The sequence below is a fragment of the Micropterus salmoides genome, unplaced genomic scaffold (genome assembly GCF_014851395.1).
Source record: "Micropterus salmoides isolate LMB-PRFRI ecotype aquatic unplaced genomic scaffold, ASM1485139v1 Ms_hic_scaffold_17, whole genome shotgun sequence".
Taxonomy (NCBI): Eukaryota; Metazoa; Chordata; class Actinopteri; order Centrarchiformes; family Centrarchidae; genus Micropterus; species Micropterus salmoides.
Window position 1 is genome coordinate 6,404,535 of NW_024040817.1, and position 72,089 is coordinate 6,476,623.

Consider the following 72,089-nt stretch of genomic DNA (forward strand, 5'->3'; position numbering starts at 1 on the left):
TCACTCCAGTTCTGAGGTCTTTACATTGGCTTCCTGTATGTCAAAGAATTGATTTCAAAATCCTGCTGTTAGTTTATAAAGCACTAAATGGTTTAGGGCCAAAATACATTTCTGATCTTCTGCTTCGTTACGAACCATCCAGACCTCTCAGGTCGTCTGGGATCAGGTCTGCTTTCTGTCCCCAGAGTCAAATCTAAACAAGGAGAAGCAGCGTTCAGTTATTATGCTCCGTATATCTGGAACAAACTCCCAGATAACTGCAGGTCTGCTGAAACTGTTCTTTTAAATTAAGACTGAAGACTTTTCTTTTTACCATTGCTTTTAATTAAATATTTAAGATTGTTTCTTTTTACTGATAACTTTTACTGTCCTGTTTTCTTTTTCTTTGTTTTTAGCTTTTTATTATTTTCCATTTAACTCTTTTAACCCTGATTGTAACACTGTAACATTTATTATATTTTATGTTGCTTTTAAACTTTTACATATTTCCCTGTTGCTTTTATGTTTAATGTAAAGCACTTTGAATTACCTTGTTGTTAAATTGTGCTATACACATAAACTTGCCTTGCCTTTCCATCCATTTACTCTGCACTCTCCACTCAAAAACATTCAATATTGCTGAAAAAAATAACTTTGCCCTCAGATATAACAGTCCTCAACAACACACACTACAACACAGTCTTACACACTGGTGAGATAAATTCAAAAGAATCCTTAAAAAACTGGTTATTAGTAATATTGCTTGTGGTTCTCCCCCTCAAAATCCTTTTCACATGATTTTTTTTATTACTTTTTGTTCATTTAGCAGACGCTTTAATCCAGCGACTTACAGTTGGTATTTTCGTCAGAGGTTGCACGCCTCTGGAGCAACACTAAAGGGATGTGTCTTACCCACTGCTCCATCACAACCCAGATGACCCCAGATGGGGTGTGCTGTCCAGTACAACACACCAAACAACAAATTATTCTACCCCAGCTCCTGTCTTTGGTGTGCGACTGGCCAGAGATTTTTGTTCTTCACCTCCTTCTTCACCTCCTCCTCTTCCTTCTCCTCCTCTCTGGTGTCCTCTATGTCTTTGTTCAGATTTCTCTGGATCCATTGTTCCAAAACTAAATTAATATTTTATTTATATATTGAAGGTTCTGATTGGTGTGTTATCAATTTTGCATGTTTGTGTTTCCACCTGGGTGGCTGTGTGTTAATTGAGCTCAACCTGTGCTGATTGAGTGAATAAAACTGAATGTCAGTGTTTTCTCAATGACCACATGGTTTAGGCAATGAGAAATGAAGGGATTTGTGTAGAGTTTAGGGAAATGGCTGTGCTTTTTGAAAAATGAAGTAATGGTTTTGAAATTTTAGTTCAAACTATAATATTACTATCATTATTTGTAAATTATTAATTTTCATTGATGTTTGTACTTTTACGACTACCATTATTTTTATTTTGCATCTCTATGTGCTGGACTACTGTGTCACCCCCAACCCCCGTCCAACCCAACTGGCTGCCCAGAGTACACTGGCCACTGTGGAACTGTTGGGTCTGTAATGTTATTACAGAGAGTACGGTCTGGACCTGCTCTGTATGAAATGTGCTATGAGATAACTTTTGTTATGAACTGGCGCTATGTAAATAAAACTGAATTGAGCAAGGACAAGATAGGACATGTTCAATTTTAAATGAAAACAACAACTTTACATTTATTCATTTAGCTGATGCTTTAATGCAAAGAGACTTACAATCACTATATATGTCAGAGGTCGCACGCCTCTGGAGCAACAAGGGGTTAAGTGTCTTGCTCAGAGACACTTTGGTGGATGTGTTACAGAGGAGAATTAAACCGGGGGCTCTCAAACCAAAGGCATGGGTCTTATCCACTGCTCCATCACCACCCCAACAATGTTCCTGAAGTGTTTTAGTATCTAAAAACAGCAGGTGGTACTCAGGATGTGAACCTTGACCTCTGGTTTGAGTCTGAACTCTGGACATCCAAACATCCTCATCAGAATAATTTCTAGGAGAGAGGGACAAAACCTTCAGAACCTCCAAAGTCATTATAACAGAGCCTACGTAAATATATAAAAGTGATATTTGTGGTCAAAATAATAAACACAGTAACCATATTAACACAATAATATTAATGTCCATGTGACACTTGTCATTGAGTCATTAGACATCATGTTTCGATGTGTGTCGAGGCTCCAGAATATCAGCAAACTCGGAGCACTGTGGTTGCTGACTGGTTACTGTCTGCCTCTTCATTGTCAGTGACTAATATTACAGTCTTTATGACACGAGCAGACAGACTTGTTGCCTTTTTAGTGTTATGTTAGAAAACTCAGTGACCTTCTGCGCTTTTATTTTTAAGCAAATTTCCTGCTGTCTGTGGGAATCAGGGCAGAACATGAGTCTGCATCCATCTGCAGCAGGACGTCCTGAAACCAGAACCGAGCTGGAGCCGAGATGGACTCTGGGCTCAGTTCCAGAAGAGGAATTAAGGGCACTTTAAGGTATAGTTTGGTCCAGCTTGGTTCTGAATGACTGCAGCTCACTGGGACCTTTGATCCTGATGTCAGACTGAAACTAAGAGCTGTGGGACAGCCGAGCAACACGAACCCAGTGCGACTGCAGAAACACAGTGGAAAACCTCCACACACATCTAATAAAGATTCATGAAGTGTTTAACTTCAGGTTACATCTAAACTGTGGATGGAGATGCTCTGCAGTAAGTTAAGATTTTTATTTATACAGACATCAGCTAACTCTGGTTTGGTAAACCCAGGTAAAGGTAAACCCCTTCTCACAGCTATCGACCTATCACCTGCTTCTGTGTGAAACTCACTTGTACAAAGTTTTATCTTACATCTCATACACACCCACGTCAGGCTCCATTGATTTGAAACAAACCCCCTTTTTTTGGCAGGAGGTAAGCATTGTTGCTGGTGTGTGTGAGTCAGTTAACCTCTGCGGACCTGCAGGTCAGTTTTCATTCATTGTCTCAGGGAAACTTCATCTGCTCCATCTCAGGTGTCAGTCTTCCACACCAGTGACCTGTGGCACCAGGTAACCTGACCTCCCCCTCCAAAACACCTCAATCAACTTCAGGTGATCTGCCCTGGCCAGCTTAAAATGTCAACATCCACAGCCCTGACGATCCTTTGCACCACTGTCAGCTAATGAATGAACAGGTGTGGAAATGAATAACAGATGAACATAGACACAGGTAAAAGAACAGGTGAGAAAACTAGTGAAACTACAGGTGAAAAAAACGTGAATACAGGTAAAACCAGTGGCTGAGGAAGTATTCAGATCATTTACTGCAGTAAAAGTACTAATACCTCACTGTGAAAATACTCGGTTACAAGTAAAAGTCCTGCGTTGAAAATGTTGTTTAAGTAAAAGTGATGAAGTATAATCAGGAACATTTACTTAAAGTATTTAAAGCCGTAAACTGTTGTCCTAGTACATCTCCTCTCCTCGTTAATGTACAGCAGCTGAAGATTCTTTTCATTCTGGATTAATCCACTGATTATTTTCTCCTTTATTATTTGATTTATAAAAATTATGAAAATAGTGAGAAATGTCATCATCACAATTACCCAGAGCCCAGAGATCCACCTTCACAATGCTTTGTCAAATAAACATTATTAAGAGTACCCTTAGAGAGTAACCCTTTTTTTTACATGAAAAACATCTGATCAAAATAGTTTTTAGAAATATTTATGTAAAGTGCCTCTTATTTGTACTTAAGTACAGAGAAAATGTAAATATTCACTGCTGGGGGAAACACCAGGGCCTTCTATTACGAAGCAGGATGTGAGGTTGTCGAGGTAACCTCAGGATTGACCCCGGGTTTTCAGGCTTGCGGCAGTGAAGGGCCCATCATTCCCGTCTCCACACGTCTGAGTGAGAATGAAGCTGATTACTTCACAGCCTCAGTGTTAAGGTCTTCAATGCTAACTAGCAATGCACATTTAACGTTCACTGTGCACATTAACAGCAATCTTGAATTAGAAATGGAATTTTTATTCTCCTTATGTTCATTTAGTGCAGTACAAACACACACTCCCCTCATCCTGTGTGTTTCTGTAAGCCACGTGTCTTTTGTCATGTATGTCAGCCGCTGTAACACAAAACTTCCTTTGCCTCTTGGTGTGTCGTATTGCATGCCGGCATCTTTTAGCTCATGTTGAAATATTCCCACAGCAATATCTTTCCCTCCACCATGGAGTCCTTTCAAATGCGCTCTGATGCTACACAGGATTGTCTTGTTAACCACAAAGGTTTTTACAGGCAACTTATGACCAACGATGGTCAGAGGTCACCAGCGTTGAGTCAAAGTGCCCTGGGTCGGTTTGTGACTCCCGGCTCTTCAGGGAGCGCACTGTGCCACAGCTTTGAGCAGGGTATGGCTATAACTGTACATTATTTTGTAATTCTGTTCTTTAAACAGCATTTTGAGATACTGATCATGGCAATATTCAGCTGAGTGCTGCTGGGGTCAGGAGGTACGCCTGTCTGGCCTTTTACATGGGCCTATCCTGACCCTGATGCAGTTCCACAAAATAGATTCAACGTGTCCCCTACCAAAACCAGTCAGGATAGTAGTGACATTTAGGATACTGAGAGCAGTGGGTTACTGAAGGTAGTGGTGATGGCCACCAGTGTTACCCACCCAACCCTCCGCTGTCTGGTTTAACTCAAACATCTCTACATTTTTATGGAAAAATAAACCACCACGAATCAGCAAACTCACTTCCTTGGTTATAACCCGCAGCAGACATGTGCAGGTGTTGTGATACTGTCTTATATTAGCCTACGAAAAAAACGATCGTTAGGGCCAGGATCCGGATCTTCTTTACCAACGTTTCCTAGGGGCTGGGTGCATCTAGTGGGGTACGGGGGTGAATGCAAGGGCACCAGTGAGGAGGACTAATCTTGCCTAGCCTCCCTTTGACCTTTTCCACCTCTACCCTCCGGTTATGTCTTGTTAAATACACCCATGGTACTCTGAGGGTAGGCAGGCTGCGGGGCGTTGGTGGGCGGGGCTGCTTCATTGAGGCCTTGCCCTCCTTCCTCCCCACCGATTTTAATCACACATCAGACAGTAAGGGCAGTGTTTCCCACAGGTCCCCCTAGTAAACAGCTGATCATAAACACACTGCATAGATATTAATGGTGAGGAAACAAAGAATTTATTTAATGTGTTTCCAGCAACCATAAATCAAAGAATCATTTTTAAATCATTTCCCAACATTTTATTTGACTTTTAGTGGACACATGTAAAATGTTTTATACTTCCTGTGAATATAGTCCCATTAATCTTATTTCCATCCTGTGTACGTTGCACCTTATTTTGTGTAGTTTAACTGTATCTTCCATCCTCGTGCAACATTTACTAAGTCCAACACAATTTGGTAAATTATATCATATGTTGTTATTATATTGTATTGCATACAATTAAGACTTAATAGCCTCTCTTCAGGTAGGCCTCTCACACTGTACGACTTGTTACAAAGTGAGAAAATGGCAGAATAAAGTTGCTAACCTGGCTGTCAGCTCGCTCTGCTCCTTTTAACTGAATTTACCATAAAGGTACTAATACATGTGCACTCCAAATTTAGCGGCTAGCTTGATCTCTACGGAAGATTTTATTGGACTTTAATATCTGTAACCCACAGAAAACAATCTAGAAATGTGTAATATGTATAATGTAATTGATTACTTTTAGTTACTTTTGGAATACGTCAATACCAAAAACGCAAATAAAGATGAGAGTATCAAAGATGCATGGTCTGCTCAGTGAATTTTTACAGAAACATAAAATTTGGCTATAAAATATCCCATTCCCATGATATCAAAATTGATGTTTAGGCCTAAATGTTCTTATATGATGTTTGCACTGGGCCTATACATCATGGCACGATCTGGCCAATCAATGACAAAAGGAAATTGTTCTGTAGGTGTCAGCGTTTGCTGGAGTAAGCCCAAATGCAAGACACTGTGAGCTGATGTTGAGTCCGGGGTTTATTTATCCCAAGCACGACAAACAGGTATGAACAGAACTCACGAGTACAGGAACTAGTACATCCAAAAGGTAGGGATGGGACGGGACGGGACGGGACGGGACGGGACGGGACGGGACGGGACAGGCAACAATGACCGGACAGGGAATGAACAGAAACACCAGACATTTATACACAGTGACTAACGAGCAGGGCGGGAGCAACACAGGTGACAGGGATCAGGACTAACGAGGCAGAGAGACAGAAGGGAAAACAGAGACTAGCAGGCAGGCAGATTACTGAGGGGGGAAAAGACAAAACACAAGTTACTTAACACTAAACATCAGAGTAATATAAACAAGCGGACAGATCACAAATGAACTAACACCAACAAGGAACACAGACAGAAGCTAAGGCAGACACCGAGATAACAGGACAGATCAGAACCACCACACAAAAGCAGAAGACTGGATACAAGACCACAGACAGACAGGACTGAAACCCAGACACAGAGACACCAAAATCAAAACACCAAGAAACATAATGTGCTGCAGTGATGTTAAATGTGCTGCAGTGTTGTTAAATGTGTTGCAGTGATGTTAAATGTGCTGCAGTGTTGTTAAATGTGCTGCAGTGTTGTTAAATGTGTTGCAGTGATGTTAAATGTGTTGCAGTGTTGTTAAATGTGTTGCAGTGATGTTAAATGTGTTGCAGTGATGTTAAATGTGTTGCAGTGATGTTAAATGTGCTGCAGTGTTGTTAAATGTGCTGCAGTGTTGTTAAATGTGCTGCAGTGTTGTTAAATGTGCTGCAGTGATGTTAAATGTGCTGCAGTGTTGTTAAATGTGCTGCAGTGATGTTAAATGCGTTGCAGTGATGTTAAATGTGTTGCAGTGTTGTTAAATGTGCTGCAGTGTTGTTAAATGTGCTGCAGTGTTGTTAAATGTGTTGCAGTGATGTTAAATGCGTTGCAGTGATGTTAAATGCGTTGCAGTGTTGTTAAATGTGCTGCAGTGTTGTTAAATGTGTCGCAGTGTTGTTAAATGTGCTGCAGTGATGTTAAATGCGTTGCAGTGTTGTTAAATGCGTTGCAGTGTTGTTAAATGCGTTGCAGTGATGTTAAATGCGTTGCAGTGTTGTTAAATGCGTTGCAGTGTTGTTAAATGTGTTGCAGTGATGTTAAATGCGTTGCAGTGATGTTAAATGTGTTGCAGTGTTGTTAAATGTGCTGCAGTGTTGTTAAATGTGTCGCAGTGTTGTTAAATGTGCTGCAGTGATGTTAAATGCGTTGCAGTGTTGTTAAATGCGTTGCAGTGTTGTTAAATGCGTTGCAGTGATGTTAAATGTGTTGCAGTGTTGTTAAATGTGCTGCAGTGATGTTAAATGTGTTGCAGTGATGTTAAATGTGCTGCAGTGTTGTTAAATGTGCTGCAGTGATGTTAAATGTGTTGCAGTGATGTTAAATGCGTTGCAGTGATGTTAAATGTGTTGCAGTGTTGTTAAATGCGTTGCAGTGTTGTTAAATGCGTTGCAGTGATGTTAAATGTGTTGCAGTGATGTTAAATGTGTTGCAGTGTTGTTAAATGTGCTGCAGTGTTGTTAAATGTGCTGCAGTGATGTTAAATGCGTTTTAAATTTTTTTAATTTAAAGGCATTTCTTATCACTCATATGCTAATGATAACCAGTCTCTTTTTGGCCTGATGACTATGACAATCTGACCGCACTGAGGACTGGATGGCTGAAATCTGTGACTTGTTCATGTTTCTTTCATTTCAGAAACATTGTCAAGCTCAAACCTGTTCCCTGAAAACCGGAACTTGAGATGACAATTCATGCATTAATTTCCCCCCTGGTTATATTACTGTAACTCCCTTTTCACCTGCCTCAGCAAGTCGTCCCTGATCCATCTACAAATGGTCCAAAATGCTGCAAGGCTGTTGACCAGGTCCAGCTGACCTAGTCACACAACACCAGTCCTGTCTTCATTAAATTGGCTCCCTGTCAAGTTCAGGATTCAGTTCAAAATGTTCCCTTTGACATGCAGAGCCCTGTATAGTCAGTCACCCGGGTACATCTCGGACCTGTTCTACCCATATACCACCAGTAGGTCACTTAGGTCCTCAAACTAAGGCCAACCAGTTGTTCCGTGTTTGCGTCTGAAAACTAAAGGTGCATTTCAGGTCTTTGTTTCGCTGATAGCTGTTTAATGTGTACAATGGTGTACCTTTTAACAGCCATAAATGCCTCAGTTTTAGTGACTTATTACCTTTATTGTTATGTTCGTTACTTAACTATTTTACAGTTTTATTGTTGCTGCTTAGCCTATGTATTGTTGTAAAACACCTTTACTGACCTTTGTGGACGATTATCTAAGGCTGTGAGTTTGGTCCCTCTCCTTAAGTTGCCTTCACTGCCTGGGCAGTAACTCTGCAAGTCCGATTGGCATCTGCAGTTCTCATCACAAGTGTTGAAGACTTTTTGTTTGGCTTCGGGTGCCACCTCATGTCTCTCTTCTGGGTCCCATCCGAAGACCAATGGGCAGACGGAACAGGCCACCCAGGACCTGAAGACGGCTCTGCTCTGAGTTTCAGATCATCACCCCTCCTCCTGTAGCAAACAGTTGCCCTGGATGGAGAATGCTCCCAACTCCCTCACCAGCTCTTCCGCAGGTATGACAACATTCATGGTCTTCCTGGGTTTTCAACCTAGCCTGCTAAAGTAGTAGTAGCAGTTCCTTTGGTGCAGGCAATGGGTTTGAAGAGAGGCCCAGTCTACCCTTATCCATAATGTGGCTCGCAATCCGACGCCTGGCTGACTGGCACCATGTTCTGCTGCCTCATACCAGCCTGGTCAGAAGGTGTGGTTGTCCTCCAGGGATTTCCCTCTACAAGTGGAGTCGCATAAGTTGGCGCCTCATTTTTGTCGACTCGTTTGAGATTGAAAAGGTCATAAACCCCTTAGACATTTAAGAGTAGGCTTAAGACTTTCCTCTTTGATAAAGCTTATAGTTAGGGCTGGCTCAGGTGAGTCCTGAACCATCCCTTAGTTATGCTGCTATAGGCCTAGACTGCCGGGGGATTTCCCATGATGCACTGAGCTCCTCTCTCCTCTACTTTCTCTCCCTCTGTATGCAACCTCATCCCATTATTGCATGTTACTAACACAACTTCTCCCCTTTCTGGTAGTCTTGTGCTTTCTCGTCCCTCTCCTCTCTCCTCCTATCACTTCCTGCAGATGTTTCTGGCTCTGGAGCTGTGGAGGCTCTGGGGTCTGGAGCTGTGGAGTCTGGATCTGTGGAGGCTGTGGGCCCCAGATTGGAGTTTGAGGGTGTTGGTTTTTTTTCTGCAACTAACTGACCAATGGAAGCTTGGTCGCCTAAGACTCTTCTTATCGACTAATGGTTAGGTCTCAGCTATTCAAAAACAAATGACAATAAAATATATGTCAAAAATAAAAATCATAGTGTATGGTTACAGATCAATAATTAGTGTAATTAAAGACTCGGAGACTCAGCGTGCAGTGAGAAAAGTTTCTGACAGTTCAAACTTTATTAGCAGTTCCTCTGTGAACAAACAAACAAGTCTTGATGGTTGGAAAGTAAATGATGACTGTATGTACATTTTAACACACAGAGCAGATCTGAGATCAGCAGCTGTTTTAATGTTTCAGCATTAGACTGAAGGCAGAGGGTGAGACGCATGACAGACACACAGACAGTCGATTGTTGGAAAACTACAACGGCCAGAGTTTAAAGAAAATGGGGACGACCAATCAGGAACAAGCTGAGGAACGAAAACAAACAGGAAATTGAACATTGAAGTTTAGTTGCAGTTTAGCTTGTTGTTGTTGTTGTCATGGCAACAGTATTCCACCACGGGGTTGGCTCTGACGGGAAAAAAAACACAAAAGCACTCATTTACTCGGTGACTCGGCTGATGATCATGTAAATATCATTAGATTCTGCAGTGTGTCGTCTTTAGTAACATATCTATGTTGTGATGCAAAATCTTAAGAACATCACATCACAAGAGAACTGATCAATTAAGTGACTGAATGATTGAAAAATTCAGTCAGACAAACGTGTGATTTTTAGTCCCTATGTGACATCATATATTCATTTCTTCTCTGTTGTGGGTCTCTGACTATTGGTGAACAGTGAGCAGGGTCTTTCTTTCCATTTGTCCCTGAATGCAGCACAGGTTGAAACGTTTGTTTTTTGGTGCAGTGTGAATGTGCAGTAGTTTGGGCACAGCAGTTAGAGGTGTGTTCAGCTGCACTGGGACCTGACTCATTCCATCAGTAGAGACACGGTGAATGATGATACCTGGAGTCGCTGAGCTTCCACAGGTCAGAGGCACAGCATTTAATTCATGGCTAAAAGAAGAAAACAGAGATTTAAAAAGGTCCACTTTCTCTTCTGAAGTGATAAATTAGTTGGTTGAACAGATACAGATAATGCTGTACTCGCTCATCCCCAGTAAATATTACTATAACGAGTACAGTCTAGGCCTGCTCTATATGAAGAGTGCAATGAGATAACTTGAAGGGGCAGAATTGAATTGGCTGTGGGGCAGTGTGATGTCCTTTACCCTTTGTGGTGGCAAGGGTGGAGTCATCAGATTGGTCTGGTTTGTCAGCTGGTGTGACTGCAACAAAGAAACAAGATGGAGGCTCATTAACACTAAGTGAGGCCACACCTGTGTGATGTCACTCTCTCAGGAAACCTTTGTTTTGTTGGAAGGCTTCAAACTAACTTTTGCATGTCTCTTGATGATTCATAGTGTTCAGTACTTCAAATTCTTAACTGAATTGTTTGTTTGTCCATCCTACATTCTTTACATCAACTCCTGAAAACTGCATCTAGACCCTTTGGCATCTGAATTCTTCTTTTATAAAAATAAGGAACACATGGACTCTGAATGTTTGGAACATAAAGAACGTGTGAACCACTGGTGGTCAGTCATCAGTCTCAGTTTACCTTCAGTGGAGTCTGGAGTTTCTGGACTCTGCTGCTCAGGTTCCTTGGTATCTGACTTTTCAGAGTCATCCTGGTTCACCTCCTCTTTCTCCTCAGTGACATCAGACTCCAGCATGTCACTGCTGTCCTGATTGTCAGGCTCAGCTTCATTGTCATTATTGATCTGACTCGTGTCACTGTCGGTCTCATTAGTGTCACTGTCGGTCTCACTCGTGTCACTGTCGGTCTGGGTTTCGACGTCCTCATCTTCATCCTTGATAGCACTGTCGTCATTCCCTTCACTGTTGTCATCCTCTGAGATCACCTCCTCCTCATGTCCTGCTTGTTTCACCTCCTCTGACATTTCCCTGTCATTTATTTCATCTCCCTCATCCCTCCCCACTGGTTCCTCACTCCCTGCTTCCCCTCCCTCCTCTGAGTCTTCTGAGGCCTTGCTGTCATCCTCATCAGCCGTGGTGACCTCAGAGTCAGAGTCTGTTTCGGTCTTCTCAGCTTCAGCCTCAGAGTCAGAGCCGGAGTCAGAGTCAGAGTCTGTCTCAGTCTTCTTAACTTCAGTCTCAGAGTCTGTCTCAGAGTCAGAGTCTGTCTCAGAGTCAGAGTCTGTCTCGGTCTTCTCAGTTTCAGCCTCAGAGTCAGAGTCAGAGTCTGTCTCGGTCTTCTCAGTTTCAGCCTCAGAGTCAGAGTCAGAGTCAGAGTCAGTTTCGGTCTTCTCAGCTTCAGCCTCAGAGTCAGTCTCAGAGTCAGAATCAGTGTTTTCGGTTGAGTCGTCGTCAGTGTTGTCGTCACTTTCTACACCATCTGCAGCGTCCTCATTATCTGAGGATTAAAGATACACACAATTATTTATCATATGTCTGGTAAATCTGTGGTCTGTCTTTATCCAAATACGTCCAAGTTATTGATCACACATGCATCAACGGGCCAGTCGATGTATTGCTACTGTGGCTGCAGAGTAACATTAATGGCTGATGTTGAAAATATTCAGACTTTGCTGCCTGAATAAAGATACCTGGTTGTAAGACAGAGTTTATACACAGAAAACCAAACACCCCTCTGTTTGATCAAACTACTAATAATAAAGTTATTATTAATGGATGTGCTTAGCCTAGCTTTGCATAAAGTCTAGAGGGAGGGGGAGCCTGCTAGCATAGTTCCATCTAAGGTTACAGTGTGTGTATATATACACCGATCAGCCATAACATTGTGACCACTGACAGGTGAAGTGAATTACCCTGATTACCTGGTTAACACGGAGATTGACGGAGATTGCTTTGTGTGGAGGGATGGCAGAGCCAGGCGGCGTTCATTGGAGGAGCGTAGTGGCCCAGAAGGAACCTAAGCTTGTATTATGGAGTTTAGGTAGATGGTGCAGACCCAGTAGTCACTCTGTATGCAGCATTAGAGACTTGGATTTCATTGAGTAATGGAGGGACATGAGTCCTTTTGGGCTAACCAGAAACCAGATGGGCTGCTGAGTTCTGAACCATTTGTAGGGGTTTCACCTCAGCTGGAAGACCTGCTAGGAGGGCAGAGAGATAACCATGGCCTGTACCAGGAGCTGGGTGGACTACTGACTAAGGTAGGGCCTGATTTTTCTTATGTTGTGTAGAGCAAAGCGGCACGACCGAGAGACCAGCAGCAACATGGTCTGAAAAGGACAGCTGGTCATCAGTCATGACACCCAAGTTTCTCGCCACCCTGGTTGGAGTGATGGTTGATCAGCCAGTTGGTAGTTTGATGTTATGGTGGATAGATTGCTTGGCTGGAATGACCAAGAGTTCAGTCTTAGAGAGGTTTAGTTGAAGGTGGCGAGGATTTCATCCATGCAGATATGTCAGAGAGACAGTCCATGATCTGCGCGGTGGGGTCGTCAGGAAGGAAGAATAGGTAGAGTTGTGTATCGTCAGCGTAACAGTGTTAAGAGAAGCCATGCGAGCCAACGATCAGCTCCAGTGAGATGGTTTCAAGTGAGAAGAGAAGGGGCCCTACCACCGAGCCTTGGGGCCCCCCTGTGGAGCAGCAGTGAGAAGAGGACACTCGTAGATCTCTTACTGTATTGATGCTTTATAGGGCTGCAATGATTAGTCAACGTAATCGATGATGTCAACATTTTTTTTGTTTTTACAAGTTTAGAATGCTATTTCATCACTAAATACACTTTTGAGCGGAGAATTTGAATATTGACAGTTTTACCAAAGTTGATGGCGAATCAAAAATGTGTTCGAACATTTTTGGGGGTTGAGAAGCTCCACAAGCGCCCACGAGGTTAGCCCTGGTTCCAGATACTCAGAAACAACAGAGCAGCAGCGACAGAGGAAAGGCCACAACTTATAAGATCATTTCAATGTTCGTACCGCTGTTATTCTGTCATTACAATCTGAGTAATGGTTTAACATTTTAAAGTAAATTAAGAAACATCTGGCTCGTGATGTAGCCTACAAAACATTCTCCAGTAAGTCATAGTCTAAAACTTATAAGCACTGTTGCAAAGGGGACTGTTGCTTTATTATTCTAAATATTTATATTTATATATTGTTTTAATTGTTAGTGTACAGTTGTGGTTAGAGTACTTGCTTTTAATTTGCTTTTATTTTATGTAGTTCCAAAGCAAAATTATTTGTTAAAAAGTTAAAAATTGGAGTTCCACAAGGATCGGTGCTTGGACCAATCCTGTTCACTTTATATATGCCTCCTTTAGGCAATATTATCAGGAAACACTACATAAACTTTCATTGTTATGCAGATGATACTCAATTATATCTATTGATCAAGCCAGATGAAACTCATCAGTTAGCTAAACTCCAAATGCGTCTTCAGGATGTTAAAACCTGGATGACCTGTGATTTTCTAATGTTAAACTTAAGTTATTGTTCTGGGGCCCAAGCACTTCGGTGACTTCGGCATTATATAAAGATATAGTTTCCCTTGATGGCATCACCCTGGCCTCCAGCACCACTGTGGGGATCTTGGAGTTATCTTTGATCAGGACATGTCGTTTAAGTCTCACATTAAGCAAATTTCAAGGACCGCCTTTTTTCACCTACGTAATATTGCGAAAATCAGGAACATCCTGTCTAAAAATGATGCAGAAAAACTAGTCCATGCATTTGTTACTTCTAGGCTGGATTACTGCAATTCCTTATTATCAGGCTGCTCGAAAAAGTCCATTAAGACTCTTCAGCTGATCCAGAATGCTGCAGCACGTGTTCTGACAGGAACCAGGAAAAGAGATCACATTTCTCCTGTTTTAGCTTCTTTGTTTGGCTTCCGGTAAAATCCAGAATAGAATTTAAAATCATTCTTCTTACCTACAAAGCTCTCAATGGTCAGGTACCATCTTATCTTAAAGAGCTCATAGTACCTTACTACCCCACCAGAGCACTGCGCTCCCAGAATGCAGGGTTACTTGTGGTTCCTAGAGTCTCCAAAAGTAGACTAGGAGCCAGAGCGTTCAGCTATCAAGCTCCTCTCCTGTGGAACCAGGTTCCAGTTTGGGTTCAGGAGGCAGACACCATCTCCACATTTAAGAGTAGGCTTAAGACTTTCCTCTTTCCTGTCTTAAGCTTATAGTTAGGGCTGGCTCAGGTGAGTCCTGAACCATCCCTTAGTTATGCTGCTATAGGCCTAGACTGCCGGGGGATTTCCCATAATGCACTGAGCTCCTCTCCCCTCTACTTTCTCTCCCTCTGTATGCAACCTCATCCCATTATTGCATGTTACTAACTCAACTTCTCCCCTTTCCGGTAGTCTTGTGCTTTCTCGTCCCTCTCCTCTCTCTTCCTATCACTTCCTGCTGGTGTTTCTGGCTCTGGAGCTGTGGAGTCTGGATCTGTGGTTGCGGGTCTAACCCTAACCCACTACTATAAATATCTGTACCATTTTTCATTTAGTCTATAGCAACATCACCTTTACTGTCTGTACCTCTGTGTGTGGATATTGTGTAGGCTGCCTCACTCTCTCTCCCCCTCGCTCTCTCTCCCGCTCTCTCTCCTTCACCCCCAACCGGTGGAGGCAGATGGCCGCCCACCCTGAGCCATGGTTCTTCTTGAGGTTTCTGCCTCTTAAAGGAAGTTTTTCCTTGCCTCTGTCTCCTAGTGCTGCTCTTGGTGGGAATTCAATTCAATTCAATTCAATTTTATTTATATAGCGCCAAATCACAACAACAGTTATCTCACAGCGCTTTTCATAAAAGAGCAGGTCTAGACCGTACTCTGTGATGATATTTACAGAAGCCCAACAGTTCCCACCAAGAGCAAGCACTAGGCGACAGAGGCAAGGAAAAACTTCCTTTTAAGAGGCAGAAACCTCGAGCAGAACCATGGCTCAGGGTGGGCGGCCATCTGCCTCGACCGGTTGGGGTGAGAGAGAGAGAGAGAGAGAAAGAGAGAGAGAGAGTGAAAGAGAGAGAGAGAGAGAAGAGAGAGAGAGAGAGAGAGGGGATGTAAGGAGAGAGGAGGGGAGGGAGGCAGCCTACACAATATACACACAGAGGTACAGACAGCGAAGGTAATGTTGCTATAAACTAAATGAAAAATGGTACAGATATTTATAATAGTGTTAATGGTAACCATCGTAATGTTAATGATTATAATAACAATAAGACCAGCGACAACAGTCGCTGCAGTAGAGGGTGTCGAGCAGGAACACGGGGGCAGCAGGCGACCCGCAGCCACAGATCCAGACTCCACAGCTCCAGAGCCAGAAAACCTGCAGGAAGTGATAGGAGGAGAGAGGAGAGGGACGAGAAAGCACAAGACTACCAGAAAGGGGAGAAGTTGTGTTAGTAACATGCAATAATGGGATAAGGTTGCATACAGAGGGAGAGAAAGTAGAGGAGAGAGGAGCTCAGTGCATCATGGGAAATCCCCCGGCAGTCTAGGCCTATAGCAGCATAACTAAGGGATGGTTCAGGACTACCTGAGCCAGCCCTAACTATAAGCTTTATCAAAGAGGAAAGTCTTAAGCCTACTCTTAAATGTGGAGATGGTGTCTGCCTCCTGAACCCAAACTGGAACCTGGTTCCACAGGAGAGGAGCTTGATAGCTGAACGCTCTGGCTCCTAGTCTACTTTTGGAGACTCTAGGAACCACAAGTAACCCTGCATTCTGGGAGCGCAGTGCTCTGGTGGGGTAGTAAGGTACTATGAGCTCTTTAAGATAAGATGGTGCCTGACCATTAAGAGCTTTGTAGGTAAGAAGAATGATTTTAAATTCTATTCTGGATTTTACTGGAAGCCAATGCAAAGAAGCTAAACAGGAGAAATGTGATCTCTTTTCCTGGTTCCTGTCAGAACACGTGCTGCAGCATTCTGGATCAGCTGAAGAGTCTTAATGGACTTTTTCGAGCAGCCTGATAATAAGGAATTGCAGTAATCCAGCCTAGAAGTAACAAATGCATGGACTAGTTTTTCTGCATCATTTTTAGACAGGATGTTCCTGATTTTCGCAATATTACGTAGGTGAAAAAAGGCGGTCCTTGAAATTTGCTTAATGTGGGACTTAAACGACATGTCCTGATCAAAGATAACTCCAAGATTCCTCACAGTGGTGCTGGAGGCCAAGGCGATGCCATCCAGGGAAACTATATCTTTAGATAATGCGTCACGGAGGTGCTTAGGCCCCAGAACAATAACTTCAGTTTTATCTGAGTTTAACATAAGAAAATTACAGCTCATCCAGGTTTTAACATCCTGAAGGCACATTTGAAGTTTAGCTAACTGATGAGTTTCATCTGGCTTGATCGATAGATATAACTGAGTATCATCTGCATAACAATGAAAGCTTATGGAATGTTTCCTGATAATATTGCCTAAAGGAAGCATATATAAAGTGAAGAGGATTGGTCCAAGGACAGATCCTTGAGGAACTCCATGAGTAACTTTGGCGTGCATGGAGGACTCATCGTTAACATGTACAAACTGAAATCGATCTGATAAATAGGACTTAAACCAGCTTAGAGCGGTTCCTTTAATGCCAATGAAATATTCCAGTCTCTGCAATAGGATCTGATGGTCAATGGTATCAAATGCAGCACTAAGATCTAATAAAACCAGTACAGAGACAAGTCCTTTGTCTGATGCAATAAGGAGGTCATTAGTAATTTTCACCAGTGCTGTCTCTGTGCTATGATGAGCTCTAAATCCTGACTGAAAATCCTCAAATAAACTATTGCTCTGTAGAAAGTCACACAGCTGTTTAGCAACTGCTTTCTCCAGAACCTTAGAGAGAAATGGAAGGTTAGATATAGGTCTATAGTTTGATAAAACATCCGGATCAAGTTTGGGCTTTTTCAGAAGAGGTTTAATTACAGCTACTTTAAAGTACTGTGGTACATAGCCTGTTGATAAAGATAGATTGATCATATCTAGTATAGAGGTGCTGACTAAGGGTAAAACATCTTTAAGCAGCCTAGTCGGGATGGGGTCTAAGAGGCAGGTTGATGGTTTAGATGAAGAAATTATTGAAGTTAGTTGGTAAAGATTGAGGGAAGCAAAACAGTCTAAACATGTATCTGGTTCTACAGCTGTTTCTAAGGTTCCTGAGTTTAGAGATAAGTCGGTGCCAGTTGAGGGCAGGTCTTGGTGAATTTTGTCTCTAATAGCTAGAATTTTATCATTAAAGAAGCTCATGAAGTCGTAACTACTGAGAGCTATGGGAATACTTGGCTCAATAGAGCTGTGACTCTCTGTCAGCCTGGCTACAGTGCTGAAAAGAAACCTGGGGTTGTTCCTATTTTCCTCTATTAATGACGAGTAGTACGCTGCTCTGGCATTACGGAGGGCCTTCCTATAAGTTTTAAGACTATCTTGCCAAATTAAACGAGAATTTTCCACTTTGGTGGAACGCCAATTCCTCTCAAGTTTCCGTGATATTTGCTTTAATTTGCGAGTTTCAGTATTATACCATGGAGCTAACCGTCTTTGTTTTAGTATTTTCTTTTTTAGAGGGGCTACAGAGTCGAGTGTCATTCGCAGCGAGCCAGCAGCACTATCAACAAGATGATCGATTTGGGAGGGACTGAAATTAGCATAGGAGTCCTCCGTTACTTTGTGACTAGATAATGTATTTAGAGCTGATGGAATCGCATCCTTAAATTTAGCTATAGCACTATCAGACAGACATCTTGTATAGAAATTTTTGCCCAATGGCGAGTAGTTCAGCAATACAAACTCAAAAGTTATCAAACAGTGGTCGGATAAAGAGGGATTCTGTGGGAACACCACTAAATGTTCAATTTCAATACCATACACCAAAACAAGGTCAAGGGTGTGGTTAAAACAGTGAGTCGGTTCATGAACACTCTGAGAGAAGCCGATGGAATCTAACAAAGAGATAAACGCAGTACTGAAGCTGTCATTCTCAACATCTACATGAATATTAAAATCCCCTACAATAATAACTTTGTCCGTTTTAAGGACTAAAGTTGACAAAAACTCTGCAAATTCAGATAAGAATTCAGAATACGGGCCAGGTGCTCGGTACACTATAACAAAAAGAATTGGTTGCAGTGATTTCCAACTTGGGTGCGAAAGACTAAGAACAAGACTTTCAAATGAGTTATAGTTTAGTTTAGGTTTAGAGCTGATTAATAGGCTAGAGTCGAAGATAGCTGCAACTCCACCTCCTCGGCCTGTGCCTCGAGGAATGTGAGTATTAATATGACTGGGAGGGGTGGATTCATTTAGGCTAACATATTCTCCATCACCCAGCCAGGTTTCAGTAAGACAAAATAAATCAATATCATAATCTGATATTAGTTCATTTACTAGTACACCTTTAGAAGAGAGAGATCTGATGTTTAAGAGTCCACATTTAACTCTCCTATTTGTTTGCACTATTGCTCTTGTGGTTTTAATTTTTATAAGGTTTTTATGCACAGCTCCTCTTCTGTTTACCTTTTTAAATAATTTCGATGGTCGGGGGACAGACACCGTCACTATAGGGTTTTCACTAAGTAACTCCTGAAATGGAGGAGCAGAGAAGTGTGTTAGACTGCGACTCTGCGTAGGGTTTTGGGTGGGTAACTGCTGAAAAAGAAGGGCAGAGAAGTGTGTTAAACTGCGACTCTGCCTCCTGGTCTCAACTCTGGGTTGTCATGGATTTGGTCCACTAATAAACTTGGCCAGATTTCTAGAAATGAGAGCTGCTCCTTCCCAAGTGGGATGGATGCCGTCTCTCCGGATCAGACCAGGTCTTCCCCAGAAAGTCTGCCAATGATCAACAAAGCCCACATCGTTTGCTGGACACCACCTCGACAACCAGCGGCGGAATGACGACATACGGCTATACATGTCATCACTGGTCAGATTTGGCAGGGGTCCAGAGAAAACTACGGTGTCCGACATTGTTTTTGCATATGTACACACCGACTCAACATTAATCTTAGTGACCTCCGATTGGCGTAACCGGGAGTCATTACCGCCGACGTGAATAACAATCTTACTGTATTTACGTTTATCCTTAGCCAGCAGTTTCAAATAAGACTCAATGTCGCCCGCTCTGGCCCCAGGGATGCACTTAACTATGGCCGCTGGCTTCGCTAACTTCACGTTTCTCAAAATGGAGCTGCCAATGATCAGAGTTGGTTTCTCAGCGGGTGTGTCGCTGAGTGGGGAAAATCTGTTAGAAACGTGAACAGGTTGATGATGCCCCGTGGACTTTGAATGCTTACTATTCCTCCTTCGGACAGTCACCCAGCCCCCCTTTCCTGGCTGCACAGGGGATGCCGGAGGACGGCTACCAGAGGCTAACTCAGGCCGTTCCGCACCGACTACCGGGGACTGGCTAGCTACAGTAGCTAAAGACTGATCTACCAGGGTGCGGAGCCGGACTTCTAACTCACTGAGCCTCGCCTCCATGTCTATAAATAAACTACACTTATTACATGTACCATTACCGCTAAAGGAGGCAGAGGAGTAACTAAACATCTGACACACCGAGCAGGAGAAAGTAGGAGAGAGAGAGGGAGAAGGAGAAGCCATCGCTAGCTGCTAAGCTAAAGTCGCTAACGGCTAAGCTAAAGTACTGTAGCGTCAGTTACCAAAACTTTAGAACAACTATGAGATTGAACAGCAGTCACTAAAAGATGGAAAGAACTGTGAGTGCTTAGGCAAAATTACTGTAAAGAATAAGTGTTTAGCGAACAGTTGGCCGCTGTAATCTAACAAATGTAACTGTTATTTAGCGAGAGCAGCACAACACGGTACCAACACACAAGCACCGGAAACGGAAATGAGTCGACACGCTTACCGCAATACGTCAGCACGTCAGGTTTGTTTCCAGTGAGATATTGAGCTAAACAGTGAACTGTTGGGCTTCTGTAAATAGCATCATAGAGTACGGTCTAGACCTGCTCTTTTATGAAAAGCGCTGTGAGATAACTGTTGTTGTGATTTGGCGCTATATAAATAAAATTGAATTGAAAAGTTTTAAAGTTAGTATAAATAAGTGAATTATAGGAGGAGCCTTTTTAATGGTAACATTAGCTAGTTAGTCTGTGTGTTGGAGATCAGTAGTTCACTAGAAAGATATTTAATTAGTTAAATGCTTTAATTAGAGTTAGGGGTAGGTTAAGGGGGTGACACAAATAATTGTGACTAGTCGACTAGTAGACTAATCGAATAAACAATTAACAGATTAGTTGACTATGAAAATAATCATTTAATAATAATTAGTTGCAGCCTTAATGCTTTATTGATTCTTCTATGTTTTTCCTCCAAGTCACTTTGGCTAAAGGTGCCAAATGAGTAAATGTGCTGGACAAACAAGTCCGATCCATGGAGGCCCCACCTTGCAACCTGCTAAGCCTCGATGGGTCAGGACTGTTTTGTTGGTGAAAGGGACCTACACAATATATTAGCCATGTGGTCATAATGTAATGGCTGATTGGTGTACCTTCCAACAACTGAAGACTTCTTGAAGAATTGGTTTACTAGCTGGGGGTACTAGAAGCAACAACAATACCAGTAGCAGTAATGGTAGTAGTAGCTGTAGGAATAGTCGGACCTTTCTCATCTCAGGGCTTCCAATACTGACCCTTTCAGAAAAAGTGACAAAGCGTACTTATCTGACGGGTTCGTTTCTAAGTACTCCTGGATGTGTCTGTACGAGACGCTCTGGGGCGTCTTTGTGCCTAATCCTAAGTCATCGACGTTATGCTTGTCGGCTCACGGCCGATGTGCTAGCATGTAGGGTTAGCCTCCTTAGTGTTGCTGTGATGTAGCAAACGGTGCGTTTCATACGGACGCTGAAGGGTACCTTTAGCGTCAAATAATTACACCTTGTCACGCTGTCTAAAAGCGTTTTAATGATGCACTGAGATGAGAACATCTTGGAATAGTAGTAGCAGCAGTAGTAAGGTGTCAGGGATCAGGGTCAGTGGTCTAAGCAGATGTTTTGTGCAAAACTTCTTAAAATCAGGATAAACGTGCACAAAAACAACATGAAATCTATGTAAGTGAACCTGCATAACCAAAATCTCTGTTTTCTTCTTTACCCTGAGTCTCTGTGACTGTATCTGGGTCCACTATACGACCAGCCCTCAACACTGACATCAGTGGAAGTTCTTCCCTGTTTGTCCCTCTGTGGACACTAAATATGTTTCCTGTATAATTACAACAGTTTTGTGGTACAGGTTTTTGTTACAGACCCTGATAATAACTAAAAAGGAGTAAAAACATTTTAGGTGGAAAATTTAACAATAATTTAACTTCCTGCTTTCTTGGGGGAAATTCTGTCTAAGCTTAAAGAGCCTCTTCAAACCTGTTTCTACAAGAATTTCAAATAAAACAACAGACACACTGACCTTCAGTTGTCTCATCTGAATCTGAAGGATCTGAAACACACAGATGAACAGAAAAATGTTTCCTTGTATGTTTTTAGGGAAATGAACATCCTCATTCTTTGTGTGAGTTTCCCCCTCAGTGTGACTCTGCTGTTTGGTTTACTGTTTCAGAGAAAAGAAGTTCCATTGTCAAAAAAACTAAAGACAAAGATGGAAACTGAAGCTGACGGCAGCGGAAAATCACCTTCAGATGATTCAGCTGAGTCGTTGCTGTCAGCAGTTTCTGTGGAGTTCTGCAGGCTGTCTCCACCTACAGAGACCAACGCACAGCAGTTAGCGCTGATGCTAGTCTTCTTCCTCCTGATAAAGTATTTACAATTCAGTTCACTTTTCTTTATATAGTGTCAGATCATGACAGAAGTTATCTCAGGGCAGAGGGGTACTACGAAGCGAGATGACTGTCAGCGAGGTGTGTTGAGCTTAATGCCAGATTTCAGTGTTACAGAGGTGTCTCTCGTTTTGCCTAACTACATCAGCATGAATAACTTAATGTAAACATGGCGCCCTGCCACTCACTCTTATTATTGCAGCTAATAGAAGACAGATTAGAACACTGATTATTCTATTGGGATTTGTCACAGAGAATTTTCTATCAATTAAATTCCCTTGACTTGGCTGTCATTAAGGGACAGTGTCTGATACATTTCTTGAGCATCAAGTTTAAACTTTAAGAGCTCGATGTGCAGCTGTCAGTTGGAAATAAACAGTAGGCACTGATCGGTTTTTGGGTGGTAAAATAAATATTAACGTACAAATTTACACAATTTTCTGCCAGCCTTCCTCTCTAGCTTTATTTGCAGCAACATTGTTGCCTCTTGGTGTAATAAATTTTTAATAGTCTCCTTTATAACGACCTGTTCCTCTTGACTGAAGAAGCCGCAGGTGATTGGTCCTTTTGTGCAGAAGAGTCACATGACTCATTAAATGCCCCCTTTTATGGCCGTGTCCAACTTGCTTCATAGTACACCCCTCTGGTCTGGACTGTGCTCTATAATACAGGTAAACAGGTTACCTTGAGTCTGTTCATCAGAGTCTGGGCTGTCATCAGCACCTTAGGAGAAAATAAAGAGACGGGTTATCCTGAGGTTTTTATCTGTGTGCCACAGTTTGGGGTTTTGGTTTTTGTATTTCCTTGGGTTTTTTTGAAGTAGTCTTTCTCTGGTGTCCTTGCTTTGCTTGGTATCTGTCCTGACTGCCTGATGTTTCTCACCTGTGCAACCAGCCTGCCTGCTTGTGTTTGAGGGTGTCTGTAAAGTCCTTTCTTCCTCCCTGGTCTTCTTGTGGAGTGTCTCTGCCTGTTCCTGAATAATCTGTTGAGCTATAGATTTACTTTTGGATTTCTGAGCACCATGTATTTCTGTTATTTATTCTCCGGACTGCCTGCCTCATCTGGACTATGAGGTGCAATCCCTCGGATAGAATAAACACCACTAAATGTACCTGCTCTGCGTAGGTGTTCTGCTTTTGGCTCCAAATCCGTGTTTTCCTACACTGCGGTCCCTTTCTGTCTCTCTGTAGATGTTTTGTGTCTCTGTGCTCATTTTCTGTCTCTGTAGTTGTTTTGTCTCTCTGTTGTTGTTTTGTGTCTCTGTGGTTGTTTTGTGTCTCTGTGGTTGTTTTGTGTCTCTGTGCTCATTTTGTGTCTCTGTAGTTGTTTTGTCTCTCTGTAGTTGTTTTGTGTCTCTGTGCTCATTTTGTGTCTCTGTAGTTGTTTTGTGTCTCTGTGCTCACTTTTGTTTTGTGTCTCTGTAGTAGTTTTGTGTCTCATTGCTCACTTTCTGTCTCTCTGTGGGTGTCTTCTGTGTCTTTGTATTCAGTATATGCTCCGTGATTCCTCTAGTCCCTGGGCCTGTCCCCACTTGCCCCTGGTTTGTAATTTGTCCACACCTGGCTGTTTAAAGATACTAAAGATTCTAATGTGTGAAACCCTTCCTCTCACCGTCTGCCGTCTGAACCAGGGTACACACATGAACTGTAACAACTATTTGAGATGAAACTATGCAAATATCCAGAAACCATGACAAGAACACAGAACCAATAATCTGAAGTTATTTTTCTGTTCACCAATTAAACACAGACTGACCTGTTGATCCAGTCGCCTGATCTGATGCTGAGGGAGCTGAAAGACAGACAAGGGAACGTGAACAGCCAAAAAGGTCAATGTGAACAGACAGACAGGTGAACGTGGACAGACAGACAGGTCAGTGTGAACAGACAGGTGAACAGGAACAGCCAAAAAGGTCAATGTGGACAGCCAGACAGGTGAACGTGAAAAGCCAAGAAGGTCAATGTGGACAGCCAGAAAGGTCAATGTGGACAGCCAGACAGGTGAACGTGGACAGGTGAAGGTGAAGGTGAACAGCCAGACAGGTGAAGGTGAACGTGAACAGCCAGACAGGTGAACGTGGACAGCCAAAAAGGTGAAGGTGAACGTGGACAGCCAGACAGGTGAACGTGGACAGCCAGAAAGGTGAACGTGGACAGCCAGACATGTGAACGTGGACAGCCAGACAGGTGAAGGTGAACGTGAACAGCCAGACAGGTGAACGAGGACAGCCAGACAGGTGAACGAGGACAGCCAGACAGGTGAACGTGGACAGCCAGACAGGTGAACGTGGACAGCCAGACAGGTGAACGTGGACAGCCAGACATGTGAACGAGGACAGCCAGACAGGTGAACGAGGACAGCCAGACAGGTTACCTTCAGTTTGTTCCTCAGAGCCTGTGCTGTCAGCAGGATCTGTGGAGACACGTGTTGTATCATTGGTACAGTGTGTAGTGTGTGTATTCTGTTAATGTACCGTGGAGCGTGTTGTTACCTGGCTCTGAGGTCACAGGTGTAGTTCCAGCTATAATAACAACAACCAACAGCAAAATAAACAACAACACATGGAGCGGTCAGTGTGTGTTTTGAATGTGTGTATGTGTGTGTGTGTGTGTGTGTGTGTGTGTGTGTGTGTGTTACCAGAGTCCAGATACTCCAGCAGCGGGTCGAGTCTCTCTGAAACTGCACAACCAAAACGTGTTTAAATCATCAGCCTGCAGGGGGCGCTGACAGCCCACAGGATCTGATGTCATCTGGAGGCGGGGCTTCTCCACAGGGTCAAAAGATCAGATTTAATTTACTCTGAATTCAAAAAGTTTATATTTACCATCATCTGTTGTTCCATCTGCAAGACAGAGAGATAATTAATAATCCATGTCAGTGATCAGTAGCGTATTGATCCTTACATCCTATTAATTCAAGTTATAAATATGATACAATTTTCCATTTGTTTTAATGATGTAATCATAACAATAATGTGTTACATGTAAATCTATATATTAAATCATTAAATGAATCAATGAATAAAGGCTGATCCTGAAATGTAATACTTATTAATGATGTTTCATAGTGAATATTATAAATATATATTATCTTCATATTGTTAATAATAGATGTTATTTCCAGATAATGTTTCATACTGATCAATACATTATTATAAATATTATTCATTAAAATCAATGACTCCTGAAAAGATTTATCACGTCATTAAATAATAAAGTGAAAAATAATAAATTGTATCATGATATCATGTTATTTATATTAATCAATATTAAACTGATTAAAAACAAAGTTCCGTGAACTATTTTACTCATTTGGATCAAATCTATTGATCATTATTTCATCTCTATTTTTTACAGTGTGTTTTAGGAAATAATTTTCTCTCAACATGAACAAATCAACAAAACTCAAAAGTTTGCTTTCATTGCTGATCGATTATTGATCTTTGCCAATAGATAAAGTAAGTTGATTTTAGGTAAACAATGATAATGATTGGTCATTCAGAAGTGAAGTCATAGTTGACCTGGAAGAGGAGCCGCCAGAGAAACGACAGCGAGAGACGCCAGCAGCAAAACACCACACCTGTAACACACACAGACACACACAGACACACAGTGCACGGACACACAGACAGACACACACAGTGAACATGATGATCTGACTGCAGCATGTTTGGATGTTGGTTTGCTTGATGATGATGTCATACAGGAAGAGAGAGACAAAGTCTGAAATCTTTTTTTCATTTCATAAAGATTCACAAATATCTAAAATGGCTGCTGACAGCAAAGTATGAACTTATATAAACTTAAATAAACACTTTTAGCCAAGCTGTCATCGTGTAAACAGAGACTCTCCAGCAACAAGAGTAAACTAAAGAACGTGACATAGTGAATGTGACATGGTGAACGTCAGTGGTGAATGTACAGTGGCGAAAATTATGTGGTGAATGCACAGTAGTGAATGTAAAGTGGTGAACATGACGTGGTGAATTAAAATGGTGAATGTAAAGTGAATGTGACGTGGTGAACTTGACGTGGTGAATTAAAATGGTAAATGTAAAGTGGTGAACGTGACGGGGTGAATTAAATTGGTGAATGTAACGGGGTGAACGTGACGTGGTGAACATGACGTGGTGAATTAAAATGGTGAATGTAAAGTGGTGAACGTGACGTGGTGAATTAAAATGGTAAATGTAAAGTGGTGAACGAGACGTGGTGAATTAAATTGGTGAATGTAACGTGGTGAGCATGACGTGGTGAACATGACGTGGTGAACATGACGTGGTGAATTAAAATGGTGAATGTGACATGGTGAATTAAAATGGTGAATGTAAGTGGTGAATGTGACGTGGTGAACATGACGTGGTGAATAAAAATGGTAAATGTAAAGTGGTGAACGTGACGTGGTGAATTACATTGGTGAATGTAACGGGGTGAACGTGACGTGGTGAACATGATGTGGAGAATTAAAATGGTGAATGTAAAGTGGTGAACGTGACGTGGTGAATTAAAATGGTAAATGTAAAGTGGTGAATGTGACGTGGTGAACATGATGTGGTGAATTAAAATGGTAAATGTAAAGTGGTGAACGTGACATGGTGAATTAAAATGGTGAATGTAACGGGGTGAACGTGACATGGTGAACATGACGGGGTGAACATGACGTGGTGAATTAAAATGGTGAATGTAAAGTGGTGAATGTGACGTGGTGAATTAAAATGGTGAATGTAAGTGGTGAATGTGACGTGGTGAACATGATGTGGTGAATTAAAATGGTGAATGTAACGGGGTGAACATAAAGTGGTGAATGTCAGGTGTGCTGAGCGGCTGGTGGGCGTGTCTCTTCAGCCTGCAGGTTACATGACTGTGTGTCTTTGTGATTGCTCTGCAGGGATAAAACAAACAAAGCGCCTCTTCTTTCCCGTAACGTATAGAGAGAAACCAGAGAAAGGGAAAACCAGCTCAGACCCTCAGAGACAGGAAAGCTTTAAGGTTCACTTTGAGAGTCGAGTGTCGGGTGAAAAGGAGACCGCTGCTTTATGCTGAAACACTGAGGTCCTTCTGCTGGATTTACACAGACCGGACTCAGACAGGCCACACAAAGCCTGAATACTGATGCGAGCAGAGACAACAGAGGAAAGCCTGAACAAAGACTTGAGCAGAAAGGTTCCGTTATCAAAGAGATGTAGTTTTACATCAGAATCTGATAAATATCACTGTGGAAAAACATGAAAACATTTCCTTTTGAAAAGTCCCAAAACGGAGAAACTCGAGTATGAGACTGAAAAGTGTGAAGTACAAGACTGACGTGAGATCAGATTAGATGATCATTAACTCACATTAACAATAAATGTTTAAACACTAGAGCAATGTCAGCCAAGGACTCCGTTCCAGTACGTCACAAGATAAAGTTTCAATGCTTCTAAAGTTTCTCAGAGGTCTCTAACTTTCAGCATTCCTAAATGTGTTTGTGATCTCTCTCTTCGAGTCAAACACTCACTAACAAAGTCAGTTATTTCAGTTCATCAGAAGAGTCAAAGTATAAACTCACCGTTGGAACATCTTGTTCAGCAGTCGACTGGAAGAAAACTTCAGTGTGATGAAACTTCAGCGTTTGAACTGAGCTGAAGGAGAGCTGCAGCTTTTTATCCTCCTCCTCCTCCTCCTCCTCCCTCCTCTGGTCACATGTCTCTACGTGTCCGTCTGAACGGCCACACTCTTTTAACAGATTAATCCAGTTTAAATATACTGATTCAGCCTGATCTGCATCTCATCATTAAGGGCAGGTTTACAGAGTTTAGACCACACTGATACAGAGTTTAGACCAAGGCTGGATTATAACTGGTCCTACAAGCTTCAGGCCCCACAGTGTGTCCTCTGCTTTGTAGTAATGCAGGTGAATATTTGGGGGGGAAATTCAAAACTAACGAAACAAAACAACAACCACAGGTGGAAGATGTCATTCTCCTTTACTTAATCAGGTAACAGTAAAAAATGATACCACAGTCTCACACGACAGAAGAGTGAAGACAAAATCCAGTTCAGATGCATAAAACAGGCCAGAACAACACTTTTGAAAGCAGAGTTCTATTTTAAGCAACATTAAAGGATTCAGTGAGGCGTCCTGAGTTCAGTTAAAGAGTTAGTGTTTCTACATAATGAAACCAAACTCCAGCAGTCCGAGTGTAAACTGACCACAGACACGCTCCTACCAGGAAATGCAGAAAGACACTGTGTGTGTGTGTGTGTGTGTGTTGCTCTCATTCAGAAGAGAACTGGTTGGACGATTTCTCCCAGGAACAAAGAGATCATGTGAAGGAGGCTGCTCATGAAATAAGCTCAGTGACTCAGAACAACCTGTTACTGAAACACCTTCACGTCCAGACACACCACAGGAACAACATTTTTGCAGCTTGTTAACTTAATGAAGTTTGGTCTGGCAGTTTCCATAAGTGACAGTCTCTGACGTCCTTACAGGCAGCAGGTTGTCCAACACATACAGCAGAGTTCAGGGGTCATTTTGGTAGTGGTGCAAATATCATTAAAAAGTAATGATAGTAATAATTATAATGCTTCCTGCTGCCCCCGTGTTCCTGCTGGACACTGCGGCTACAGTTATTATTAGTCCTATTATTATTATTATTATTATTGCTATCATTAATTTTATTATCATTACTGCCACCATTCCTATTATTTAACTTCTGTATGTGGAACTCTTATGTGCTGCTGTGCGTCCTCTCTACAAGTGCTGATCATGGTTGGAACAGAGTACAGTATGTAGTTTGATTATGGAGTCAAAAAACAGCCCTGGCATTTGCAAAACCGGTCATATATTCAAACTCAACAAATGTTGACATAAAAAGCATAAAACCACACAGACTGACCAGAATGCAGAAATGTACAAGACAGAGCACACACTCAAACGGCATGCACTATGGCTACAGTCGCTGAACGTATGCCGACAACAGTTTACCATCTGAGAGCGGCGGCAGAGCGCTGGGTGCTACGACATGAAACGCTCCACTAACAGGCACATTCAGCACAAATACAAAGGCTGGACGCAACATACATAACAATACAACAGCTCTGCATCGTTTCACCAGAACATGAAAAGAGCACTGTCTAGCCACGGTACAATAAATACATGTGACTTACCATCATGCAGATAGTCCAGAGAGTCCAGTTTCAGTAGGATCTCTTTTTCCGCCACCATCAGCATGAGGGCTCCAAACTGTCCTGTGACACTCCTCAGGCGATGCTTGATCAACTTCTTTCACATACACTTGTGTGCAGGAGAGGGTCAACAAATATCTGTAGGCCAAGCCTATTTTGTGGTAGGCAGGAGTGAACAAGAGCAAATAGCAACACAGTGCACATTTCACCAAGATCAGTTTGATCTTTCTCCATCTCTGAGGCAACAGGCTGTGGCTGTGTATTCACGGAGTGGACACTTTTCCAGTGTATGACGAGGTTTGACAACGCTCAACTGTTGCATCTTCATCAAATTTAAGCAGGCATTTCCTCATGTTCTGTAGTGCATTTGGGGGAAGTCCATTGGCTTTTATCAGTGGAAAATTCAGTCAAGTCCCGCCCTGCAGGAACCAGCGGTGCAAACGTTCTGACGCTGTATCGAGAATGACGTTGTGGACATTGGTTCCATAGAATCGTTCTGTAGCTGTGCGTGCTGCATCACCAGACTCCCCTGGTATAGCTTTTCTTGCTGCTTTTTTCTGGCAATGCAGCCGGCCCTTCCATTTCAGATTCCTCACTCTGGAACCTTGTGTTTGCCCAGTTCACAAAATTGTCTGTGGCGTCTTTCACAGTTGCTGGTGTGTTTCTGTTACCATCCGATGAGCGCCCACGAGATCTCGCCTGCTGGTTTGAAGGCACTTTGACATGGGCGAGGTCAATGCAAAATGCAGTCAAATCAGCCACATATTTTGTACCTTTACTCACAGCTAGTTTAAAATGTGGGCCCCTGAACACCGTCTTAATCAGGGCCACATACAAAGCATTGGCTGGCTTTGCAAATTATCTGAATATCTTATTCAGTGCAGCATCTGTGGAAGACCACCACATTTCACTTATCAACTATCTTCTGTGGGGGGTCCTGACACCCTCCCAAACATTCATCACTAACACTGCAATGTCGTTACCCAGCCCAAATAACAGTGCTGCTGCATTACGCCACCTGTAGTTTCAGCCATAACCAGGTTGAGGACGTCTGACATGTCCCCATCACTTTTTAAATGTTTTTTTGTCCCCATCCATCCATCTTTTCTTAAAAGCATAATTTGTTAGAAATGTTCTGAAAACTAGCATGCACCAAGAAGTGTTAACTAACAAGCATACTGATCCCAAAATGACCCAAAAACATGCGTCACTGTTCTGGAATGTTCTGGTTTGTTCTTCTCCCAGTTTCCATTCCGTTCTCTGGATGCCGTCTCTCTGAATCAGAGCAGGTCTTCCCCAGAAAGTCTGCCAATGATCTACAAAGCCCACATCGTTTGCTGGACACCACCGCGACAGAATGACGACATACGGCTATACATGTCATCACTGGTCAGATTTGGCAGGGGTCCAGAGAAAACTACGGTGTCCGACATTGTTTTTGCATATGTACACACCGACTCAACATTAATCTTAGTGACCTCCGATTGGCGTAACCGGGAGTCATTACCGCCGACGTGAATAACAATCTTACTGTATTTACGTTTATCCTTAGCCAGCAGTTTCAAATAAGACTCAATGTCGCCCGCTCTGGCCCCAGGGATGCACTTAACTATGGCCGCTGGCTTCGCTAACTTCACGTTTCTCAAAATGGAGCTGCCAATGATCAGAGTTGGTTTCTCAGCGGGTGTGTCGCTGAGTGGGGAAAATCTGTTAGAGACGTGAACAGGTTGATGATGCCCCGTGGACTTTGAATGCTTACGACTATTCCTCCTTCGGACAGTCACCCAGCCTCCCCTTCCTGGCTGCTCAGGAAATCCCGGGGGACGGCTACCAGAGGCTAACTCAGGCCATTCCGCACCGACTACTGGGGACTGGCTAGCTACAGTAGCTAAAGACTGATCTACCAAGGTGCGGAGCCGGACTTCTAAATCACTGAGCCTCACCTCCATGTCTATAAATAAACTACACTTATTACACGTACCATTACCGCTAAAGGAGGCAGAGGAGTAGGTAGAGGAGAGAGAGAGGTAGAAGGAGAAGCCATCGCTAGCTGCTAAGCTAAAGTTGCTAACGGCTAAGCTAAAGTACTGTAGCATCAGCTACCAAAACTTTAGAACAACTATAAGATTGAACAGCAGTCACTAAAAGATGGAAAGAACTGTGAGTGCTTTGGCAAAATTACTGTAAGAATAAGTGTTTAGCAGACAGTTGGCTGCTGTAATCTAACAAACGTAACTGGTATTTAGCGAGAGCAGCACAACATGGTACCAACACACAAGCACCGGAAACAGAAATGAGTCGACACGCTTACCGCAGTACGTCAGCAACCTCGTCCAGAGACCAGGTTCTTGGTTCCTATATGAATGCATAAAACATGCATTCATATAGGATGTATTCTAACTATTTAACTTGTATATGTTCTGATTAATCTGATGTATTTGCTGTTTTATGTGTGTGTTGTGAATATTTTCTTGAAGCTTTGTAAAGTTTATTTGAACACAGTAGCTGAGACTGAGTTTGTTTTCAGAAAGTTTCTGTTGTTCAGCTGATTCATCTGTCCAACTGAAGTGAATACAGAAACCTCATTAGAGGCTGTTAGCATGCTAACACACACACACACAATAACACACAGTGGCAGATTTATTTCAGTCTTTGTGTTTTCGAGTCTTTTCTGTCCTCAGCTGAACTCTTGGCTCTTTCTGTTGCACTTTTACACATTTCTCTAAATAGAGTTCACTTTTTAGTGAAAACAGTTTTAAAACTCTGCGACCTGCTGCAGCTCAGCTTCTATGGGGCTCTACGCCACTGCAGTCTGTGCTGTCTCCGTGTCATCCTGTCGAGTTGTGTTCTTTCTTTTGTCTTACTTAGGCAAAATTACTTGAAGACCATCTGCGTCATTTTCTAGACTCAGACCTGCTCCTCCTCCAGTTCTCCTCCTTTTGCAACAGCAAATCAGCTGCTGTCCTCCCATTGGACATCATACCAAGGAAGAGGTACACAACAGCTGAGGAGATGATCTTTTCAGCTCCATCATCCTGTCAAATATAAGGTCTCTCCATACTACCAGCTAAATGAAACTCACTTACTTTCTTTAGCATAAACCGAGCATCTGCTCCAACAAAACGATGAGGCCACTTTCATTATGATTGGGCTGCCTCACAGTTTGTCACAGAAACTAATCAGAAATGTTGCAATTTGCTTCAATAGGCGTACAATTTTTACTATTTTTGTAATTTCAGGGGTAAGTGTCCAACGATCAAAAGAAAGGAGTTGGCGCACTCAGACCATCAGACAGTCAACCACCTTGGTGAGCTTCGCAGGTGTTAATACCTAATACCTAATACCAGGCAGTCACTCGGGCTCACTGTTCCCCTGGCTCAGCCTAAGCGGCCTCGGGATGACACGAACTAGGTCGGACTAGAGACTTTAAAATCCAGGATATCAAACCTGTTGGCCAGTGGGAGGACCCGAGGTGGGGGACTACATCTATCCCTGCGGGCTGCGGTCCTGCACAGCATGGATCTACAACTCTCTCTCTTAGGATGAAGCAGCATCTCCTTCTGATCAACACGCACGGACTGAGCGGCAACCACCGGCTCTCACGTCTGATACCAGTCAGGAAGTAACTTAAACTGCAGTTCATTCATTATGTTAATCATGTCAGGTTCGTAAACAATGTCCAACTTACCATTTCCCCCCTGTTTTAGGTGCACACATTTGCATATTTATATTATATGTTTAATATAATATGAAATATTCTAAACAATTCAAGTTTGGGCTGTCAGGTTACTTTTGAAACAGAATGTTTAAAATAAAAATGTAATTTAAATTTTTTTTAAAGATATTTATTTATTAAATAAAAAGGTGGCAACACAAAATCTAGCTTGTATTGTTGTGTTACTTTTGTCCCAGCTGACGGGGTCAAAAGTAACAATGTTCCACTTATGTTTAAGGTGAAATTATACAGCAGTCATTCTACATTTGTGCAAAATATCACCTGATATTGATAGACCACACCTGTGAGTTAGTGATCACAGCAAAAATATATCTCTGTCTGAAACCTTATCCTTTAAAATCAGGTTTTTCTGAAAAATGGTACTTTCACCCCCGCCCTCCTCTATTTATCTTGGACAAAGTTTCACCTTTCTCCTTTCTTGCCCATATTGACATGGTTTATTAACACTGTTTGTACTGATTGTATTTTACCTTTTTTTGTGGAGAAGAAGAAATAAAAATAAAAAGTAATCTTTTAATCTTTTCATGTCAAAAGATATATATAAAAAAAAAAAACTTTATTTATAGAGCACTTTTAAAACCAAACATTACAAAGTGCTTAACATAAAGCAGTTATAACATAAAAACATATATAAAACAATACAAGAAACAAAAGTCACTTTAAAATATGCTTCAAACAAAATCATGTAAAATCAGGGAATGCTCTTCGATAAAAGTATGTTTTAACAAGAGATTTAAAACAGTTTACTGATTCAGCCGACCTAATTTCCTCGGGTAGATTGTTCCAAAACCTCGGTGCCCTAACTGCAAAGGCTCTGTCCCCTCTCAGTTTCAGCCGGGTCTCTGGGACCACTAAAAGCCCCTTACTTGAGGATCTCAAGTTACGAGCTGGTATATAGGGTACTAGTAGGTCAGCAATATAGCAAGCGAGACCATGTAAAGCCTTAAATGCAATCAGTAAAATCTTAAAATCAATTCTAAAACATACTGGGAGCCAGTGTAACGAGGCCAAAACAGGAGTGATATGATCACGTGTCTTGGTTCTACTTAAAAGCCTGGCAGCTGAACTCTGAACATACTGTAGCTGATCAATAAATTTTCGATTCAGGCAGGAAAAGATACAATAGTCCAAACGTGAAGAAATAAAAGTGTGTAAAATGGTCTCATTATCTTTAAAAGTTAAAAAAGGTCGGATTTCAGAAATGTTTCTAATATGATAAAAACACCAGCTTTGTGGTGTGCTGCTCAAAACACAAATCACTGTCAAACCAGACACCAAGATTCCTTGCCACTGGCTTCATTTGATCTGATAAACCAAGGCAATCTGTGAACGGCACAATATGTTTTGTCAAATGCTTGGGGCCAATGAAGAGGATCTCTGTTTTATCGGAGTTTAATTGAAGGAAATTATCGGACATCCAGTTTTTTAACTCACTAAGGCAGTCCTTCAATGAAGTTAACATTTCAGGGTCAGTGTGTTTAATGGGCAGGTACAACTGTGTATCATCTGCATAAAAGTGGAAAGCGATACCATGTCTCTGAATAATGTGTCCAAAGGAAGCATATATAATGAAAATAAAATTGGTCCCAAGACTGACCCCTGCGGCACACCATACTTAACAGTAGAGTATGAGGACGTATAATTATTCAAGACACAAATAAACTCCTGTCCGACAAGTAAGATATAAACCAGTCTAAAACAGTGCCAGATATCCCCGCCCAGCGCCTCATTCTCTCCAAGTACAAGTACAGAGCACATTCCACTATCTGCAGCCATCAGAAGATCATTGGTAACCTCAAGCAATGTCGTTTCAGTGCTATGGTATTTCCTGAAGCCCAATTGAAACTTTTCAAAGATGTTATTTGATTATAATGTTTTTAGAAGCTGTTTGGACACAATAAAAAAAAAAAAATTGCAATAAAGGGCAACTTGGGGATTGGTCTATAATTTTCGGGGAGGGAGATGTCCAGTCCAGTGTAACAGTGGTTTCACACACACAGTTTTAAAATAATATGGGACACGGCTGCTGGATAAAGAACTATTAAAAATTGAGAGCAAGCAAGAATCCATGACTTTTAGTAAAAACTTTGTCGATATCACATCAAGAGGACTGAAAAATACTCTCATGTGTGATACCATTTCTACAAGTTCCGTAAGTGTAATTGGATAAAACTTGTTAAAGCTGTCAAGCTGTGGGTGTGGAAAATCTGAGTAAGTAGTACTGGGTGTGATAGGAGCTCGAATTAACTCCACCTTTTTAATAAAATACGATAAAAACACCTCACAGTCAGCATCACTTTCAGTAGGGGCACAAGGTGGGGCCGGATTTACCAGCAGATCAACAGTCCTAAATAAAAACCTTGGGTTATGGTGGTGCGAGATAAGAAGAGATAAGTTCTGAAAGATATTTTGTTCTCACCTCCTTAACCATTCTATTATACTGTGACAGCAGCTCCTTCATGCTAGCATAGTGTACTTGGAGTCCAGATTTCTTCCACCTACGTTCTGCTTTCCTATGTTCCCTTTTTAAGCTGCCGGTACTGTCATTGAGCCAAGGCTGCTTTTTTTCTCTAGCCTTCGACTTAACTTTAAGGGGTGCTATAGTATTTAATAAGGCAAAGCAGATCGTATTGAAGTTATCCACCAGATTATTGGTATTACAACACTCAGACAAGGTAGGGCTTTGAATGTCAAAAAGTGAGCAAAATTTCACCACACTATGGTCATTTAGGATGCAAGAACATGTGGCGTGGGATAAGACTGTGGGATTAGCGGGTGACTCACTGTTAAAAGCCATATCCAGTAAATCTACAGTAGAAATTCTCACACCTAAAGTAAAAACAAGGTCTAACGTATGACCACGATTATGTTTCACCACATACATTTTGTTTAAAATTAAAAGAATTTGTGATATTTATAAACTTTGTCATAGTTTAAAACAAGAGTAGATAAACATTCTGGGAGTTCTATTAAAAAGCTGTTTCTATTGAAGCCACGTTTCTGTTAAAAACAAAATCTAAATGTTCAGATAAAATAAAGTCATTTAACATAAAAGTCTTTTTAGAGAGAGATCTCACATTAAAAAGTGACATTTTAAGTATATTAGTACTGGTAACTACTACTGCAGGTGCTTTATACACCAGTAGGTGGATGTTATAACTTAATTGAAATGCAGTATTCCTGATTGGGCTTTATAGAATACAGAACTGCTTTTCATATACTTTTACAAAGCTTTCTTTTACAGCTCTGACAGGAAGGTGTAACATATTACTACAAACACAATTTTCAGGCTCATATATATTTAAATATAAATGTAAACAGTGATAAAGTATTCAATAGTAAACTATATACACTTGGACAGAAAAATTTAGACTTGAGTAGAGTCCAGTGGTCCAGCAGAAGCAGAAGTTGTTGTCTCCTACACACCGTAAACAATGTGACCACTGGTTACTTAAAAAAATTATGGCAACAAACTGACACGTAATTTAATTGAATAGATTTTAAGTACTAAAAATTTGATTAAAAAGTATTAAATAAATTAACTTTCAAACAAAAACTATAAGTAGATGTTAATAAAAACACCAGTTAAAATTTGTTGGATTTATTGATAGCATGCCAACTAATGTTTTATATAGCTAAAAAATATTTAGTAAACCCAAATCAATTTCTCGAGAAAATGTATTTATATTTACTAAGTTTCCAGGCAAAAGTAATTTAGATTTATGAAATATTTGGTGGTAATTGATTTAGATGACTAATTATCTGACTAAAATTGATTTGAATTCACTAAATAAAATAAATCAGATCAACTCATATTTTAGCACATTGTAGCACAAATCTATTCAATTATATTGAATGTCACTTTGTTGCCATAATTTTCCTATGTGTAATCTACTCAATATGACGCATTCTTGCTGCCACAGTTTACTCAACAGATCACCATGCATGAAAAGAACAGCAGTTAAACATTTATTTGTACAGCCTTTTCTAAACATTTATATCTGAATTTTTTCCATTTGTTCAGTGTTTATTTTACAAATGCAAAATGCAAAATGCAAAATGCCAAATGCCAAATTCCAAATCAAAATACTGAAAACTGAACTCAGAAATTCAATAGGCCTCCTTTACAACAAGTGGCAGCTCCTCCACAGTGGGCGGGATTCCTGATAGAAGAACCAACACCTCAATTCGGTCATCAAATATTACTCAGGGAATGTCTCCTTCAGTAACAGTTTGTAGGTCCTTCACAGTGAGTGGGTCATCATGTGACAGTTTTGACAGTGACTTAATAGTTCCATTTCATTCTGTGAGGGTCCCATTTCTTAAGCTAGTACAGTAGCTTATTCTTGAGGCTGTTCACTCCTGGGGACAGTTTTAAATAATCCAGCGAGGAGGAGTTTCTGGAAGACTTCAAGCGTGTACCTGAGTTCCTTGGGATAGGCAAGATTAACTGCATATGCCAAGCCAACGACCATGGAGCAAGCCTAGAGCAGCCAGAACTTTCCCGCCCTCTACCATGATATCAATGTCGTCCAGATCCTCTGACATAGTAGTCTTGATGATTTTCATCCTTTGTAGAGCAAGGTCCTTTGACACATTGTTTTCATCAGCATCCTGAAATAGCATGAACATTGTGCATTTAAGACAACCAAAGTAGAATGTCCTAATTGAACAACTTCCAAATTGCTTTGCAACACTTTGGGAAAAGAAATCTGAGATAATGCACTTGCAGAAGAATATTTTCATGCCAGGTACAGGTAAAATGAATCATTCAGCTCACAAACAAACCATTGCTAATTTCTTCTCAGAACTTGTGAATTGGTGAATAGCTTTTTCTACAATCATTAACACAGACTGGCACCTGTAAACCAATCTCTATGTCACTATAAGCTCATTCCTGAAGCTTGAAGTCATCCACAACATCAACATCAACTCTGCTCCTTCACTTATTTTATTTTATTTTATAAGTTGCCTCATTCTCGTTGCCTCTCAGCACCTTTGTGAATAGCTTTAAGGAAGAAGGAAGGTTACCTTTTAGCTGGTAACCTTAGGGGCCAAATTATAAATATATAAAACGAGATTGAACGAGATTGCCTTCTTTTTAGATTACCCAAGGTACACCATCAGACACTGAATAACAATTACAAAAAATAACAAAATAAACAGTTGTAGGATTGTTTGGAGCCTAAAATTACAGACAAACATAATTCAAGTTCATGGTATAAAAATCATCCACTGTCCTAAAAGGTGAATCCTTGATGTGCTGTCTCATGGACCATTGTAATGAAACACTTCCTGCCATTACCAGGAATGTGTTCGTCCCAGCTAAGAAATAGTGGATAGCACATACACCCCCATAAAATCACAACATTTTGTGTGTAAAGTTAGCTCTAGGTGGGAAAAGCCAGCCAGCAGCAGTGCTGACAGTGGATTATGAGCTGTACATTAGCTGCCAAGTAAACATCCGACTTCTTCGATAAAAAATGCTTCTTCAGTACAATTTACCTGACAAAACTAAATGCAGTAAATTTAATTTGTAATTAACGTTAACGTTACTCACCTCTGAAAGTAAGTTACTACATTTGTGCATTAATGCAGTCTCTAAGGCTAGCTAGCTTGTTACGGTGGAGGAGGGGTGGAAGCTCATGCCAAGGCCAGTAAAATGACGTTATTGGTAAAATTAGCTGGGCATTATATATACGTTATAGATGAAATTCTAACATTGAAACGAACACAGGCTGACTTAGAATGACGTACATTTTGACTTAACACAGACAGTAAAGTTAAAATGTTTAGTAACCTGCAGTAAAGCATGTTCAGCTGCAACCTGTTACGGCATATTGGTTATACAATTTTCATTAACTAACAATAATTAAACCGAATGAAACCCGTCTTACCTTTGAGAAGATGGTGGTCCCTGACAAATGTGGCAGATGATGATGTCCATGTGGTGCAAAGCAGCTTTGGCGGAAGTGTAAGATGATTAAAACCAAAGACCACCAAATGAGTAAAATTAATACATTTTCTGCATCTTTGACTTTCCTGATAAAATATAATTAAATTCTACTTAGTGATTCATAACCGATTTTATTCAAACTAAATTGAGTAAAATGTAATTAATAAATAATAAAAAGCTCAGCTCAACATGATTCCAAACTGAACATATTTTTTTATTATGTATAGGTTACTAATATTTATTTACTAAATATTAATTAACCCTATTCTCAGTTTTTACAGTGCAGATGACCCTGGGTACTGCAATGGATATTCTTACAACTCATGAGGCAATTTCGCTACCGCCACCTGCTGGTATAGCTAATAAACTGCTCTCACATTTACAGATCTCTGTTTACAGATCTCTGTGGTACAAAGTGAACAAAATTCCACAAATGCGTAAAAACTGACAGCAAAAACTGTTGTTCCATAAGTAACATTTTGTATGTGAAATTAAAATATGTGTGTACAAAGTAAATTGTAAATATTTGCTATTTGCACTGTACTTTTGTGGATATGATTTTATTGTTTTTATTTTTTTGTATATTTTTTTTTACAGATACAGTACACATTGGACAAAATTCCACAAATGTGTAAAAAAGAAGTTACAAATGTAGTTGTATTTAATTCAAAAAGTGAATCTTTATATACTCTGGATTCATTACACAAAGTGAAGCATTTCAAACTCTTTTTGTTTTCATCTTGATGATTATGGTTTACAGCTCATGGAAATAAAAACTCCAGTGTCTCAAAATGTATAAACATTTTAGAATAAATACCGTTGTGTCAATTTATGGTTACTTTGCTTTAGTTGTACTGAGCACTCCAAGCCTAGATTCACCCAGGACACTCAGAGCACTCCCAAACTGCAGGGGGCAACCATGCAACAAAAGTTGGTGGAACCAAATTTTGGGGAAGTAGCTTTTGGGACTATATTTGCCTGCGCACCCACAGAGACAGCATGGCATTGAAATGTTTGTGGAGAGTTTGGTTGGTTCTCTCATTTATTCCTGGAAAAGGATACTATGATTACAGCTCCTGGTCATTCAAAGACACAACTGGTAGGACAATTTATGATTGACTGTGTTTGAATATATTGAGTTTTAAATGTTCAGGTTCTGCTTGGATTGTAATTTGCAATTTAAAATAAGTAATGGGGATTTGTTATGTGAATGTTGAACTTGACAGAAGTAACATGTGCATGAGTTTAATTATGGGATTGGCATTTTCTTGTTAAAATCCTAGGTTAGACTTAATGATCGTGTTTAGTTTGGTTTGAAGATTCAATAGCATTTATTTATTACTTCTGTGAGAAAGTGGTATTGTGATTTATGTGTGACTGATTCATGTTTTGGTTTGTGTATTTGAAAGGTTAACAACCTATATCTACTGCTCCATCACTGATCTATCAAGTCACCTTCAAGAAACTATACCATATTATTCCATCACTGGGCTATCAAACCATCTCAAAGAAAATAAAGAATCAAGAAGTGAAAAGATTGAGTTGTCCTTTGCGTTCTTCAGAGAGAAAATCAGTTTTCAAATTTGGGCTGAGCTGTAATCAATTAAAAAACACAGAACTTGATAAATACATTTCTGTATTATTATAAATTATACAGAAATGTCAACTGGAGAAGAGCTCTCTAATCAGCTAATTAACTCAAAACACCTGCAAAGGTTTCTAAAGCCTGTAATCTCTCAGTCTGGTTCTGATGCTCACAATAAACTTTTCCTCAGTATTCTAATTTTTTGAGATGGTCCTCTAAAAGATGTCTCAGTGTTCTAATGTTGACAGCACTAATCACATACGAGGGAGAAAATGGAACATGGGAGACCCTTTAAATGTTTTTGTGTTGAAAATTTAATATCAGCTGTCAAATGTCCAGTAGTCAAGTTGTCCTTGTAACATTACTTACAGTTAAAGCAGGCGTGGAGGCATCAGATCCTCAACAAGAATCTTGTGACCAATATAAAAAGTATCTTTCTCTCTCAAGTGTCCTATTCCAGACAATAATCCCACACAGCCCTGCCAACAGCAGCAATGTTACTCAATATAGCAGGGGAATTAATTAACGTGATAGCAGCCATGGCTAAGGTTTTACAAGTTATACAGCTTCCATCATGTAACTAAGGACTCTACCGCTAGCTTATTACGTTTATTACAAGTAACATACTGAGGTGACGTCCAAATAAACGACTCGTAACCAACGGTATGAAAAGGGTTAATTGATTTGCTCCAAAATGTTTGTTTGAGATGTAAGTAAACGTTAAAGTAATTAATAACTGATTCATAGTTAACTGTTAACGTTGGTCTCAACAAAATATAAAGTTAGTGTGGCAAAATAACATTACCACATTTATATTTAAAAAAGCATTTAAAACCTTGTTAAGTATAATGTCAATAACGGATATGTACTGAGTTATTTTAATATTTTCCGGTGTCTTAGGTTGACTGCAAGCTGGTAACGACCATAATCTGGTATAAAGTTTGGCAGCTCAGTCTGGAGTTCAATGCTCTGAAGACCGTGGAGATGGTCGTGGACTTGACAGAAAGAGCCCATTAAAAACGGCTGCAGGTTCCAACCTAAGTACCATATAGCATTAGCTCCATAGCTTGAGCTAACTCGGTCACGTCGAGCTAGGAGGGAGTGGTTTCAGCAACACGTCACCTCAGCTCCACCTACGACCCACCTCTTTGCCCATTTATGGTTATCTGGGAGTGACGCACGATCACACGCTGCCAAGATGGCGCCGGCCAGCTCCACCAATTTCAAAACGGCTCTTCAGAAACCAACTGGTGACGTCACGGACACCACTTCCATTTTTATATATTCTACGGCATGGACACATCCAGTGATGCAACTTGTCCTATTCAGAAGCAGAATCAGAAGCAGTTTTTTGGCCAAGTAGTGTTTTACACATACGAGGAATTTGCTGTGGTGATGAGGTGCTACATGCAGACAGACATACAGTCAAGATAAATAAATGTAGAAATATGGAATGTTGCAGATGCAATTATTATTATTATACATGCATTATTCTGGGTCTGTGCCGTGCAGAAATAAGACAACGGAAGAGAATATTGTGTACATATAAATATATAAACTGACAACATAACAACAAAGATCAACAATATACAATGAATATGTGCGACTTGCCAGGTCTGTGCACGACACAAGATGAAACAGTATTTTCATGTGCAGAGACGATTGTGTTATTTGAGGTGGGGTGGGTGTCAGTGGGGTGTCAGTGGGGTGTCAGTGGGGGGCACGGGTCTTGTTGATGAGGCTGCAGACAGGAAGAAACCTTTTTTGTGGCGAGAGGTTTTGGTCCTGATGGACCGCAGCCTCCTGCCAGAGGGGAGAGTCTGAAACAGTTTGTGTCCGGGGTGGGAGGAGTCTGCTGCAATCTTTCCTGCTCGCCTCAGAGTCCTGGAGGCGTACAGGTCCACAAGAGAAGGAAGATTGCAGCCAATCACCTTCTCTGCAGAGCGAATGATGCGCTGCATCCTGCCCTTGTCCCTGGCAGTGGCAGCAGCGTACCAGATGGTGATGGAGGAGGTGAGGATGGACTCAATGATGGCGGTGTAGAAGTGCACCATCTTTGTCTTTGGCAGCTTCTTCAGCTGCCGCAGGAAGTCCATCCTCTGCTGGGCCTTCTTGGTGAGGGAGGTGATGTTCAGCTCACACTTGAGGTCCTGGGAGATGATGGTGCCCAGGAAGCGGAAGGAGTCCACAGTGGTGACTGGGGAGTCCCACAGGATGATGGGGGAGGGTGGGGCTGGGCTCTTTCTGAAGTCCACGACCATCTCCACTGTATTCTGAGTGTTGAGCTCCAGACTGAGCTGCCAAACAAGCATCCACCAGGGAAAAGTGCAGTAGTAACTGACAGGTAAGTACTCGGCACCCTCATGACAGTACGGACCGACCATTATGGACCCAGCAGACACAATATCAGATGAGCTTTTAGACTTGCCAAAGAAGACTTGGTTAAGAGACTCAGTCCCTGAATGGGGGAGCTCATTTGTGCGGACAGGTGAAAACAAAGGACGGAGGAAAACGATGACGCAGATGCTGACATTTCACTTTCTGACTGGGTCTTACCAGTCATGCCATATCCTTCCCTGATTTGTTAGGCTATTCTCACAGGCCCTTTGTACTGCCATGTTACTTTCAGTAACAGTTCCACCTCGTCATTGGTTCATCTCTGCTGTGTTCCTCACCATTGCCATTCTCTCTAGGAACACTTTCTTCTTTTTTTGCATCTTACATTCTGAACGGACACCAATTCTGATTTGCAGCTCAAAGTTTGGTGAGAATGGAGTCGTTTTCATTTAAAATGACTGTTTTGTAATATGGATGTAGCCTCAGCCTGCTAGTCCTCACTCTGCATCCCTGCCTACTCTCTGGTCTGCTTGCCGCCAGCCTGATTTCCAGCCAGTTAGCTGCCTACCTACCTGCCGGCCTGGCTCCCGGCGTCGGAGGGATGGAGCTACCTAGTTCGTCAGAGACTTTGACTTGTAACTCAGACACTGAGCAAGCCAGCTTAACAGAGCTTCAGCTGTTTAGCATCCCACAGACTCATCTAATCAGAGGCCCAGAGACTTTGTCCTCCAGCTTCACAGAGAATCAGCTGTCCAGTGCTCCACATACTCCGCCCATCTGTCTCCAGAGCCTTTGTTGATTTTGATGGTTAATATATAATAACAATATAGGGGTTCAGTCTGTTCAAAAATATGAATAGTGCAAATAATGGACGTTAAAGTAGCTCTTCCTGAGCCTGCTGGTGCTGCTGGTCAGGGTGGGGGGAGGACGAGAGGACGAGCGGTCAGGGTGGGGGGAGGACGAGAGGTCTACGGTCAGGGTGGGGGGAGGACGAGAGGTCTACGGTCAGGGTGGGGGGAGGACGAGAGGTCAGTATAGTATAATAAAGATTACCGTATGGTAACCTAACAGTAAAATGGTATATCGGTGTAATATTTGGAATAATTAACATTAACAGGGTAATAATGATAATTATGAGGTAATACAGGTTGATGTTTTCTCAGTATGAAAGACTACTATCAACGTAATACCTTCAATATGCTAAACAACCGATTTCTGTTTCATTTCATGGTAAAGAGGCAAAATGATTCTTTCTGTCTTTTCAAAGTTGTGCAATTGGTTGTTTGGGATATCCCAATCGGTCTCTGATTGGTTAAAAAATTAAAACAAGGTTGTTTTATCATTGTGTTTTTACCCACTTGATGGCGCCATTACACAAGGAAACTGCTGGTTAGAAACAAGAAAACATGATTACTTCAACTTTCATCTGCAGCGTTGGAAGTCCTGGGTTGTTTTTGAGAAGGTAAACTCTGCTCCTCACTCACAGCAACATATTCTTTATTTCAGTAGGTTTCTTTAGGATGAAAGGATCTGGCACATAGATACGGCTCATGGATGCCTCTCAACATGGGGTGGTGATGGTGCAGTGGATAAGACACTGACCTTTCTGTGGGAGACCTGGGTTTGATTCCCACTGCGGCACATCCACCAATGTGTCACTTTGGATAAAAGCGTCTGCAAACATTCCCTTTTGTTTGAAGGTAATACTGTACAAATGATATTGTTATCGTTACCTACCAATCCTTCCCGCCAGGCGGTCCCACCGTCTCGGCGCGGATCACGGACTGTCTCTCGGACATATCTGCATGCATACAGAGTGGGTCTGCACCATCTACCTAAACTCCATAATCCAAGTCTACGTTCCCTCTCGGCCGCTACGCTCCTCCAGCGAACGCCGCCTGGCTCTGCCTCCCTTCACACAAAGCGATCCCAGTCCCTGTTCTCATCTGTGACACCACGATGGTGGAACGAGCTACCGCTGCTACTGCTGAGCTGGTATTCTGAATGTTTAATTGAATGAATCTGAAGCTGCTGCTGAATATCTGAACTTCATGCCCCATTGGTGAATGCTGGGTAAGAGGTGAGGGTAGACTAGGTCAGAGGTCATGTTCAGTTAAACTTTATTCAAATATGACAATAGTAACAAACAGGACACGTGAACATCATGTTGTTTAAATATGTTGGTGTACAGTTATGAACTTGTGACTGAGTGAAAGTGAAAAACATAACAGCAAATAAACTGAGCTGAGGTCTGCAGGGAGTCCAGGGGCCCAATTCAAACACTGAAACATATCGGGGGCCAGAGTGGCTCTGAACTGAAGACTTAAGAGAAACTCAAGTCAGACTGAACATTGAGTCAGAAAAGATTTTCTTTCTCTAAATCGTCTGATGAAGCTGTTTTTCAGACTGAAGGCAGGTCTCTCGCTTTACTGATGCTTGTATGTTGTTCCTCAAATGTTAGTCGCTTTGGAAAAAAGCGTCTGCCGCTTGAGGAAACGTGTTCCTGACGTGTGTTTATCTGAGTTTATGTGTTCACACGAGTGTTTTCATACCTACATGTGTGTGTTCTGTGTGTGCGCTGATGTCTTATATCTGACGCCGGTTGGTCCTGGATCGTCTTTTGGCCGCTCGGTTTCTCACCAGAGCTTTGGGCTGAGGAATGATTGGCTGAGGGGGGGGTACGGGGCTCTGAGGGGCCTGGACGGGGCTCTGGATAACAAGGATAGGGCTCTGTGGCGGGATGGCAGGGCTCTGAGGTTTGGCTGAGCGAGAGCTGAACTTTTTCTTCCCTCCTTCTTCGGAGTCGGAGTTCTCATCATCTGTGAGAAAAACAGAAGTCTTCAATATCAAATAAAAGCATAATGAAATTAAAGCTGCAGCAGCGATGAGCGGGCCTTCCCGCACACCAGGCGTGACGCTTCTGCTGTGTCGTGGTCGGTGAACGCAGCTCTGAATTTTCATTAATATTGGGCACTGCATGTTTTCAAGCCTCTCTCTCCCTCTGTGTGTTTGTTTGTCTGATGATGGCTCTGAATTTTCATGCTTTCTGGACACTGCAGGAAAGAGTTAAACATCACTTCCTGCGTCCACTACGTGCCGCTACAGAACACCTGCTAACTATAGGCCATGTTCCAGTAGACCAAGCGTAAAGCACTTCCAAAGGTTCAGGGAAATCAAATGATGATTGTCACACTAGGGTTAATTCCTGTTGCCAGGGATGACGTGCATATCAGAGAAGTTATTAATGAATCAGTATATTTACCAGCGGTTGGCTGATATGCATTTACATTTGAATACATTTTAAACATTGCATGAAGCAGTTTCATATCAGTATCAACATCGGTCCACTATGCAATGCTAGTGAACACATGAGAATTATATAGGCTGGAAATGTCTTCTTTGAAGTCTCTTCTAAAACACACTTTTATTGGAAAGCATATCTGTATTATATTTGTACTAGTAGTGGTGTATATCTAGAAAAACAAAATTCTTAACTCAAAGAGCATTTAGTCTCTTTCTCCTGCAGCTTTCACCCTCTAAAACCTTTACGACTGAAAACATTTCATTCACTGAGGATGATTTTTCTGCTGCTCCATAGTGACCTAACAAGTGAATTAATGCAGCCTACCTACATGGCACCGTCACCTATTTCAAACAAGTTGGTAAAGGTACAAATTGTGAAACATCAAAACATCAAAATTCAACGGCATGCCACGGACATGACATTCGAAGGAAACTCATCACGAAGTCTAGACCTGCTCTACATGAAAAGTACAGTGAGATAACCTCTGTTATGAACTGAAAATTCAATTGAGTTATGAAACTCGGTCTCACCATCTCCATCCTCCTCACTGTTTGCAGCAGCTGCGGGTTCTGAAAATAATCAATCAACAGAAACTTTTATAAAAACACAAAAAAACTGACTTAAACAGATATTCAGAGGTAGAAGAAGAAAACGTACCAGGTGCTGTCACCTGATTGGCTGCTGGAGCTACAAAGAACACAACATTAAAACCAAATGAATGAATGGATAGATGAAGAGTTCATACTTTGATAAATAATTGGGTGAGAGGCTTTATAGATGAATGAAGATATATAAGATCAATTAATGGGCCACTTTGTTAGGTATACCTGTTAAAGCGAATATCTGTTCAGCCAATCACATGGCAACAACAGTTCAAAGCGAGCATCAGAATGGGAAAGAAAGGGGATTTAAGTGACTTTGAACGTGACATGGTTGTTGGGGCCAGACGAGCTGATCTGAGTGTTTCAGAAACTGATGGGAGTTTAGAGAGAATGGTCTGAAAAAGAGGAAATATCCAGTGAGCAGCAGTTCTCTGGCTCTGAAGGAGAATGGCCAGAATTGTTCAAGCTGATAGAAGGCAAAAGTAAAGCTCAGGTCAACAGATCCTAAGGTTAATGTTAAGGTACATTATTTATCACATACACATAGCAAGATTCATCCTCTGCATTTAACCCATGCCTGAAGGGAGCAGTGGGCAGTCTGTGCAAAGCCCGTGGATCAACTCTAGATTGAAATGCAGTGCCAGGTCAAACAGCACTGACTGGAGAACCTACCTAACATGTTTTTGATGGTGGGGGAACCCGGAGAAAACCCACGCAGACGTGGGAGAACATGCTCCACACAGAAAGGCCGGGATGACCGGGGTTCGAACCCGGAACCTTCTTGCTAGGCCACCGTGCTGCTATCCTATTAATTTTCCCTGAAAAGTATGAGATTTGACCCGCGTGGTGCACACTAGATACGCTACGGCGAGATGACTGGCATAAACACGACTCACTCTCAATTTAATGTAAATGAGTTCTTCCAATGCAACACAAGGCTCACAAAACTCCCATCAAATATGAATCAAGACACTGTTACCGGACTGCCTATTTCTCACCTCAAATGTTTTCAGAAACATATGTTAGTGTACTGTTTAGCTCTAATATGAGAAACCGCCCAGCTTTATTTTCTTCAACCACCAGCTGGAGCATCCTTTGATCCATTCATGCACAAGAGCATCTCTGTATGCACAACACGGTGACCCTGAAGCCGACGGGCTGCAGCAGCAAGACCGGGTGCCCCTCCCGTCAGCTAACAATAGGTGGCCGAGGTATAATTAGCACAGACTCAAGAAATCTGGACAATGGAATACTGGAAAACCGTTGCCTGGTCTGATAAGTCTCGATTTCAGCTGCCACATTGAGATGGTAGGGTCAGAATTTGAACAACAGGAAAGGATGGATCCATCCTGCCTCGTATCAGCGGTTCAGGCTGCTGGTGTAGGTGTGGGGGATATTTTCTTGGCACACTTTGGGCCCCTTGGCACCAACTGAGCATTGTTTAAAGGCGACAGCCTACCGGACTATTGCTGCTGACCTTGTCCACCCCTTTATGACCCAGTGTACCATCTTCTGATGCTACTTCCTGCAGGATAATGCTCCGTGTCACAAAGCTCAGATCATCTCAAACTGGTTTCTTGAACATGATAATGAGTTCTCCGAACTCCAGTGGCCTCCACAGGCACCAGATCTCAGTCCTGTAGAGCACCTTTGTGACTCGCATCATGATGTGCAGCTGACAAATCTGCAGCACTGCGTGATGATGTCATGTCAACATGGAGCAAAATCTGTGAGGTATGTTTCCAGCACCTTGTTGAATCTATGCACCCAAGAATCTAGGCAGTTCTGAAGGCAATAGAGGGTCCAACCCGGTACTAGCAAGGTGTTCCTAATAAAGTGGCCAGTGAATGTGTATGGTGTTCTCACCATCTGCAGTCTCTGAACTGGAGCTGCTGGTATCTGAAACACATCAACACATTTCAGTTTATTATCTTCATGATATTCTCAGAGCTGCTGGTACACATGAACAGGTGAGTTACAGGTACCAACCAACTCACATCAACGTGATCATGAATGTTTGCGCTGTGAGATGCTCTGATGGACCTGATATCAGGAAATAACTTCCCCTTCAGGTAAATATGATGTTAAAGTGCTGGTTCTTTGCTCAATTATTCATCCTGACAGTAACATCATCATCAGCAGCATCAGCATCATCGTCATGTTCCTACCTGAAGGTCCTCCTCCATAATACTGGGATTCATCTGAAATAAATCAATTCAAACAAAGATTATCTATCCTGCTTTATATGGAAAGACAGATCTTTTTTAGAATCTTCTCACTTATCCAGCTTAGAGTTTTCAAAGGAGGGTTAAATCAAGGGCAGCTGGACTTGATAGAATATACTCGAAGACGTTTCATCTCTCATCCGAGACGCTTCTTCAGTTCTGACTGGCTGCAGGGAGTCCCAGTTTCACCGCCCATAACGACCACAACGACCACAATGACTGTAGTTCCAACAGCCATGAGCACCAACACACCAAGAGGTATCCATCACCTTGGTAAAGACCCCACACTGGTTAAACAGCTGGAAGTCTCTTGGATGAGAGACAAAACGTCTTTAAGTGTCTTCAAGTCCAGCTTCTTGAATGAACCTTTCTTGGATCGCTCATCATGTATTTGTTAAATGATAAAACTGCAGCCCTGTTTTACTAATCTGGCTTCGTCAGATGTGACAGCAGGTAAATAACAGGTGTAAATAATCAAATGAACTCAGTTTCAAGGTCCTGGTTCATGCTGATTCAGTGTCACACTGTTATGGGGACACTTGTGGTAACACTTTACTACTGAGACAAGAAAAAATTTAATAAAAGATTATTTATCAGGTTAAACCACTAGATGTCAGAATAACACAGGAATAAAACCTTTGTAGAAACTACCCGATTCTACTGAGACTTTATGAACACATTCATGTTAAACTTCACTTGAATTCCAAAATATCTGCTCATTATATTCAGCCTCACATGAAAAGAACAATGAAAGCATTTCTTGTAACCGCAGTGACAGAGCAAATAAAAATAAATCTAAAACATATAGTCGGCGTACTGTCATATCTTATATTACAACCGGTACCAGGCCCATTCGCCCCTCAGACTGTTTGTGAAGGTGGGGGGGCTTGCTGGTCCAGTTAACAACAGATGATGTAATGCTGGTCACATTAAGATCAAGCAATGGATCTGCTTGCTGTGGGACTCCGGCCATATTATCTGCCAGCAAACTTAATCTGTTCTTTAACAGATGTGAAACAATGGCTCCTGCTCATCCCCCCTCTAACTCAATTGTTGGCTTCCCTCCAACCCCACTGCTCCCCCCTCCTCCTTCTCACTGTCCCCCACCCTCCTGGGGCTTGTCTTGCAGTGAAATTCTGAATGGGCGAGTAGAGGCTACTGGCTTTAAATCCAGAATGTCGGCTGTTTTTCTACAAACCAATAAATCACAATCAACAGTAGAGAGGCACACGAGTCTCGCCGACGTCGCCTGAGATCGAACGTCTGCATTAATTGTGTTGCTGGGAAACAGCAGCCGGCGTGCAGCGGTGTGTTTACAGCGAACAGCCGTTGGAGTTGAGCTAAATACTGTGCCCTGAGTTGTTGTTTGAGGTTTTTCCACAGAGCAGAAGTCGGTCTCCTCCTCTCCTGATAACAGCAGGTAATTAAGCTCGTTAAACATCCCGTTCCTCCGGCGCTCAGGCGACACAGACGTGATGCTGCAGCTGATCTGTAGCTCCTGACGCTGGAAATGTTGTTAATAATGTTAACAACCTTCCAAACTGTCTCCATTTTATTTTTGTGTTATTTTTAGAACTAGATGTTTTTTTCCAGTTTGTTATTAAACATGTAACAAACTTTATCGTGTCTCTCTCCATTTTACTCTCACACAAAAAAGCTGCCTTAATGGTCGAGCACAGCCTGTAGCTTTTCATTATATTCCAGTCAAATCTGATGTTCATTTATAAATGTCACTCATGGATAGTGGTTACAAATAATGATGCCTGTGCATCGCGTTGTACGGTGTACAGGCCTACAGCCCTACAGCCTATGTCAGCTGGTTAATTTGCCTAATCGTTGCAGGACCACAGTGGAAAAGCACACAGCAGTGGCTGAAGGAACCTTTTAGTTCCTTGAAAAGAGATCTGGGGACTTAAAAGTCAAAATATGGCTGAAGACTTCTAGTTCCTGTCCCAAAGACACCAACGTCCCACGACCCTGAAGAGTGGTTCTTGAACAGTTGTCCATGGTCTGACCTCTCCTGGACCCCCTCCAGTTTGCCTACCAACCCAACTCAGGGTTGAGGACGCCATAATCTTCCTGCTCAGTCACACCTATGCCCATCATGAGAAGCCAGTGAGCATTGTGAGGGTCATGAACAGGAAGGGACCGTCCCCAAACTGTTTCCGCAAAGGGAGCATAAAATGATCCAAAATGTCTTGTTCTGCTGAAGCATTAACCGTTCCTTTCTCTGGAACTGAGGGCCCAAACCCTGAAAAACATCCCCACACCATAAACCCCCCTCCACCAAACTTTACACTTGGCACAGTGCAGTCAAGCAAGTACCGTTCTCCTGGCAACCGCCAAACCCAGACTCGTTCATGGGATTGTCAGACAGAGAAGCGTGATTGGTCACTCCAGATAACACGTCTCCACTGCTCTAGTGTCCAGTGGCGGCGTGCTTTACACCGCTGCATCCGACGCTTTACATTGCACTTGGTGATGTAAGGCTTGGATGCAGCTGCTCGGCCGTGGAAACCCGTTCCATGCAGCTCTCTACGCACTGTTCTTGAGCTAATCCGAAGGCCACACGATGTTTGGAGATCTGTAGCTGTTGACTTCTACGCACTGTGCACCTCAGCATACATTGACCCCGCTCTGTGATGTTAGTTTCTGTTGTTCCCAATCGCCTCCACTTTGTTATAATACCACTAACAGCTGACTGTGGAATATTTAGTAGTGAGGAAATTCCACGAATGGACTTACTGCACAGGTGGCAGCCTATCACGGTACCACCCTTGAATTCACTGAGCTCCTGAGAGCGACCCGTTCTTTCACAAATGTTTGTAGAAGCAAGATGTTCTCACTCCGGACTCGCCAAATATTGATGCTTGGTCAAGGCCCTTTGGCGTTGCTTTTTAACACCCTGGGTATCCCTTTTGCGCCATTGATTGACATTTAGGGCTCCGCGGTCAAGTTAGCAACACTTAACAACAACAAATATGTAACTTCCGGTAAAGTTAGCTAGCATTTCCAAACATCGCCATTTTGAAACGGCACGTTATTAAAGTTGTGAAACGTTGCAGTTTGGTTAGGTTTATCCACAAAAAGTACTTTAGGAAACAAAACTACTTGGTTAAGGTTAGGAAAAGATCATGTTTTGGGTTAAAATTACTATGTACGTCAGTTAACACGTAACTAACTTCACTTATGTCAATTTACGTAACTTGTCTAACTTAAACAAAAACATTTAATGTTGACTTTATGCTTCATGCAGGACACGAACCCCGGCCTCCTGGTTCAAAGTCTGGGTTCTGGCCCTCCATCCACCTCCTTACTCATTTCTGTTAAATATCGTATGACCTGACACACTACAGGGCTTTCCCCACTGCGTTGAACTATGACGCTATAGGGATCCCCAGTGCATTACAAACTGACAATGATGGCTCTTGACCATGTGTCCATATGTGATGAGTTGTGGAGTGAGAACAGGTTGGTAGAAGGAGTCTGCATGCCTAGTTGCTTGATTTTATACACCTGTGGCCATAGAAGTGATTGGAACAACTGAATTCAATGATGGGGGGCTGTCCCAATACTTTTGTCAATATAGTGCATATTTACATTCATTCATTTAGCTGACGCTTTTATCCAAAGCGACTTTCTATATTCTAATTTCTCTATATGTCAGACTCTATATGCTATATGTCCTCTGGAGCAGCGAGGGGTTCAGTGTCTTGCTCACAGTGGATTCGAAATATACCACCAAAGGTCTTATCCACTGCACCATCACCAATCCATTACACATTGTATTATATATTATATATTTTTACTTTGATGCCATGTTTAGCAACACAAGCAACAGTCACAAACGGGTCAATAAAGTACTTCTGATTCTCATTGGTCTTTTTATATGTCTAGCTTTGATCTCCTCTCTGGAACATACAGAGCTGGTTAGCCGTTAGCATCAGTTACCATGGAGGGACATATGCTTGGTCGCTGTTCTGAGACTGAAACTGTAGTCTTACCGGGCTGATCAGGAGAGACGGCGTTCATACTCTCTGAAACAACAAAATCATCATCATCAACAACATCCTCATCATCACAGCTCCGTCAGAATCTCTCCACATGTTAAACCCAGCAGTGTTTGTTGATCGACGGTGACACAGTTTGTCCCTACCACTAACCCTTCCTGAACATGTGTTCAACACGTTTGGATGTCAGGTGTATTGCTGACTGCTTTCGATCGTGTGTTAGGACCATTTTTTTCCTTGCTAATGATTACTGACAATATTCAGTTGATTAGAAAAGAGGTTGAAAACGTGTTGGATGAAAAGTCGAATCAGAAACTGACCATCAGCTCTTCTTAAAATCAGAAAAACATCTCCACAGTGAAAACATTTGAACTGTTGATTCAGATTAAGGGTTAGACTGTGAGACTTACCTGTAGGGGCTTCATCAGATGTGGAGTCTTTGTCTGACGGACAGGTAAGACAGGTTAGAGGACAGACAGACAAGTTCAGTACGTGAGCAATGGGAGACAAAGAGGTGGCTTACCTGTCGACATGGCTTGAATTCCAGCATCTACAAACACAAAACACTTTCATTAAACACCTTTAATCACTCACATCACCTGTCAATCAAACTGTGATGTCATCTGATTTCCTCTGACTTTGAACTGATCACCAATCAGAACAGATATTATTGATGAGTTTAAATCAGATCAGATTTAATCTCACCTTTGGAGTCGAGGTCTGCCTTCACCAGCAGGATGAACAGAGAGAACAGAAGAACCACGTTCCTGCAGAACAAACACAGCCTTCAGTCTGATAACCTTTGTGTCCTCACAGAGCCACCGTACACAGGTCAGACTGAGCGCTCGGCAGCTGCTTCATGTTTGATTAGATTTTCATTTGCACTCTTCAATCACACCTTCTCATTACATTACTGCAACATTTTAAGAGCCTCACTGAGTTCAACAGGAGCTTATTAACTGAGGAGCAGGACAAACTGTAAATGTTCAGAGCTGATTTAAGAGTAATAAGTCATCAGGATGCTGTGTTCATGTTGGGGCTGTGATGATGTGTGCAGCCTGTGGAGGGCGCTATCAGACTTTAGACTGACGGTGAACTGAAGGCGTTCAGTGCTGACACACAGTGGTCCATCAGATAAATATGATACACTGTGTTCATGCCATGGTATTTTAATTGTGTTAGTGTGCAGAGCCAGGCTTCACCCGAGCATCATCTTAAACACAAGCACGGAAAAGAAACACAGATGAACTGGCACCACTGTTTAATGTTTCTTTATCAGGTTTTCAGAAACAGTCTCACACCATCTGCACTTTGTATATCACAAAAACAAATAGGAAAGCAGAATAGCCTCTAGGGAATCAGCAAACGGCCCCTGCAGGCTGGAATATGTTTTTGGAAAGTCCTCCCAACAGAAACGAAACACAAAGTGACCTGAAAACGTTTGATGAAAAACACTGGCTGAACCAAACCCAGAGCTGCTACCGGATCTCTGATCATGACCTCGTGCAGGAACACGTACATACAGAAGACTCTGCATGCATGCACACGGACTGTTAATAACTCTGAGCAAGATCTATCAATAATGCAACCACTTCCTGCAAGCTTTTCTTTTCTTAGTGCATCTTTCAGTTCTATGGGTCTTTATTTTGGTGCTCTTTAGAAAACAGGGATCTCACTTCTAAAAGTAAAAACATGTACAGATGTAGGAGAGGAAGGAAGATTCTGCCATATTAAGTGAATGTAAACGCTCTGTATTTTTAAAGTCTTTGCAACCACTCAAAGTGCTTCAACACTACATCACATTCACCCATTCACACACTGCGCAAATCCTGTATGTATGCAACACATCTGTGTCATGTTTTTGTTACCTGTAGACAGGGATAATGAGATTGTTCAAACCAGCTGACGTAGGCAGATTGATCAAATTTACAACTCAGAAATACTAAGGTATATTGAACACAGATTTAACTGATTTTCTGTTTCAGCCTATCAGCAGTCAGAACACAACACGCCTCTGATGTCACATGTCTGGTTATTATTTAAATTGATTATTTTTCAATATTTCTGGACCGAAATATAAATGTCATTCATTTTGTTTTGGATTCAGTTCAGTTTTAAATATACAAAATTCAAATAACAGAGGTTTGAAGTTCAAATGATTCAATTTCAACAGTTAACCTCAGTTAATCTCAGATTCATTAAATATCTGCTGACCTCTGACTGTAACTCATGTGACAGACAGCAGATATAAAACCCTAAAGTTTGTGTAAAAACTGTTTCTGTCCTGTCGTCTGATTCTGGTTCAGTTCTGTGCAGCGCTGCATTGTAGGGTGAGGTTTTAACATCATGGTTGTTTTACACACAGAGAGGAGACGATGGACGTACCTGGTGAGCATGATGCTGTGAGGTCAGACAGGTCCCTGGATCAGTACGACAGGTATGCAGACAGGTGAGTGTTACAGTGCTTCTGGATTGCACTGCAGGAATCTTCTGGCTCTGAGCGTCTGGCATGGCGGTTTATATATCTGCCTAAATGTCATCCGGACAGAGGAAGAGGACGGACCACAGGGTGTGTGTGTGTGTGTGTGTGTGTGTGTTTGTGAGTTTCATGTTTCAGAGTTAATGTTCGGTCGGAGGAGCTGAAGAAGACTCCCACACAGGTTGATTTTTCTGTATCTGTGAGGACCCTGAAAACAAAGTCAGCATAAACTCTAGTCTAACTTTAGGAAACAGGTTAACATGTTGTTTCCATGCTGTTTCCTGTTCTCTATAATCCCACACAGCTTTGGTTTATTTCAAATGACTGATTTTCAAATTCAACATTGATTCTTGATTCCTCGATCAGTTTCTTTTGATTGGAGGGGTAGTGGTTGAATGAATGTGTCTCTGCTTTGATCCATCATGGGTCAGAATTAGGTTGAGTGAAATACTTCCTTATCCTAAAAGGAATTTCCAAATGGATTCAAAACCTAAAGAACTGTCCTCACCTTATAGAAATGTCCTCTCCTTATAGAACTGTCCTCACCTTATAGAAATGTCCTCTCCTTATAGAACTGCCCTCTCCTTATAGAACTGTCCTCACCTTATAGAACTGTCTTCACCTTATAGAAATGTCCTCTCCTTATAGAACTGTCCTCTCCTTATAGAACTGTCCTCACCTTATAGAACTGTCCTCTCCTTATAGAACTGTCCTCACCTTATAGAACTGTCTTCACCTTATAGAAATGTCCTCACCTTATAGAAATGTCCTCTCCTTATAGAACTGCCCTCTCCTTATAGAACTGTCCTCTCCTTATAGAACTGTCTTCACCTTATAGAAATGTCCTCTCCTTATAGAACTGTCCTCTCCTTATAGAACTGTCTTCACCTTATAGAAATGTCCTCTCCTTATAGAACTGTCCTCTCCTTATAGAACTGTCTTCACCTTATAGAACTGTCCTCTCCTTATAGAACTGTCTTCACCTTATAGAAATGTCCTCTCCTTATAGAACTGTCCTCTCCTTATAGAACTGTCTACACCTTATAGAACTGTCCTCACCTTATAGAACTGTCCTCACCTTATAGAACTGTCCTCACCTTATAGAACTGTCCTCTCCTTATAGAACTGTCCTCTCCTTATAGAAATGTCCTCTCCTTATAGAACTGTCTTCACCTTATAGAAACGTCCTCTCCTCATAGAACTGTCCTTACCTTATAGAAATGTCTTCACCTTATAGAACTGTCCTTACCTTATAGAAATGTCTTCACCTTATAGAACTGTCCTCTCCTTATAGAAATGTCCTCTCCTTATAGAACTGTCCTCTCCTTATAGAAATGTCCTCTCCTTATAGAAATGTCCTCTCCTTATAGAACTGTCTTCACCTTATAGAACTGTCTTCACCTTATAGAAATGTCCTCTCCTTATAGAACTGTCCTCTCCTTATAGAACTGTCCTCACCTTATAGAACTGTCCTCACCTTATAGAACTGTCCTCTCCTTATAGAAATGTCCTCTCCTTATAGAACTGTCTTCACCTTATAGAACTGTCCTCTCCTTATAGAACTGCCCTCTCCTTATAGAACTGTCCTCACCTTATAGAACTGTCTTCACCTTATAGAAATGTCCTCTCCTTATAGAACTGCCCTCTCCTTATAGAACTGTCTTCACCTTATAGAACTGTCCTCTCCTTATAGAACTGTCCTCTCCTTATAGAACTGTCTTCACCTTATAGAAATGTCCTCTCCTTATAGAACTGTCCTCTCCTTATAGAACTGTCTTCACCTTATAGAAATGTCCTCTCCTTATAGAACTGTCCTCTCCTTATAGAACTGTCTTCACCTTATAGAACTGTCCTCTCCTTATAGAACTGTCTTCACCTTATAGAAATGTCCTCTCCTTATAGAACTGTCCTCACCTCGTTATAGAACTGTCTTCACCTTATAGAAATGTCCTCTCCTTATGGAACTGTCCTTACCTTATAGAAATGTCTTCACCTTATAGAACTGTCCTTACCTTATAGAAATGTCTTCACCTTATAGAACTGTCCTCTCCTTATAGAAATGTCCTCTCCTTATAGAACTGTCCTTACCTTATAGAAATGTCCTCACCTTATAGAACTGTCCTCTCCCTATAGAACTGTCCTCTCCCTATAGAACTGTCCTCACCTTATAGAACTGTCCTCTCCTTATAGAAATGTCTTCACCTTATAGAACTGTCCTTACCTTATAGAACTGTCCTCTCCTTATAGAAATGTCCTCACCTTATAGAACTGTCCTCACCTTAAAGAAACGTCCTCTCCTCATAGAACTGTCCTTACCCTAAAGAAATGTCTTCACCTTATAGAACTGTCCTCACCTTAAAGAAACGTCCTCTCCTCATAGAACTGTCTTCACCTTATAGAAATGTCCTCTCCTTATAGAAATGTCCTCTCCTTATAGAACTGTCCTTACCTTATAGAACTGTCCTCACCTTAAAGAAACGTCCTCTCCTCATAGAACTGTCCTTACCTTATAGAAATGTCTTCACCTTATAGAACTGTCCTTACCTTATAGAAATGTCTTCACCTTATAGAACTGTCCTCTCCTTATAGAAATGTCCTTACCTTATAGAAATGTCCTCTCCTTATAGAACTGTCTTCACCTTATAGAACTGTCCTCTCCTTATAGAACTGTCCTCACCTTATAGAACTGTCTTCACCTTATAGAACTGTCCTTATCTTATAGAAATGTCCTCTCCTTATAGAACTGTCCTCTCCTTATAGAACTGTCCTCACCTTAAAGAAACGTCCTCTCCTCATAGAACTGTCCTTACCTTATAGAAATGTCTTCACCTTATAGAACTGTCCTTACCTTATAGAAATGTCTTCACCTTATAGAACTGTCCTCTCCTTATAGAAATGTCCTCTCCTTATAGAACTGTCCTTACCTTATAGAAATGTCCTCACCTTATAGAACTGTCCTCTCCTTATAGAACTGTCCTCACCTTATAGAACTGTCCTCACCTTATAGAAATGTCTTCACCTTATAGAACTGTCCTTACCTTATAGAAATGTCCTCTCCTTATAGAACTGTCCTCACCTTATAGAACTGTCCTCACCTTATAGAACTGTCCTCACCTTAAAGAAACGTCCTCTCCTCATAGAACTGTCCTTGCCCTAAAGAAATGTCTTCACCTTATAGAACTGTCCTCTTCTTATAGAACTGTCCTCACCTTATAGAACTGTCCTCACCTTATAGAAATGTCTTCACCTTATAGAACTGTCCTTACCTTATAGAACTGTCCTCTCCTTATAGAAATGTCCTCTCCTTATAGAACTGTCTTCACCTTATAGAACTGTCCTCACCTTAAAGAAACGTCCTCTCCTCATAGAACTGTCCTTACCCTAAAGAAATGTCTTCACCTTATAGAACTGTCCTCACCTTAAAGAAACGTCCTCTCCTCATAGAACTGTCTTCACCTTATAGAAATGTCCTCTCCTTATAGAAATGTCCTCTCCTTATAGAACTGTCCTTACCTTATAGAACTGTCCTCACCTTAAAGAAACGTCCTCTCCTCATAGAACTGTCCTTACCTTATAGAAATGTCTTCACCTTATAGAACTGTCCTTACCTTATAGAAATGTCTTCACCTTATAGAACTGTCCTCTCCTTATAGAAATGTCCTCTCCTTATAGAACTGTCCTTACCTTATAGAAATGTCCTCTCCTTATAGAACTGTCTTCACCTTATAGAACTGTCCTCTCCTTATAGAACTGTCCTCACCTTATAGAACTGTCTTCACCTTATAGAACTGTCTTCACCTTATAGAACTGTCCTCTCCTTATAGAAATGTCCTCTCCTTATAGAACTGTCCTCACCTTATAGAACTGTCCTCTCCTTATAGAAATGTCTTCACCTTATAGAACTGTCTTCACCTTATAGAACTGTCCTCTCCTTATAGAAATGTCCTCTCCTTATAGAACTGTCCTCACCTTATAGAACTGTCCTCTCCTTATAGAAATGTCTTTACCTTATAGAACTGTCCTCACCTTAAAGAAACGTCCTCTCCTCATAGAACTGTCCTTACCCTAAAGAAATGTCTTCACCTTATAGAACTGTCCTCACCTTAAAGAAACGTCCTCTCCTCATAGAACTGTCTTCACCTTATAGAAATGTCCTCTCCTTATAGAACTGTCCTTACCTTATAGAACTGTCCTCACCTTAAAGAAACGTCCTCTCCTCATAGAACTGTCCTTACCTTATAGAAATGTCTTCACCTTATAGAACTGTCCTTACCTTATAGAAATGTCTTCACCTTATAGAACTGTCCTCTCCTTATAGAAATGTCCTCTCCTTATAGAACTGTCCTTACCTTATAGAAATGTCCTCACCTTATAGAACTGTCCTCTCCTTATAGAACTGTCCTCACCTTATAGAACTGTCCTCTCCTTATAGAACTGTCCTCACCTTATAGAACTGTCCTCTCCTTATAGAAATGTCTTCACCTTATAGAACTGTCCTTACCTTATAGAACTGTCCTCTCCTTATAGAAATGTCCTCTCCTTATAGAACTGTCCTCACCTTATAGAACTGTCCTCACCTTAAAGAAACGTCCTCTCCTCATAGAACTGTCCTTACCCTAAAGAAATGTCTTCACCTTATAGAACTGTCCTCACCTTAAAGAAACGTCCTCTCCTCATAGAACTGTCTTCACCTTATAGAAATGTCCTCTCCTTATAGAAATGTCCTCTCCTTATAGAACTGTCCTTACCTTATAGAACTGTCCTCACCTTAAAGAAACGTCCTCTCCTCATAGAACTGTCCTTACCTTATAGAAATGTCTTCACCTTATAGAACTGTCCTTACCTTATAGAAATGTCTTCACCTTATAGAACTGTCCTCTCCTTATAGAAATGTCCTCACCTTATAGAACTGTCCTCTCCTTATAGAAATGTCTTCACCTTATAGAACTGTCTTCACCTTATAGAACTGTCCTCTTTTTATAGAAATGTCCTCTCCTTATAGAACTGTCCTCACCTTATAGAACTGTCCTCTCCTTATAGAAATGTCTTTACCTTATAGAACTGTCCTCACCTTAAAGAAACGTCCTCTCCTCATAGAACTGTCCTTACCCTAAAGAAATGTCTTCACCTTATAGAACTGTCCTCACCTTAAAGAAACGTCCTCTCCTCATAGAACTGTCTTCACCTTATAGAAATGTCCTCTCCTTATAGAACTGTCCTTACCTTATAGAACTGTCCTCACCTTAAAGAAACGTCCTCTCCTTATAGAAATGTCCTCTCCTTATAGAAATGTCCTCTCCTTATAGAAATGTCTTCACCTTATAGAACTGTCCTTACCTTATAGAACTGTCCTCTCCTTATAGAAATGTCCTCTCCTTATAGAAATGTCCTCTCCTTATAGAAATGTCCTCTCCTTATAGAACTGTCCTTACCTTATAGAACTGTCCTTACCCTAAAGAAATGTCTTCACCTTATAGAACTGTCCTCACCTTAAAGAAACGTCCTCTCCTCATAGAACTGTCCTTACCCTAAAGAAATGTCTTCACCTTATAGAACTGTCCTTACCTTATAGAAATGTCCTCTCCTTATAGAACTGTCCTTACCTTATAGAACTGTCCTCTCCTTATAGAAATGTCCTCTCCTTATAGAACTGTCCTCACTTTATAGAACTGTCCTCTCCTTATAGAAATGTCTTCACCTTATAGAACTGTCCTTACCTTATAGAACTGTCCTCTCCTTATAGAAATGTCCTCTCCTTATAGAACTGTCCTCACTTTATAGAACTGTCCTCTCCTTATAGAAATGTCTTCACCTTATAGAACTGTCCTCTCCTTATAGAAATGTCCTCTCCTTATAGAACTGTCCTTACCTTATAGAACTGTCCTCACCTTATAGAACTGTCCTCTCTTTATAGAAATGTCTTCACCTTATAGAACTGTCCTTACCTTATAGAACTGTCCTCACCTTAAAGAAACGTCCTCTCCTTATAGAACTGTCCTTACCCTAAAGAAATGTCTTCACCTTATAGAACTGTCCTCACCTTAAAGAAACGTCCTCTCCTCATAGAACTGTCCTTACCCTAAAGAAATGTCTTCACCTTATAGAACTGTCCTTACCTTATAGAAATGTCCTCTCCTTATAGAACTGTCTTCACCTTATAGAACTGTCCTCTCCTTATAGAACTGTCCTCTCCTTATAGAACTGTCCTTACCTTATAGAAATGTCCTCTCCTTATAGAACTGTCCTTACCTTATAGAACTGTCCTCACCTTAAAGAAACATCCTCTCCTCACAGAACTGTCCTTACCCTAAAGAAATGTCTTCACCTTATAGAACTGTCCTCACCTTAAAGAAACGTCCTCTCCTCATAGAACTGTCCTTACCCTAAAGAAATGTCTTCACCTTATGGAACTGTCCTTACCTTATAGAAATGTCTTCACCTTATAGAACTGTCTTCACCTTATAGAAATGTCCTCTCCTTATAGAACTGTCCTCACCTTATACCATACCTGATATACCTGTCCTGACCTTATAGAACTGTTCTCACATTATAAAAGTGTCTCCACCTTGGAGAACTGTCCTTACTTTATAGAACTGTCTTTACGTTATAGAAATCTTTTCTTTATAGAAATATCTTCACCTTATAGAACTATCATTACCTTATTGAAATCACCTCACCTTAAAGAAACGTCCTCTCCTCATAGAACTGTCCTCATACATGTGTTCTCTGTCCTTACCCTATAGAACTATTCTCACCTTATAGAAATGTCTTCACCTTATAGAACTGTCCTTACCTTATAGAAATGTCTTCACCTTATAGAACTGTCCATACCTGATATACCTGTCCTGACCATATAGAACTGTTCTCACATTATAAAAGTGTCTCCACCTTGGAGAACTGTCCTTACTTTATAGAACTGTCTTTACGTTATAGAAATGTCTTTTCTTTATAGAAATATCTTCACCTTATAGAACTGTCATTACCTTATTGAAATCTCCTCACCTTAAAGAAACGTCCTCTCCTCATAGAACTGTCCTCATACATGTGTTCTCTGTCCTTACCCTATAGAACTATTCTCACCTTATAGAAATATCTTTACCTTATAGTATTTTCCTCACCTTATACAAATGTTCTCACCTTATAGAACTGTCTGTACCTTATAGAATTTTTTTTGCTTTTTACAACCGTCCTTACCTTATAGAAATGTCTTCACCTTATAGAACTGTCCATACCTGATATACCTGTCCTGACCAAACACAGCAATGCTGATGATTTTGGCCGTCACAACCATCAATAAGCTGAATAGTCATGGAAACAATTATGGCACTTAGGCTACAGCTCCACACATTGTCACGCGTTTAATCGACTTCCCAACAACACCCCCCGTAATCTGACAGAAGCAAACACAATTCAAGCAACTAGCCGGCTTCACAGAAGTAGTAAGCACAATTGATAGCACTCATGTAAAGATAAACTTTTTTATCTTTGTACTAAAAAAATAATTTTTATTTATTAATGTGTAGGCCGATATCATAACATTTTCTCTTAAACATTCTTTATTGTTAAATGTGTGTTGAATCTAAACTCCTCTTAGGAACTTCACCATTCAATGTGAATTTATCTGAGAATATTCTTAAATAAGGAAATCTATTCAATGGTCCTGGGCTACATCGTCATCCAAAATCCTGTTTGCAGCTCAGCAAAGTGTCGTGAATCAGCACTAAGACTGAGACTTAAGATTTAGTCCTACACTTCACTCAAATTAGGACTATGATGCTTGATAACTAACTTTTAAACACAGCTTTAAGTTAGCTTCAGTTCTTAGCAGTGTTGTTATGAGTAATTCTGAGAAGCTTGATAAATACGGGCCCTGTCCTCACCTTATACTGTAGAATTATCTTCACCTTATAGAACTGTCATTACCTAATAGAAATCTCCTCGCCATTTAGAAATGTCCTGTCCTCATAGAATTGTCCTCACTTTATACAAATGTTTTCACCTTACAGAGCTGTCCTCACCTTATAGAACTGTCTACAACTTATTGAAATGTCTGCACTTTATAGAATTGTCCTCACCTCTTAGAAATATCTTTGCTTTATTCACCTTATACAACCGTCCATACCTTATAAAATGTCTTTGCCTTATACAATGGTCCTCCCCTTAGAGAAATATAATTTATTTATAGAACATCTCACTTAGGCTCACATCAGTGTAAATCTCAAAGTGGTCCTCACAATGACAGAAATACATCATACAGACACACACTGAGTATTGGTGGAGTTTCCTGACGTCCTCACAGTTCAGGGAATCCCCCTCTAACAAACACACACAGTGAGTCTGGACATTAGCAGCAGGTCAAGTTACAACAGAACACCAAATCCTCCAGACTTAGATCCCTCTGATAGAACCTGAAGAACAATCAGAGCAGAACAATGACGCTTTACCACAAAGACCTTAACCACTACAGACCACAATCCGACCAGGTCCTGTGTTGAAGTATCTCATATTAGGAAAGTAGTCTTAATCTTAGTTCTCCCTTGGTCATAATTTCATGAAGGAGAAAAATAATTTTATAAAATGTTTTGAGTATTTCTGATGATATTTATATTCTACTTATTTATATTCTATTATTAAACCCACACCAACACAGGGAGGATATGCAAACTGCACAAAGAAAGGCCTTAAAGTTATATTGACTCCCCCCCCACATTACAAATAATAATAAAATAATAAAACAGCAGTCACACACACAGCCAGCAGCAGCAAAACACTAGAAATATAAATACATACAATTATACTTCTATTAACACTAAAGATATTATTATTATTGTAAATGTTTAATTGCAGTTTGTGAAAAGAAGCAGATAATGCGTGTGTGTGCTCCAGTAAAGAAAAAGCAGGTAGAAAGGCTTCTGTCCCGGGAGATCCCCTCACACACACACTGTGATAATGGTGGTGGTGGTGGGGGGTTTGGGGGTGTGTGGTATTTGAGTATCAAAGGCTCTTTTGTCTGAAAACGTCTTTCTGTGTAAACGGATAGTCGGCTGAACGGCTGAAGAAGCTTTTTAAAGCAGCATTGCTTCATTCAGCAAACGCTGCGGCTTTGAAACACTGTAAGGTCAGATTTACATGTTTATAGAGCTTCCATCCATTAATCAGTCCACGATCCTTTCATCCATCCATCCCTCCATCCTCTGTCTGTCTGTGGGCATCCCACAGGAGCAAGAATGGAGCTGAAACACAGGAGGACTGTAAAATAACATCCCTGAACACCTGGTTATGCACTGTTTCTACGTAATCACTGTTAATGTGAGGTGAACCTGGACCATTAGAAACATGTAAAGACTGGTACAGAAGAATAGAGAACGCTAGAGACTAGTAGAGACTGGTAAATACTAGTAGGAAACATCTGAGACTAGAAGAGACCGGTAAAGACCAGTAGGAAACATCTTAGACTAGAAGAGACTGGTAAATGCTAGTAGGAAACATCTGAGACTCGTAGAGACTGGTAAAGACAGGTAGGAAACATCTGAGGCTAGAAGAGGCTGGTAAAGACCAGTAGAAAACATTAGAGACTAGATGAGACTGGTAAAGACCAGTAGGAAACATCTGAGACTAGAAGAGACTGGTAAATGCTAGTAGGAAACATCTGAGACTAGTAGAGACTGGTAAAGACCAGTAGGAAACATCTGAGACTAGAAGAGACTGGTAAAGACCAGTAGGAAACATCTGAGACTAGTAGAGACTGGTAAAGACAGGTAGGAAACATCTGAGACTAGTAGAGACTGGTAAAGACCAGTAGGAAACATGAGAGACTAGAAGAGACTGGTAAAGACCAGTAGGAAACATCTGAGACTAGTAGAGACTGGTAAAGACAGGTAGGAAACATCTGAGACTAGAAGAGACTGCTAAAGACCAGTAGAAAACATTAGAGACTAGATGAGACTGGTAAAGACCAGTAGGAAACATCTGAGACTAGAAGAGACTGGTAAATGCTAGTAGGAAACATCTGAGACTAGTAGAGACTGGTAAAGACAGGTAGGAAACATCTGAGACTAGAAGAGACTGGTAAAGACCAGTAGAAAACATTAGAGACTAGATGAGACTGGTAAAGACCAGTAGGAAACATCTGAGACTAGAAGAGACTGGTAAATGCTAGTAGGAAACATCTGAGACTAGTAGAGACTGGTAAAGACAGGTAGGAAACATCTGAGACTAGAAGAGACTGGTAAAGACCAGTAGAAAACATGAGAGACTAGAAGAGACTGGTAAAGATCAGTAGGAAACATTAGAGACTAGATGAGACCGGTAAAGACCAGTAGGAAACATGAGAGACTAGATGAGACTGGTAAAGACCAGTAGGAAACATGAGAGACTAGATGAGGCTGGTAAAGACCAGAAGGAAACATGAGAGACTAGATGAGACTGGTAAAGACCAGTAGGAAACATGAGAGACTAGATGAGACTGGTAAAGACCAGTAGGAAACATGAGAGACTAGATGAGACTGGTAAAGACCAGTAGGAAACATGAGAGACTAGATGAGGCTGGTAAAGACCAGAAGGAAACATGAGAGACTAGATGAGACTGGTAAAGACCAGTAGGAAACATGAGAGACTAGATGAGACTGGTAAAGACCAGTAAGAAACAGCAGAGACTAGATGAGACTGGTAAAGACCAGTAGGAAACATGAGAGACTAGATGAGACTGGTAAAGACCAGTAGGAAACATGAGAGACTAGATGAGACTGGTAAAAACTAGTAAGAAACATCTGAGACTAGTAGGGACTGATAAAGACCAGTAGGAAACATGAGAGACTAGATGAGACTGGTAAAGATCAGTAGGAAACATGAGAGACTAGATGAGAATGGTAAAGACTAGTAAGAAACATCTGAGACTAGTAGAGACTGATAAAGACCAGTAGGAAACATGAGAGACTAGAAGAGAATGGTAAAGACTAGTAAGAAACATTTGAGACTAGTAGAGACTGATAAAGACCAGTAGGAAACATCTGAGACTAGATGAGACTGGTAAAGATCAGTAGGAAACATGAGAGACTCGATGAGACTGGTAAAGACCAGTAGGAAACATGAGAGACTAGATGAGAATGGTAAAGACCAGTAGGAAACAGCAGAGACTAGATGAGACTGATAAAGACCAGTAGGAAACATGAGAGACTAGATGAGACTGGTAAAGACCAGTAGGAAACATTAGAGACTAGATGAGACTGGTAAAGACCAGTAGGAAACATGAGAGACTAGATGAGACTGGTAAAGACCAGTAGGAAACAGCAGAGACTAGATGAGACTGGTAAAGACCAGTAGGAAACATGAGAGACTAGATGAGACTGGTAAAGACCAGTAGGAAACATGAGAGACTAGATGAGACTGGTAAAGACCAGTAGGAAACATGAGAGACTAGATGAGAATGGTAAAGACCAGTAGGAAACATTAGAGACTAGATGAAATTGGTAATGACCAGTAGAAAACATTAGAGACTAGATGAGACTGGTAAAGACTAGTAAGAAACATCTGAGACTAGATGAGACTGATAAAGACCAGTAGGAAACATGAGAGACTAGATGAGACTGGTAAAGATCAGTAGGAAACATGAGAGACTAGATGAGACTGGTAAAAACTAGTAAGAAACATCTGAGACTAGTAGGGACTGATAAAGACCAGTAGGAAACATGAGAGACTAGATGAGACTGGTAAAGATCAGTAGGAAACATGAGAGACTAGATGAGAATGGTAAAGACTAGTAAGAAACATCTGAGACTAGTAGAGACTGATAAAGACCAGTAGGAAACATGAGAGACTAGAAGAGAATGGTAAAGACTAGTAAGAAACATTTGAGACTAGTAGAGACTGATAAAGACCAGTAGGAAACATCTGAGACTAGATGAGACTGGTAAAGATCAGTAGGAAACATGAGAGACTCGATGAGACTGGTAAAGACCAGTAGGAAACATGAGAGACTAGATGAGACTGGTAAAGACCAGTAGGAAACAGCAGAGACTAGATGAGACTGATAAAGACCAGTAGGAAACATGAGAGACTAGATGAGACTGGTAAAGATCAGTAGGAAACATTAGAGACTAGATGAGACTGGTAAAGACCAGTAGGAAACATGAGAGACTAGATGAGACTGGTAAAGACCAGTAGGAAACAGCAGAGACTAGATGAGACTGGTAAAGACCAGTAGGAAACATGAGAGACTAGATGAGACTGGTAAAGACCAGTAGGAAACAGCAGAGACTAGATGAGACTGGTAAAGACCAGTAGGAAACATGAGAGACTAGATGAGAATGGTAAAGACCAGTAGGAAACATTAGAGACTAGATGAAATTGGTAATGACCAGTAGAAAACATTAGAGACTAGATGAGACTGGTAAAGACTAGTAAGAAACATCTGAGACTAGATGAGACTGATAAAGACCAGTAGGAAACATGAGAGACTAGATGAGACTGGTAAAGATCAGTAGGAAACATTAGAGACTAGATGAGACTGGTAAAGACCAGTAGGAAACATGAGAGACTAGATGAGACTGGTAAAGACCAGTAGGAAACAGCAGAGACTAGATGAGACTGGTAAAGACCAGTAGGAAACATGAGAGACTAGATGAGAATGGTAAAGACCAGTAGGAAACATTAGAGACTAGATGAAATTGGTAATGACCAGTAGGAAACAGCAGAGACTAGAAGAGACTGGTAAAGGCCAGTAGGAAACAGCAGAGACTAGAAGAGACTGGTAAAGAACAGTAGGAAACAGCAGAGACTAGAAGAGACTGGTAAAGACCAGTAGGAAACATGAGAGACTAGATGAGACTGGTAAAGACCAGTAGGAAACATGAGAGACTAGATGAGACTGGTAAAGACCAGTAGGAAACAGCAGAGACTAGATGAGACTGGTAAAGACCAGTAGGAAACAGCAGAGACTAGATGAGACTGGTAAAGACCAGAAGGAAACACGAGAGACTAGATGAGACTGGTAAAGACCAGTAGGAAACAGCAGAGACTAGATGAGACTGGTAAAGACCAGTAGGAAACATGAGAGACTAGATGAGAATGGTAAAGACTAGTAAGAAACATCTGAGACTAGTAGAGACTGATAAAGACCAGTAGGAAACATGAGAGACTAGATGAGACTGGTTAAGATCAGTAGGAAACATTAGAGACTAGATGAGACTGGTAAAGACCAGTAGGAAACAGCAGAGACTAGAAGAGACTGGTAAAGGCCAGTAGGAAACATTAGAGACTAGATGAGACTGGTAAAGACCAGTAGGAAACAGCAGAGACTAGAAGAGACTGGTAAAGACCAGTAGGAAACAGCAGAGACTAGAAGAGACTGGTAAAGGCCAGTAGGAAACATTAGAGACTAGTAAAGGGTCAGGGTTCTGCCTGTCTTCCCTGTGTTAGTTTTTTCACCTTTGCCTGGTTAGTTTTTGTCAGTATGTTCTGTCTTCCTGGTTGCAGTCTGTTTCCATGTCGTGTTTGGTTGTGGTCCGTGCTATCAGTCTTTTAGCCTGCCTGGTCTTTCCTCTGTCTTGGGTTTCAGTCCTGATTGTTGTCTTGTGTTCAGTCAGCCTGTTTCCGGTTCTGATTTAGTGTCATCCACGGGGTTGTTTAGTTTCTGTGTCTGCATTTAGGTTTGGTCCTGTTTGTTCCCCCTGATTGATGTCACCTGCCTTCCAGCGTTCTGGACCTGGTCTTGGTCTCGCCCTGCACGTTACTGGGTCCTCATGCATAAATGCTGCCCCCGCACGAAAAGGTTATGTACTGGTTTTCACGCACACGTCTGATGTATAAAAATGAGCGAGCGTACTTTTCAAATTCTGTGAGCACGCCATCTTTCACTGTGAAAGTCTTTTATCCACGAGGCCCCTGGTGTTCAAAGGTTTGCTTGTTCCTTCAGACTGTGTCTGGTCGTCTTCACTGTGGAGTGTCTCTGCTGTTCTGTGATTTTTGGATAAGTCTGTCTTTGTGGATTTTGTGGATATTACTCTCTGCTACATGTAAGCCTGGCACCTCTGAGTTTGAATAAATGCTGCTAACTGCATCAGCGCTTCATGGTGTTCTGAATCTGGGCCCAGGCTCTGAAACAGACCACTGAGGTTAAAGGTCAAACTGCTTCAAGGTCAAGCTGGCTGTTTACGTTACCTGGTGTGTCACATGACCAGAAAGGACGACCTTACAAGGACGTGTCCTCTGAGACGTTTTGGATCTTTTCATTAAATTGAAGCACTGAGACCGTTTTTCGTTTTCTGGACGGTAACTGATCTTTACGCGGGCCGGCGAACGTTCGTCTGGACGGCGGCGAGCCGGAGCGTCTGCCAACAGAGTAATAAGTCTCATCTCTCAGATCTCCATCAGCAGGATGAATTACAGGCATACCAGACAGGATCACGGTATGAAAGTGATCCGGGATCAGCTGATATGAAACTGAAGCACACGGTGTCTGTCTGCATCAACTCATCCAGTTAAAACAACAAGAAGAAGCGATGAGAGACATCAGTGTGGAGACATGATCAGGTTTATTGTGCCTGCAGTTTGAAACATTAGAAACGCTCACGTGTAAATATGAGACGCGGTCGGGCTGAAAGGGAAGTCCACTTAATCAGGGTCATCTCCTGAAATGTGTTTCCATCAAAACATTTTAAAAGCTGCAGGCTGAGCTCGCTGAGTCTCACTGCTGAGGAGATGAAGGCTTTGTAAAGGTAACGCTTCACAGTTCCAGTCAGATGGCAGTAAAAAGCAACATTCAGGAGCTGAGAGGAGAAATTTCACTAACAAAGACATTCAATTATCTAAACGGATGTGGGTCTGCTAACTGCTGCTTACTAACAATGCAACATCATTTTATTTTGATGGTTTCTATCTGATAAAAATTTAAATGATGCAACGTATTTTTCTGGATCTTTGATAAAAACATCAATATCAGTCTCATTAAGAATAATTATCAGGTGATAAAACATCTGTTGAGCTTCTGTTGTAACTGTTTAGTGAACATTAATAATAATATTCATTTTCAATCCAACATGTTACAAACTTGAACTACTTTAACTCTCTCTATCCAGGTTGCCATTTTCCAAGTAACACGGGAGGAGTTTTGTGCAGAGCCCGACTTCCTCCTGTTCCTGGTTCTTTACTGGGAGCAGGGCCCAGAGTTTGCCAGAGGGATGACATGTTCCCGGCTTTATAAACTTTTTCATCCTGAGCGTGTAAGCCAGCCCGCCCGTCTGCCCTGACCCTGCTGAGCTGCAGCTCCCACTGCTAAATTACTGGTTGCTCCCGAGCTGCTCAAGACTTCTCCAGCTCCGCCTCAGTCCTGCCTCCAGGCTGTCCACCTGAGGTCTTCCGCAGCACCCTGGGGCCTCGTTTCTAAACAGTGCGTCTGTACAAAACAGGGCTGGAAACGTGCGAACGCCACTTCCCCAGCAAAGGTTGGGATCTAATGTGCGTCCTGTAAGTAAACTCTGAACCACATAAAGAGGAGAGAATTGAAACGGCGCCTCACATGGCAGAAGGATGAAAGTATCTGAAATGAATCCAGATATCCCCTCTGAGTATTCCAGGCTTAAAGTCTTTCTGAAGAAACAAACAGCCGTTTGATTGGTTGAAGTGCGCAATAAAAACATCATTTAACTGATGCCGTTTCCAGCGAGAGCGCCGGCGTGTGGACGTGACGCGCTGCTGCTAAAAACACCTTAGGACCTGTGTCCACCAAAGTGTTTTTTTCTGACACCAGCGTCTTTTTTCAGTTCATTCCAATGGGAACGCCGCATTTTTACATGCTGATAAAAACGGCAGCCGGAATGCTGAGAGTTGAAAAATGTTTGGAAAAATGCTGCTCTCGTCACTGTCACTTTTTACCCGGCTGTCCAATCACAGTGCAGGAGAGGCGGGACAAATACCACACGGTAGCAACGGTTACTATTCTGGAACCAGGCTTCGTCCTCTTGGACCAAACGGTGGTACTTGCCGAGATGTTTCCTCGCCCTCTCTCTCTGCCTGCTTCAGCTTTCTCTTCATACAGAGCAAGGACTCTACTCTGTGTTGACATTTTTACACCCAGTAAAGTTCGGTAGAACTACTTGCAACCACGGATTTTATGTATCGTAGCAACCAAAGCAGGAGGAAAAAACGCTGCGCCTCAAAAACACCCGCTAGCGCTCCCTGCTGTGCGTTTTCAGAAGAGCAGCTGGTAAAAAACACTTGGAGGACACGGGGCCTCAAACGGGGGACTCCAGATCAGTACCTGGGTCGTCCCGTCTGTGTGGCCCCCTCCAGCCAGCGACCTCACTACTCAGAGGGAGGCCCCTTCCTGCAGGTCGGTTATAAAGGGGCGGAGCTCCGGGGCCCCCTCTCCTCCGGGGCACAAGCGTTGGTGAAAGTGTATTTTTTACCCACCAAACAGCTTCAGGAAAAGGAACGTCAGTGTCCCTGAGTTAGATTCAGAGTCTGCCTCCTTTTCTTCCTGCAGTCAGGACGGATTAATATTAACGAGCTTCACTGAGCGTTTACAGGCAGCTGTGG

At 41.6% G+C, this 72,089-nt stretch overlaps 2 protein-coding genes across 3 annotated transcripts; both read right to left on the bottom strand.

The window, feature by feature from the left end:
* Nucleotides 1–9,520: 9,520 nt before the first annotated feature.
* stm (starmaker) lies at nucleotides 9,521–27,795 on the bottom strand. Of its 2 annotated transcripts, XM_038725704.1 has the most exons (14): nucleotides 27,701–27,790; nucleotides 25,674–25,732; nucleotides 24,978–24,995; nucleotides 24,791–24,832; nucleotides 24,645–24,674; nucleotides 24,527–24,565; nucleotides 23,909–23,944; nucleotides 22,838–22,876; nucleotides 22,010–22,075; nucleotides 21,787–21,816; nucleotides 10,984–11,799; nucleotides 10,595–10,651; nucleotides 10,330–10,379; nucleotides 9,521–9,890 (listed from the first exon to the last, which is right to left on the bottom strand). In XM_038725704.1, the coding sequence occupies exons 1-13, from the start codon at nucleotides 27,709–27,711 to the stop codon at nucleotides 10,369–10,371; spliced, it is 1,254 nt and encodes a 417-aa protein (XP_038581632.1). In that variant the 5' UTR covers nucleotides 27,712–27,790; the 3' UTR covers nucleotides 9,521–9,890; nucleotides 10,330–10,368. The 2 variants fall into 2 exon arrangements, with proteins under 2 accessions (XP_038581632.1, XP_038581633.1); XM_038725705.1 differs by lacking the exon at nucleotides 22,010–22,075 and having other exon boundaries at nucleotides 27,701–27,795.
* A 17,259-nt stretch (nucleotides 27,796–45,054) lies between these two features.
* On the bottom strand, nucleotides 45,055–55,587 carry si:ch211-133n4.6 (uncharacterized protein LOC797776 homolog). The gene is made up of 10 exons (XM_038725592.1): nucleotides 55,463–55,587; nucleotides 53,783–53,844; nucleotides 53,601–53,627; nucleotides 53,488–53,520; nucleotides 53,072–53,104; nucleotides 49,011–49,043; nucleotides 48,709–48,741; nucleotides 46,898–46,927; nucleotides 46,771–46,809; nucleotides 45,055–45,755 (listed from the first exon to the last, which is right to left on the bottom strand). Exons 1-10 carry the CDS (start codon nucleotides 55,471–55,473, stop codon nucleotides 45,523–45,525), a joined length of 534 nt encoding a protein of 177 aa, XP_038581520.1. The 5' UTR covers nucleotides 55,474–55,587; the 3' UTR covers nucleotides 45,055–45,522.
* Nucleotides 55,588–72,089: the final 16,502 nt, after the last annotated feature.

Bases quoted from the DNA above. Each gene is read 5' to 3' on its own strand.
- si:ch211-133n4.6 (XM_038725592.1), bottom strand. The intron at 49,044-53,071 runs GTAAGACTACAG...GATTTATTTCAG, and splicing joins CGTCTCTCCTGATCAGCCCG to ATGAATCCCAGTATTATGGA. The intron at 48,742-49,010 runs GTAGGAACATGA...GATGTGTTTCAG, and splicing joins TTATGGAGGAGGACCTTCAG to ATACCAGCAGCTCCAGTTCA.
- stm (XM_038725704.1), bottom strand. The intron at 24,675-24,790 runs GTAACACACACA...TTGTTATTATAG, and splicing joins GCTGGAGTATCTGGACTCTG to CTGGAACTACACCTGTGACC. The intron at 11,800-21,786 runs GTCAGTGTGTCT...TTTAATCCTCAG, and splicing joins TTCAGATGAGACAACTGAAG to ATAATGAGGACGCTGCAGAT.